Source organism: Hordeum vulgare, chromosome 3H, assembly GCF_904849725.1.
Source record: "Hordeum vulgare subsp. vulgare chromosome 3H, MorexV3_pseudomolecules_assembly, whole genome shotgun sequence".
NCBI lineage: Eukaryota > Viridiplantae > Streptophyta > Magnoliopsida > Poales > Poaceae > Hordeum > Hordeum vulgare.
In genome coordinates, this window is record NC_058520.1 from 30,344,887 (window position 1) to 30,416,975 (window position 72,089).

General features: G+C 42.7%; 2 protein-coding genes across 2 annotated transcripts; one reads left to right on the plus strand and one right to left on the minus strand.

Moving 5' to 3' along the window:
- The first annotated feature begins 20,107 nt into the window (after window positions 1-20,107).
- Window positions 20,108-22,741, plus strand: LOC123442780 (probable uridine nucleosidase 2). The gene is made up of 7 exons (XM_045118914.1): window positions 20,108-20,348; window positions 20,472-20,587; window positions 20,680-20,739; window positions 20,896-21,186; window positions 21,359-21,455; window positions 22,032-22,139; window positions 22,271-22,741. Exons 1-7 carry the CDS (start codon window positions 20,288-20,290, stop codon window positions 22,516-22,518), a joined length of 981 nt encoding a protein of 326 aa, XP_044974849.1. The 5' UTR covers window positions 20,108-20,287; the 3' UTR covers window positions 22,519-22,741.
- A 54-nt stretch (window positions 22,742-22,795) lies between these two features.
- On the minus strand, window positions 22,796-26,098 carry LOC123442779 (RAP domain-containing protein, chloroplastic). The gene is made up of 3 exons (XM_045118913.1): window positions 24,145-26,098; window positions 23,927-24,009; window positions 22,796-23,184 (listed from the first exon to the last, which is right to left on the minus strand). The coding sequence occupies exons 1-3, from the start codon at window positions 25,925-25,927 to the stop codon at window positions 23,113-23,115; spliced, it is 1,938 nt and encodes a 645-aa protein (XP_044974848.1). The 5' UTR covers window positions 25,928-26,098; the 3' UTR covers window positions 22,796-23,112.
- Window positions 26,099-72,089: the final 45,991 nt, after the last annotated feature.

The following is a 72,089-nucleotide window of genomic DNA, read 5'->3' on the forward strand; positions in this document are numbered from 1 at the left end:
TTGGTGACAACATAATAATTTCAGATCTGAAATCATGGCACTCGGGCCCTAGTGACAAGCATTAAGCATGCCAAAGTAGTAGCAACGTCAATCTCAGAACATAGTGGATACTAGGGATAAATCCCCGTCAAAACTAACTCGATTACATGATAGATCTCATCCTACTCATCACCGCCCAACGAGCCTACGAATAGATTACTCACGAAGGATGAAGAGCTTCATGGAATTGGAGAGGGAAGAAAGTTGATGATGACGATGGTGACGATTTCCCCTCTCCGGAGCCCAAAACGGACTCCAGATTTGTCCTCCAGATGAAGAACAGGATGTGGCGGCGCCTCCGTATCGCAAACGCGACGAAATCTTCTCTTCTGATTTTTTCTGGGCGAAAGTGAATTTATAGAGCTGTGATTGGGGACGACAGAGCCACGTGGGCCCCACAAGCTTGGTTGCCGCGGCCAGGGGGGTGGCCGCGGCAACAGGGCTTGTGGCCCACTGGCCCATCCCCTTCGGTGGATCTTTGCGCAGGTATTTTTCATATTTTCCAGAAAAATTCTCCGTAAATTTTCAGGACGTTCCGAGAACTTTCATTTCTGCACAAAAACAACACCATGGCAATTCTGCTGAAAACAGCGTTAGTCCGGGTTAGTTCCATTCAAATCATGCAAATTAGAGTCCAAAACAAGGGCAAAAGAGTTTGGAAAAGTAGATACGATGGAGACGTATCAATGATCGGACTTGAGATAGTGGATTTGGATCATGTACCACTCAAATGACTAGAGAGATGTACTTTTTGAGTGGGAGTTCTTAAGTAATATGATTAAGTGAACTAATTTTCATGAACATAGTCTAATTGTCTTTGCGAATTATGATGTAGCTTGCACTATAACTCTACTGTTTTTATATGTTCTAGAGAAAATTTAGTTGAAAGTTGATAGTAGCAACTTTGCGGACTGAGTCCGTAAAATTGAGGATTGTCCCAATTGCTGCGCAGAAGGCTTATGTCCTTAATGCACCACTCGGTGTGCTGCACCTCGGGCGTCGTCTGTGGATGTTGCGAACATCTGACATACACGTCTTTGATGACTACATGATAGTTCAGTTCGCAATACTTAATGGCTTAGAAGCAAGGCACCGAAGACGTTTTGAAAACGTCGCAGAACATAAGAGATGTTCAAAGAGATGAAATTGAGATTTCATGCTCGTGCCCTTGTTGAGAGGTATAAGACCTCCGACAAGATTCTTTGCCTACAAAGTAAAGGAGAAAAGCTCAAATTGTTGAGCATGCTCTCAGATTGTCTGAATACAACAATCGCTTGAATCAAGTGGGAGTTAATCTTCCAGATAAGATAGTGATGGTTCTCCAAAGTCACTGCCACTAAGCTGCTAGAGCTTTGTGATGAACTATAACATATCAAGGATATATATGATAATCCTTGAGTGATTCGCAATGTTTGACACTGCGAAAGTAGAAATCAAGAAGGAGCATCAATTGTTGATGGTTAGTAAAACCACTAGTTTCAAGAAGGGCAAGGGCTAGAAGGGATACTTCATGAAACGGCAAATTAGTTGCTGCTCTAACGAAAAAACCCAAAATTGAACCCAAACCCGAGACTAAGTGCTTCTGTTATGAGGGGAACGGTCACTGAGGCGAAGCTACCCTAGATACTTGGTAGATAAGAAGGCTGGCAAAGTCGACAGAAGTATATTTGATATACATGATATTGATGTGTACTTTACTAGTACTCCTAGTAGCACGAGGGTATTGGATACCGGTTCGGTTGCTAAGTGATTAGTAACTCGAAATGAAAGCTACGGTATAAACGGAGACTAGCTAAAGGTGAGGTGACGATATGTGTTGGAAGTATTTCCAAGGTTGATGTGATCAAACATCGCATGCTCCCTCTATCACCGGGATTGGTGGTAAAACCTAAATAATTGTTATTTGGTGTTTACATTGAGCATGAACATGATTGGATCGTGTTTATTGCAATACGGTTATTCATTTAAAGAGAATAATAGTTACTCTATTTGCTTGAATAATTACCCTCAATGGTTTATTGAATCTCGATCGTAGTGTTACACATGTTCATAATATTGGTGCCAAAAGATACAAAGTAATAATGATAGTACCACTTAGTTGTGGCACTACCACTTGAGTCATGTTGGTATAAAATGCATGAAGAAGCTCCATGCTGATGGATCTTTGTACTCACTCATTTTTGAAACATTTGAGACATGCAAACCATACTTGTTGGTATAAATGCATGAAGAAACTCCATAGAGATGGATCATTTGGACTCACTTGATTTTGAATCACTTGAGACATGCAAAACATGCCACATGAAACAAGAGAGTAACTTGTTGGGAGTAATGCATTTTTGATGTGTGTAGTTGATACGTCTCAAACGTATCTATAATTTTTGATGGTTTCACGATGTTATCTTGCCTTCTTTGTATGTTTTATGTACCTTGTTATATCGTTTTGGGACTAACTTATTAATTATGTGCCAAGTGTCAGTTCCTGTTTTTTCCGTGTTTTTGACTCTTTTCAGATTTGATTTTGGAACGGAGTCCAAACGGAAGAAAAACCCCGAAATGATATTTTCCCGAACGGAAGAAGTCTAGGGGCTTTTGGGCCAAGCCAAGTGGGCTCGAGGGAGCCCACAAGCCCCCACTCCGCCACCAGGGGGAGGCGGCGGTGGGCAGGCTTGTGGCCTCCCTGGCCACCCCCTAACCTAGATCTTTGGCCTATAAATTCCCAAATATTCCGCAAAAGATCAGGGGGAGCCTCGAAAATACTTTTTCGCCGCCGCAAGCTTCCGTTTCCGCGAGATCTCATCTGGATACCCTTCCCGGCGCCCTGCCGGAGGGGACTTTGGAGTTGGAGGGCTTCTTCATCATCATCATCGCCCCTCCAATGACTCGTGAGTAGTTCACTTCAGACATACGAGTCCGTAGTTAGTAGCTAGAAGGCTTCTTCTCTCTCTTGGATCTTCAATACAAAGTTCTCCATGATCTTCATGGAGATCTATCCGATGTAATCTTCTTTGGCGGTGTGCTTGTCGAGATCCGATGAATTGTGGACTTGTGATCAGATTATCTATGATCTATATTTGAGTCTTTGCTGATTTCTTATATGCATGATTTGATATCCTTGTAAGTCTCTCCGAGTCTTGGGTTTTGTTTGGCCAACTAGATCTATGATTCTTGCAATGGGAGAAGTGCTTGGTTTTGGGTTCTGCCATGTGGTGACCTTTCCGAGTGATAGTAGGGGCAGCAAGGCACACATCAAGCAGTTGCCATCAAGGGTAAAAAGATGGGGGTTTTATCATTAGTTTGAGATTATCCCTCTACATCATGTCATCTTGCTTAAGGCGTTACTCTATTCTTATGGACTTAATACACTAGATGCATGCTGGATAGCGGTCGACGTGTGGAGTAATCGTAGTAGATGCAGACAGTATCGGTCTACTTGTTTCGAACGTGATGCCTATAGAAATAATCATTGCATAGATATCATCACGACTCTGCACAGTTCTATCAATTGCTCGACAGTAATTTGTTCACCCACCGTCTACTTGCTTTCATGAGAGAAGCCACTAGTAAACACTACGGCCCCCGGGTCTATTCACATCCATAGTTTACAACTCCACTTTTACTTTTCTTTGTTACTTTGTTGCTTTCAGTTCTCACTTGGCAAACAATCTATAATGGATTGACAACCCCTTCATAGCGTTGGGTGCAAGTTTTTGTGTTTGTGCAGGATCTTGAGATACTCCTACGCCAGATTGATACCTTGGTTCTCAAAACTGAGGGAAGTACTTACCGCCGCTGTGCTACATCATCCTCTCCGCTTCGAGGGAACACCAACGCAGAAGGATTCCTGGTGCCGTCAACGTGCTCATTTCTGGCGCCACCGGAAGGTTTTTTGTGCAGTAGCATAGCGGACATCAGAAGCATCTCTGGCACCTTGCCGGGGATACACAGTAAACATCAGTAGTCCAATGAGTGCTAAGGCACGCCGTGGATATCGTTATGTTCTTACTTCACTGATGATTTGAGTAGATACAGGAGTATTTACCTGATGAATCACAAGTCTGAAATATTGAAAAGTTCAAAGCAATTTCTGAGTGAAGATCGTCGTGACAAGAGGATAAACTGTCTACGATATGATCATAGAGATGAATATCTCAGTTACGAGTTTTTGGTACGCAGTTAAGACAATGTGGAAATTGTTTCGCAGTTCATACCACCTGGTACACCATAGTGTGATGAGGTGTCCAAACATCATTGCCGCGCCCTATTGGATATAGCGCATAATATGATGTCTCTTATCGAATTACCACTATCGTTTATGGGTTATGCATTAGAGACAACCGCATTCACTTTAAATAGGGCACCGCCTAATTCCGTTGAGATGACACAGTATAGACTAAGGTTTAGAGAAATCTAAGCTGTCATTTCTTGAAAGTTTGGGGCTGCGACACTTATGTGAAAAGGTTTCAGTCTGATAAGCTCGAACCCAAAGCGGATAAATGCATCTTCATAGGATATGCAAAACAGTTGGGTGCATCTTCTATCTCAGATCCGGAAGCAAAGTGTTTGTTTCTAGAAACGGGTCCTTTCTCTAGGAAAGGTTTCTCTCGAAAGAATTGAGTGGGAGGGTGGTAGAACTTGATAAGGTTATTGAACCATCACTTCAACAAGTGTGTAGCAGGGCGCAGGAAGTTGTTCCTGTGGCACCTACACCAATTGAAGTGGAAGCTGATGATGGTGATCATTGAGCATTGGATCAAGTTACTACAAACCTCGTAGGTCGACATGGTCGCATACTACTACAGAGTGGTACGGTAACCCTGTCTTGCAGGTCATGTTGTTGAACAAACAATGAACCTACGAGTTATGGAGAAGCAATGGTGGGCCCGGATTTGGACAAATGGCTGGAGGCCATGAAATCCGAGAGAGAATCCATGTGTCAGAACGAAGTGTATACTTTGGAAGAACTACTTGATGGTCATAGGACTATTGAGCAAAGATGGATATTTACAAGAAAGACAGACGATGATGGTGAAACGTCACCATTAAGAAATGATCGACTTGTCGCAAAGATGTTTTCGACAAGATCAAAGAGTTGGCTATGATGTGACTTTCTCACTCGTAGCGATGCTAAAAGTCTGTTAGAATTATGTTAGTAGTTGCTGCATTATTTGTGAAATATTGCACATAGGAAGTCAAAACATTGTTTCCTCGACGGTTTCCTTGAGGAAAGATTGTATGTGATACAATCAGAATGTTTTTTCGATCCTAAGGATACTAACAAGTATGCAAGCTCCAGCGATCCTTTTATGGACTGGTGCAAGCATCTCGGAGTTGGAATATACACTTCGATGCGATGATCAAAGCTTTTGGGTTTGTGCAAGGTTTATGAGAAACTTGTATTTCCAAAGAAGTGAGTGGGAGCACTATAGAATTTCTGACAAGTATATGTGGTTGACATATTGTGGATCAGAAGTAATGTAGAATTTCTGTAAAGCATAAAAGGTTGTTTGAAAGGAGTTTTTCAAAGGAATACCTGGATTGCGCTACTTGAACATTGAGCATCAAGATTTATGAAGATAGATCGAAACGCTTAATACAAGTTTCAACAAGATGAATGCCTTCACAAGTTTTTGAAGGAGTTCAAAATAGATCAACAAAGAAGGAGTTCTTGGTTGTGTTGTAAGGTGTGAATATGAGTAAGACTCAAAAGCCCGACCACGGCAGAAGAAAGAGAAAGGACGAAGGTCGTCCCCTATGCCTTAGCCATAGACTCTACAGTACGCCATGTTGTGTACTGCACCTGATGTGTGCCTTGCTACAAGTCTGTTAAGAGGTACAGAGAGTGATCCAAGATTGAATCACTGAACAGCGGTCAAAGTTATCCTTAGTAACTAATGGACTAAGGATTTTTTTTCTTGATTATGGAGGTGGTTAAAGAGTTCATTGTAAAGGGTTACGTTGATGCAAGCTTTGACACTAACACGAATAACTATGAGTAGTGAAACAGATTCGTATAGTAGAGTAGATATTTGGAGTATTTCCGAATAGCACGTAGTAGCAGCATCTATAAGATGACATAAAGATTTGTAAAGAACACACGGATCTGAAATTTTCAGAACCGTTGACTAAAACCTCTCTCGCGAGCAAGACGTGATCAGACCCCAGAACTATATGGGTGTTGGATTGGTTGAAATCACATGGTGATGTGAACTAGATTATTGACTCTAGTGCAAGTGGGAGACTGTTGGAAATATGCCCTAGAGGCAATAACAAGTTAGTTATTATTATATTTCTTTGTTCATGATAATCGTTTATTATCCATGCTATAATTGTATTGATTGGAAACACAATACTTGTGTGGATACATAGACAAAACACTGTCCCTAGTAAGCCTCTAGTTGACTAGCTCGTTGATCAAAGATGGTCAAGGTTTCTTCACCATAGGCAAGTGTTGTTACTTGATAACGAGATCACATCATTAGGAGAATCATGTGATGGACTAGACCCAAACTAATGAACATAGCATGTTGATCGTGTCATTTTGTTGCTACTGTTTTTCTGCGTGTCAAGTATTTATTCCTATGACCATGAGATCGTATAACTCACTGGCACCGGAGGAATGCCCTGTGTGTATCAAATGTCACAACGTAACTGGGTGACTATAAAGATGCTCAACAGGTATCTCCGAAGGTGTCCGTTGAGTTAGTATGGATCAAGACTGGAATTTATCACTCCGTGTGACGGAGAGGTATCTCGGGGCCCACTCGGTAATACAACATCACACACAAGCCTTGCAAGCAATGTGACTTAGTGTATGTCACGGGATCTTGTATTACGGAACGAGTAAAGAGACTTGCCGGTAAACGAGATTGAAATAGGTATGCGGATACCGACGATCGAATCTTGGGCAAGTAACATACCGAAGGACAAAGGGAATGATATACGAGATTATATGAATCCTTGGCACTGGGGTTCAACCGATAAGATCTTCGGAGAATATGTAGGATCCAATATGGGCATCCAGGTCCTACTATTGGATATTGACCGAGGAGTCTCTCGGGTCATGTCTACATAGTTCTCGAACCCGCAGGGTCTGCACACTTAAGGTTCGACGATGTTTAATGCGTGTTTGAGTTATATGGTTGGTTAACGAATGTTGTTCGGAGTCCCGGATGAGATCACGGACGTCACGAGGGTTTCCGGAATGGTCCGGAGACGAAGATTGATATATAGGATGACCTATTTGATTACCGGAAAGTTTTCGGCATTACCGGAAATGTACCGGGAGTGACGAATAGGTTCCGGATGTTCACCAGGGGGGCAGCCCACCCAGGGGAAGCCCATAGGCCTTAGGGGTGCCGCACCAGCCCTTAGTGGGCTGGTGGGACAGCCCAAGAGGCCCTATGCACAGGAATCAAAGGAAAAAAAGGGGAAGTGGGAGAGTGGAGAAGGACTCCACCTTCCAATCCTAGTTGGACTAGGATTGGAAGGGGAGGACTTCCCCCCTTGCTTCGGCCGACCCTTTGGGGCTCTCTTGAGACTCAAGGCAAGGCCCTCCCCTCCCTCCTATATATACTGAGGTATTAGGGCTGATTTGAGACAACTTTGCCACGGCAGCCCGACCACATACCTCCACGGTTTTTCCTCTAGATCATATTTCTGCGGAGCTCGCGCGGAGCCCTGCTGGGATAGATCACCACCAACCTCCAGAGCGTCGTCACGCTGCCGGAGAACTCATCTACCTCTCTGTCTCTCTTGCTGGATCAAGAAGGCTGAGATCATCGTTGAGCTGTACGTGTGCTGAACGCGGAGGTGTCGTCCGTTCGGCACTAGATCGGAGCGGATCGTGGGACGGTTCGCGGGGCAGATCGAGGGACGTGAGGACATTCCACTACATCAACCACGTTTCTTAACGCTTCCTGTTGTGCGATCTACAAGGGTACGTAGATCGGATATCCCCTCTCGTAGATGAACATCACCATGATAGGTCTTCATGCGCGTAGGAAATTTTTTGTTTCCCATGCGACGTTCTCCAACTGTTACTTGTTGCTCGTTACGAATCATCTCACCACACAATTACTTGTTACCGACAATTTCAGTGCCTGCAGATTTTTCCTTGCTGAAAACCACTTGTCAGATCCTTCTGCTCCTCGTTGGCTTCGACACTCTTACTTATCGAAAGGACTACAATTGATCCCCTATACTTGTGGGTCATCAAGACTCTTTTATGGCGCCGTTGCCGGGGAGTGAAGCGCCTTTGGTAAGTGGAACTTGGTAAGGAAACATTCATATAGTGTGCTGAAATTTGTTGTCACTTGTCACTATGGATACTAATCCTTTGAGGGGCTTGTTCGGGGTATCTTCACCTCGAACGGAAGCACAAGGAGTTGCTCCTCAACCTATTGCACCTACTAAAAATATTTTCTTTGAATTTCCTTCGGGTATGCTTGAGAAACTACTGGCTAATCCTTTTACACGAGATGGAACATCACATCCAGACTTGCATCTGATCTATGTAGATGAGGTTTGTGGTTTATTTAAGCTTGTAGGTGTGCCCGAGGATGAGGTCAAGCAGAAGGTTTTTCCTTTATCTTTGAAGGATAAGGTGTTGACATGGTATAGGCTATGTGATGACACTGGATCATGGGACTACAATCGGTTGAAATTGGAATTTCATCAAAAGTTTTATCCTATGCATTTAGTACATCGTGATCGGAATTATATTTACAATTTTTGGCCTCGTGACAGAGAAAGCATCGCTCAAGCTTGGGGGAGGCTTAAATCAATGCTATATTCATGCCCCAATCATGAGCTCTCGAGAGAAATTATCATTCAGAACTTCTATGCTCGGCTTTCTCATGATGATCGCACGATGCTTGACACTTCTTGTACCGGTTCTTTTATGAAGAGAGATATTGACTTCAAGTGGAATTTATTGGAGAGAATTAAACGCAACTCTGAAGATTGGGAACTTGAAGAAGGTAAGGAGTCAGGTATGAATTTCACTTTTGATTGTGTTAAATCCTTTGTTGAGACAAATACTTTTTGTGACTTTAGTGCTAAGTATGGACTTGACTCTGAGATAGTAGCTTCATTGTGTGAATCTTTTGCTGCTCATATTGATCTCCCCAAAGAGAAGTGGTTTAAATTTCATCCTCCTTTAGAAGTCAATGTAGTTAAATCCACTCGAGTTGAAGAGAAAGTCATTGCCTATAATGATCCTGTGGTACCCAATGCTTACATTGAGAAACCACCTTTCCCTGTTAGGATAAAGGATCATTCCAAAGCTTCAACTGTACGTAGAGGCTATATTAGAACACCTACACCCCCTGAGAAAATTAGAGTTGAACCTAGTATTGCTATTATCAAAGATCTTCTGTCTGAAGAAGTTGAGGGACATAATATTCACTTCTGTGAAGATGCTGCTAGAATTGCTAAACCTCATGTTAGAGACAAACATAGGCCTGTTGTTGGCATGCCTGTGGTTTCTGTTAAGATAGGAGATCATTGTTACCATGGTTTATGTGACGTGGGTGCTAGTGTTAGTGCAATACCTCAATCCTTATATGATGAAATCAAAGATGAGATTACACCTGTTGAGATAGAACCTATAGATGTCACTATTCAGCTTGCCAATAGAGATACTATCTGCCCTGTGGGAATTGTTAGGGATGTTGAAGTCTTGTGTGGTAAAATGAAGTATCCTGCTGATTTCCTTGTTCTTGCTACCGCACAAGATAGCTTTTGTCCCATCATATTTGGTAGACCTTTTCTCAATACCGTCAATGCTCATATTGATTGTGAGAAGCAAACTGCCATTGTTGGCTTTGAAGGTGTGTCACATGAGTTCAATTTCTCCAAGTTTGGTAGACAACCTCATGAAAAGGAGTTGCCTAGTAGGGATGAAACTATTGCCTTAGCCTCTATTGCCGTGCCTCCTACTGATCCCTTAGAGCAATACTTGCTTGAGCATGAAAATGATATGCATATGGATGAAAGGGATGAAAGAGATAGAGTTGTCTTAGAACAATATCCTATCCTTAAGAATAACTTGCCTGTTGAACTACTTGGGGATCCACCTCCACCGAAGGGTGATCCTGTGTTCGAGCTTAAACAGTTGCCTGATACTCTTAAGTATGCCTATCTTGATGAAAAAGAGATATATCTTGTTATTATTAGTGCTAGCCTCTCGGAGCATGAAGAAAAGAAGTTACTAAAAACTCTGAGGAAGCATCATGCTGCTATAGGATATACTCTTGATGATCTTAAGGGCATTAGTGCCACTCTATGCCTGCACAAGATCAAAACTGATCCTGAATTCAAACCAGTTGATGATCATCAAAGGAGATTGAATCCTAAGATGAAAGAAGTAGTGAGAAAAGAAATACTAAAGCTCATGGAAGCGGGTATTATCTATCCTGTTGCTCATAGCGATTGGGTGAGTCCGGTGCATTGCGTTCCTAAGAAGGGATGCATCACCGTTATCCCTAATGATAAGGATGAGTTGATCCCACATAGGATTATTGCTGGCTATAGGATGGTGATTGATTTTAGGAAGTTGAATAAAGCCACTAGGGAAGATCATTACCCTCTGCCTTTTATCGACCAAATGCTAGAAAGGTTGTCCAAACACACACACTTGTGCTTTCTAGACGGTTATTCTGGTTTCTCTCAAATACCAGTTGCCCAATCTGATCAGGAGAAAACCACTTTCACCTGCCCTTTCGGTACCTTTGCTTATAGACGTATGCCTTTTGGCTTATGTAATGCACCTGCCACTTTTCAAATATGTATGATGGCTATATTCTCTGACTTTTGTGAAAAGATTGTTGAGGTTTTCATGGATGACTTCTCCGTTTACGGGTCTTCCTTTGATGATTGCCTCAGCAACCTTGATCGAGTCTTGCAGAGATGTCAATACACCAATCTTGTCTTGAATTGGTAGAGGTGCCACTTTATGGTTAATGAAGGCATCGTCTTAGGACATAAAATTTCTGAAAGAGGTATTGAAGTCGATAAGGCTAAGGTTGATGCAATCAAGAAAATGCCATACCCCACAGATATCAAAGGGATAAGAAGTTTCCTTGGTCATGCTGGTTTCCATAGAAGGTTCATCAAAGACTTCTGTAAGATTTCTAGGCCTCTTACCAATCTCTTGCAAAAGGATATTCCTTTTGTCTTTGACGATGATTGTGAGGAAGCCTTCGAAATACTTAAGAGGGCTTTGATAACTGCACCTATTGTTCAACCACCTGATTGGAACCTACCCTTTGAAATCATGTGTGATGCTAGTGATTATGTTGTTGGTGTTGTTCTAGGGCAAAGAGTTGATAAGAAGTTGAATGTTATTCACTACGCTAGTAAAACTCTAGACAGTGCCCAGAGAAACTATGCTACTACGGAGAAGGAATTCTTAGCAGTCGTGTTTGCGTGTGAAAAGTTCAGGTCTTACATAGTTGATTCCAAAGTCATTATTCACATTGATCACGCTGCTATTAAGTACCTCATGGAGAAGAAGGACGCTAAACCTAGATTTATCAGATGGGTTCTCTTGCTACAAGAATTTGATTTGCACGTTGTTGATAGAAAGGGTGCTGATAAGCCAGTAGCAGATAACTTGTCTAGGTTGGAGAACGTTCTTGATGAACCACAACCTATTGATGATAGCTTTCCCGATGAGCAATTGAATGTCATCAATGCTTCACATAGTGCACCGTGGTATGCTGATTATGCAAACTATATTGTTGCCAAATACATACCACCTAGTTTCACGTACCAGCAAAAGAAGAAGTTCTTCTTTGACTTGAGACACTACTTTTGGGATGATCCTCACCTTTATAAGGAAGGAGTGGATGGTGTTATTAGACGTTGTGTACCTGAACATGAACAGGGACAGATCCTACAGAAGTGTCACTCCGAGGCCTACGGAGGACACCATGCGGGAGATAGGACTGCACACAAGGTATTGAAATCAGGTTTCTATTGGCCCACTCTCTTCAAGGATGCCCGTAAGTTTGTCTTGTCTTGTGATGAATGTCAAAGAATAGGTAATATTAGCAAATGTTAGGAAATGCCTATGAACTATTCACTTGTCATTGAACCATTTGATGTTTGGGGCTTTGATTATATGAGACCTTTGACAAAATCCAATGGGTATACTCACATCTTAGTTGCTGTTGATTACGTCACTAAGTGGGTAGAAGCTATCCCCACTAGTAGTGCTGATCACAACACCTCTATCAAGATGCTGAAAGAAGTTATCCTCCCTAGATTTCGAGTCCCTAGATATCTAATGACCGACGGTGGTTCACACTTCATTCATGGTGCTTTCCGTAAAACGCTTGCTAAGTACGATGTCAACCATAGAATTGCGTCTCCCTATCACTCTCAGTCCAGTGGTCCAGTAGAGCTAAGTAATAGAGAGATTAAACTGATTCTGCAAAAGACTGTCAACAGGTCTAGAAAGAATTGGTCTAAAAAGCTCGATGATGCACTATGGGCTTATAGAACTGCCTATAAGAATCCCATGGGCATATCTCCGTACAAAATGGTGTATGGTAAAGCATGTCATTTACCTCTTGAGCTAGAGTATAAAGCTTATTGGGCAATCAAAGAGCTCAACTTTGATTTCAAACTTGCCGGAGAAAAGAGGTTATTTGACATTAGCTCGCTTGATGAGTGGAGAACTCAAGCATATGAGAATGCCAAGCTCTTCAAAGAGAAGGTTAAGAGGTGGCATGATAAGAGGATACAAGAGTTCAATGTAGGTGATTATGTCTTGCTATATAACTCTCGTTTAAGATTCTTTGCAGGCAAGCTCCTCTCTAAATGGGAAGGTCCCTATGTTGTTGAGGAAGTATATCATTCCGGTGCTATCAAGATCAACAACACGGAAGGTAATTGTCCGAGAGTGGTAAATGGGCAGAGAATCAAGCATTATATCTGAGGTACTCCCATAAATGTTGAAAGCAATATCATCAATACCATAACTCCGGAAGAATACCTAAGGGACATTTATCAGTCTGTTTCAGACTCCGAAAACGAAGAGGTATGAGTTTCGGTAAGAAAACAGAGTCCAAAACTTTTCGAGTAGGAAATTTTCTCTGTTTTGGAATATTTCAGAAAATACAAAAATTGGAAGTAGTCCGGAAAGTGCGCGAGGAGGAGACAAGCCTGCACGGCGCGGGCCCACCCCCTGGCTGTGCCGTGAGGGCTTGTGGCCACCTCGTGCGCCTCCCGGACTCCATTTTCGTGCAGGGGACTCCTTCTGGTCTGGAAAAAATCATTATATATACTTTCGTTTGGTCTGACCCCTGCATCACGCAGATTTCCTCTGTTTTTCGTTTCAAGCCTGTTTCTGTTGCAGATCTAGATCGCTATGACTTCTCCAAAAGCTCCGAAGGACAAGATCTTCGAGAAGGTCATCAATCCCTACCTCACGAAAGTGCTGCAACATCCTCAATCTATCGAGATGCGTGAGGGGATGTTGCACATCCGTGATGTTGAGGGGCCTAAGAAGACCGAAAGCGTGGAGACGAGGCTCGAAGCAATGGAGCAACAAGTCTTCAAGTGCCAAGGGATGGTGGAGCGTGGACTCAACGCCAACCACATGATGATCACGGAGTTTACCAACAAGCATATGATTGATGCCAATGACATTGGAAAGCATCTCCCTAGGCTCTATGACAGGGTTGATCAACTCCACGGCCAGATCTATGACCTGCAGAACCAAAACTGTGACTATGAGTATAGATTTAAATCAATACGGTTGGCTGCAGATTTGAGGATTCCGGAGACTCGTTCATCTTTCCATGCTGGAGCACCTATGCCTTGGAAGACGGAGGATCAAACTCATGTTGCAACAACTCCACCATCACCACCAAAGGAAGACAACTAAACATGGGTATGGGCAATCCCCTTGGCTTGTGCCAAGCTTGGGGGAGTTGCCCCGGTATCGTATCACCATCACATCTTTTGCCTTTACCTTTGTTTTAGTTTTCCTTTTCAATTTTCTTTTTCTCTAGTAGTTTAAAAGTCTTAGTGTTTTAGTCTTGAGTTTTTCTTTGTGTCACCCCCGATGTATTCTTGCTCGTGAGCCATATAATAAAGAGTGTCTTAGTTGAAGGGCTTTGCCTCTTGCCATGATCAAAAGAGTGAGAATAGAACTAAAGCATGAAACTTGTTGAGTGTAGGCAAACATAGACCTTGGTCATTGTTGGAATTAATAGGAAGTGATAAAGAAGGAGAGGTTCACATATAAATATATCATCTCTGACACCATCTATGATTGCGAACACTCACTAAACTATTGCATGCCTAAAAGTAGATGTTGGACAAGGAAGACAACATAATGGATTGTGCTTTCTTGGCTCTGAACAATGTTATATGATTAGAGATCCCTTAGCATGTGACGATTGCTTCCTCCTCATATTAGCCAAAACTCCCGCACCAAGTAGAGATACTACTTGTGCATCAATAAACCTTCAACCCCAGTTTTGCCATGAGTGTCCACCATACCTACCTATGGATTGAATAAGATCCCTCAAGTAAGTAGTCATCGATGCAAGCAATAAAAATTGCTCTCTAATATGTATGATCTATTAGTGTGTGGAAAATAAGCTTTATACGAACCTGTGATGAGGAAGACATAAAAGCGACAGACTGCATAATAAAGTTCTTTATCACCAGAGGCAATATAAAGTGACGTTCCTCCGCACTAAGAGGACACGCATCCAAACCTCAAAACCGCATGACAACCTCTGCTTCCCTCTGCGAAGGGCCTATCTTGTACCTTTACTTTTAGCCCTTGAAAGAGTCATGGTGATCTTCACCAATTCCTTATTTTGCCTTTGTCTTGGCTACCGTCACATGCTTGGGAAAGATCTATATTCATATGTCAACTTGGAGGTAAGTATTCATGATTTATTATTGTTGACATTACCCTTGAGGTAAGCAGTTGGGAGGCAAAACTATAAGCCCCTATCTTTCTGTGTGTCCAGCTGAAACTTTGATCTCATGAGTACCACATGAGTTGTAGCAATTGTAGAGAACGAAAGAATGATTGAGTATGTGGATTTGCTTTACAAGCTCTTATTTGACTCTTTCTGATGTTGTGATAAATTGCAATTGCTTCAATGACTAAAGGCTATCGGTTGTTACTTCTCGGTAAGGTTCTTGATCCATGCTTTACATTGTGAAGGAATTATCACTTTAGCATGAGAGAGTATATGTTGGTATTGTTATTCTCATCATGATCATGATGCATGCTTGTTCGTATCTTGTTTTGTCGACACCTCTCTCCCTAAACATGTGGACATATTTATTGAGCTCGGCTTTCGCTTGAGGACAAGCGAGGTCTAAGCTTGGGGAAGTTGATACGTCCATTTTGCATCATGTTTTCATGTTGGGAGATTTTTTCCCAATTTATAAAAAATACTGGGCCGAAGAAGTGCCGGAGGGGCACCAGGGGGTGCCCACAAGCCTGCACGGCGCGACCACCCCCCAGGTCGCGCCATGGGGGCTTGTGGGCAACCCACTGCCCCCCTTCTTTTGCTATATGGAGGGCTTCGTCCAGAAAAAAAATCAGAACGGAGCTTTTTCGTGGTTTCGCCGCCGCCACGAGGCGGAACTTGACCAGAACCAATCTATAGCTCCGGCAGGATGATCCTGCCGGGGAAACTTCCCTCCCGAAGGGGGAAATCGTCGCCATCGTCATCACCAACACTCCTCTCATCGGAGGGGACTCGTCACCATCAACATCTTCGTCAGCACCATCTCATCTCCAAAACCTAGTTCATCACTTGTAACCAATCTCCGTCTCGCGACTCCGATTGGTACTTGTAAGGTTGCTAGTAGTGTTGATTACTCTTTGTAGTTGATGCTAGTTGGATTATTTGGTGGAAGAGTTTATGTTCAGATCCTTGATGCTACTCATTACACCTCTGATCATGATTATGATTATGCTTTGTGAGTAGTTACTCTTGTTCCTCAGGACATGGGATAAGCCACGCTAATAATAGTCATGTGAATTTGGTATTCGTTCGGTATTTTGATGTGTTGTGTTCCTCTAGTGGTGTTATGTGAACGTCGACTACATAACACTTCACCATTATTTGGGCCTAGAGGAAGGCATTGGAAGTAGTAAGTAGATGATGGGTTGCTAGAGTGATAGAAGCTTAAACAATAGTTTATGCGTTGCTTTGTAAGGGGCTGATTCGGATCCACTAGTTTAATGCTATGGTTAGACTTTGTCTTAATTCTTCTTTCGTAGTTGCGGATGCTTGCGAGAGGGGTTAATCATAAGTGGGATGCTTGTCCAAGTAAGGGCAGTACCCAAGCGCCGATCCACCCACATATCAAACTATCAAAGTAACGAACGTGAATCATATGAACATGATGAAAACTAGCATGACAGAAATTCCCGTGTGTCCTTGGGAGCGTTTTTCCTCTTATAATACTTTGTTCAGGCTTGTCCCTTGCTACAAAAGGGATTGGGACACTTTGCTGCACCGTTGCTACTTTTGTTACTTGTTGCTCGCTACGAATCATCTCACCACACAATTACTTGTTACCGACAATTTCAGTGCCTGCAGATTTTTCCTTGCTGAAAACCACTTGTCAGATCCTTCTGCTCCTTGTTGGGTTCGACACTCTTACTTATCGAAAGGACTACGATTGATCCCCTATACTTGTGGGTCATCAACCACCGGCGGCCCTTCGGCAACCCCCTCCGATGGACGGTCTCGGTTGGCCCTTGGACCACCGCCACAGTTTGGCGCTGCTTGCACCGCGGGCTGGACCGTGAGCCATGCCGCCAACCGTGCTTCCTCTATGACCGTGGGGTCAGACTCCGGGTTCGCTAACCCCGCGCCCTCGGAAGCTCCACGCCTTCCTCCCCGTCCACGTCTGCCGTCACTGCGTCACCTGCCCCTTCCCCGACCTCAGGCGCGGCCTCACGCGCACACGGCGCCTCAACTCCTGGCACGGCCGGATCCTCTGTTGCCTCACCCTCCTCCATCGAGGTCAGCTCGTCTTCACCACCTTCACTGCCGCGGTATCAGAGTCACCGCCTCGTCCTATGACACGGGCTAGGGTCGACATCCATCGTCCGAGCCTACGGTACTATAGCGATGAATATCTCCTTGTTCCGTCCACCTCTAAGCCATCACCACTTCCCGCCTCTGTGCAGGCAGCCCTCCGTGATCCTCACTGGCTCACTGCGACGGAGGACGAGTTCGACGCTCTTCAGCAGATCCGCACTTGGACATTGGTTCCCTGGCCTCCTCGCACCAACATCATCAGCGACAGGTGGGTCTTTTGCCACAAGACTCACTCGGATGGCACTCTTGAGCACTACAAGGCTCGCTGGGTGGTCCGCGGTTTTCGTCAGCGCGCAGGAGTTGACTTCATCGAGACGTTTGCACCGTTTGTCAAATGAGGCACGATCCGCACCTTTCTGTAGCTAACGGTCACTTGTGGCTGGCATGTTCATCAGATGGATGTCTCCAACGCCTTTCTTCATGGTCACCTTCTCGAGAAGGTCTACTGTGAGCAACCCACATGTTTCGTCGACGCCACTCATCCTGGTCATGTGCGCTTGCTGCCTCGATCTCTTTACGGCCTTAAGCAAGCTCCTCACGCTTGATACTAGCATATTGCTACTGCGACAACAGACCTTCCCTGGCAACGGCGCCAGGAATCCTGCTGCTACGGCTACGCCTATAGGGACTTCCTTGGCAAATATGCAAAGGATTTCCCCGCGGCCTTGGAGCATTGCATTGGTGTTCCCTTGAAGAGGAAAGGGTGATGTAGCACAGCGGCGGTAAGTATTTCCCTCATTTTGAGAACCAAGGTATCAATCTAGTAGGAGGAGCGTTCAAGTCACAAGTACCTGCACAAACACAAAGAGCTTGCACCCAACACTATGAAGGGGTTGTCAATCCCTTATAGATTGTTTGCAAAGTGAGAACTGAAAGCAACAAAGTAAACAAAGCAAAGTAAAAGTGAAAGTGGAGACGATAGTTGTGAATAGGGCAGGGGAGCGCCAGGGAGGCCACAAGCCTGGTTGCCGCGGGGCCCCCTGGCCGCGACAACAGGGCTTGTGGGCTCCCTGTGGGTCCACTGCCTTGGCCCTCAAGCCTCCTGATCTTCTTCCGTTCTGGACAAATTTATTTCGGGGATTTTATTCCGTTTGGACTCCGTTCCAAAATTAGATCTGAAAAGAGTCAAAAACACAGAAAAAACAGGAACTGGCACTTGGCACTGAATTAATAAGTTAGTCCCAAAAAAGATATAAAAGGTAAACAAAACATCCAAAGTTGACAAGATAACAGCGTGAAACCATCAAAAATTATAGATACGTTTGAGACGTATCACATATCGCTGGCTTTCTACAAACACTGGGCTTCCATGTTACTTGCTCGGATGCCTCATTATTCGTTCTTCATCATGGCGACACGACTGCTTACTTGCTGCTCTACATCGACGACATCATCATGACGGCCTCCTCTACAACCCTTCTTTAGCAGATTACTCTACGCTTGTGTGACAAGTTCGCCATCAAGGATTTGGGTTCTCTTCATTACTTCATTGGTATTGAGGTCGTTCGGTGACCCGACGACTTCTCTCTTCATCAACAGAAGTATGCGTATGAGCTGCTTGAGCGCGTCGGTATGTTCAACTGTCATCCTGCCGCTACTCCTATTGACACGAAGGCCAAGGTCTCTGCTTAGGAGGGTTCACTGGCGTCGGATGCCCCGTTCTACCGCTCCATTGTTGGTGCTCTTCAGTATTTGACGCTCACCACACCAGACTTGCAGTATGTTGTGCATCAGGTGTGCCTCCATATGCACGACCCTCGTGACTCCCACTGGACGCTCGCGAAACGGATTCTTCGCTATATCCGCGGCACGATGTCCCTCAGACTCATTCTCACGGCGTCTCCCTCTATGGTTCTGGTGGCTTACTCTCATGCTGATTGGGTATGCTGTCCCGACACAAGTCGCTCCAGGCCCGGCTACTGCGTCTACCTCGGTCCCTCACTCGTCTCGTGGTCGTCGAAACGACAACCCACGGTATCGCGCTCTAGCGCGGAGGGTGAGTACCGAATGGTGGCTAATACAGTTGTTGAGTGCTCATGGCTTCAACAGCTACTTCAGGAGTTGCATCACGGTATCACTAAGGCCACGGTCGTCTATTGTGACAACGTCTCCGCTGTGTATCTTTCCGCCAACCCCGTTCATCATCGCCGGACGAAGCACATCGAGCTTGATATCCACTTTGTGCGTGAACATGTCGCCCTTGGTTACATTTGAGTTCTTCATGTTCCGACCGCACAACAGTTCGCCGATGTGATGACTAAGGAATTGCCTACTTCCACCTTCGAGGAGTTCCGTTTCAGTCTCTGTGTCTCTGGCGACGCTTCGACTGCGGGGTGGGGGGGGGTGAATATATATTTGTGCATGTATATTGTGTCGTAGGCCCACCTCCTAGTTCCTTGTACAATTGTGGTTGATGCCCATCTTGTACCTTATATATATGAGCCTAGTGCACCCAATCAATATCGAGAGTTGCACAACACAAACCTAAGTCTCTAAACCCTGACTATATAGGACGACCGCGAATCGACGGACAGTGACGTGAATTCGTCCCGCTGCTTTTTCAAAGACGCGCCTTCGCTCCCGCCATCTCCCTACAGAACGCCGCGTTCCCCTTCCCAGCATCGGCCCAACCCGACTCGCTAGAAACTGTCGATCCGACCGTTCCTAACGGACCTGGCAGAGCACTACTTTAAGGTTCCTGCAGGCTAAAAATTATATACAGATCCAGCAACCAAACGAACCATTTTCTTCCCCATGAGCGTGGTTGAGACTAACGCAGGTAACGAACGCGCCTAAAAAGAATCTGATGTCACACTTTCAGCATTTGCAAAAATATTAGATTGTGCATGTCTGATGTGTACCCCTCTCCTGAAAAAAAGGCCTATACAGTGCTTAAAAACAGGGAAATGTTGGTGACAAGGTTGTCCATCGGAACCGTGGGTTTGACGTGGGTTGGGGCCCCGTGGATCTGCAACAGCCTCGCCTTTTGGGATATACCGCCGTAAAGGTGAGGATCGCCGCCCTCTCTCTCTCTCTCTCAAGTTGAGCTAGCCGCCTGTGAGTGTGAGCGAGACGTGTACACATCTTCTTCTCCACCTCGCTCGATCCGCCCGCGCAACCGACGCCGCCCCGATCGATCCCCGGGATCCATGTCCATGGCCGCCGTCACCAAGAAGAAGAAGGTCATCATCGACACCGACCCAGGGATCGGTCCGTACCCACCCGTCCCTCGTTCCTCCTCCCCCGTGTTTTGTCGATCTATCCTATTCCTATCCCACCCCCTAACCAATCTCGCATTCTTCGCAAACTCGCGGTGGGGTTGATGAACCGCAGACGACGCCATGGCCATCTTCGCGGCGCTGAGGTCGCCGGAGCTGGAGGTGGTTGGCCTCACCACCATCTTCGGCAACGTCTACACCGCCCTCGCCACCCGCAACGCGCTGCACCTCGTCGGTCCACTCCACTCCCCCGCGCTCGACTTTCCGTTCTCACCAATGGGTCTTTCCGATGCTAATCGAACCGATCTCTAGCTCGATTTCAGCTGGAGACCGCTGGGAGGACCGACATCCCCGTCGCGGAGGGGTCCCATGTAACAATCAAGGTACCCTCAATCCATTGCATCATGTATGTATCAATGTATCTGTGTTTGTTTGTCTGTACGGCGTCTCATTCAGTCAAAATCTGTGGCATCTCGATCGATCAAGTGTTTGCTGACTTGGACTGAATGTCTGTGCGCTCCACCATGAATGAAATTCAGAAAGCCACCAAGCTACGGATTGCCAGCTTCGTCCACGGTTCGGATGGCCTCGGCAACCAGAACTTCCCTCCGCCGGCCGGCAAGGCGGTGGACCAGTCCGCCGCCGCCTTCCTTGTCGAGCAGGCGAACCTCTACCCCGGACAAGTAACCGTCGTCGCCCTCGGCCCCCTCACCAACCTTGCGCTGGCCGTCGAGCTTGACCCTTCTTTCCCCAAGAAGATTGGGCAGATCATTATCCTGGGTGGTGCTTATTCGGTTAATGGGAATGTCAATCCTGCAGCTGAGGCAAATGTGAGTCAGTCCTATCAGATTCAGTGGCATGCTTCCTGTTGAATTTGGAGAACAATGCAAGCTTAGTGTCGCTAGCTTCGTGTTTTGGAGCATCGGTTTACATATTCGAAGCCGCAACTCCGGTAATTCATCACCTTGACTTCACTGGTTAATTGGCTATCTTTACTAACAGGTATTTGGCGATCCTGATGCGGCTGATATAGTTTTTACCTGCGGTGCGGATATTTTGGCCATCGGAATTAACATTACGCACCAAGTTATCCTTTCTGGTAATTCTCTTGCTGTCTAGAGCTGTTACTATACCCTGTTACTTTTGAAACCTTGTTATATATCAGAGCTGAAAACAGCAAAATGATGCTATTTGTGGTTTTCACACATAGAAGGATATATTCTTCTTTCCTCGTGATTACATGTATTGACCTGCCTGTGTTTGCTACAGTTAATCATACAGTGCTTGACAGCAACAGTACGAACGCTTGGTTAATAACATAGGGCATGCATCTGGTTCTAGTTGTTTTACCAACTATCCACAATGCTTGGTTAGAAGATTTCTTTTTGAAGATTAAAGACACATATTTTGAAACCGAGTCCTTTGTTCGCTTGGAGCTACATATATGTAACTAGCACTCTGTTTTCATTGGTACCCTTTCAACTAAAAGGTAACCATGGGAGTAACAGATAATTAGGTTGCATAGATGTGTCACATCTTGTTGAATGGATCTACATATGATATTCACAGTTGCCATGTATTGGAACACATCTGGTTCAATGGGTCTACGTATGATATTCACAGTTGCCCTGTATTGGAACACAATCGCATTTTGACACGTCGTTTTTCAATGCAGATGTTGACCGGAAGAAGCTTGAACAGTCCGATAGCAAATATGCTCGCTACTTAAGCAAGATACTGGGTCTTTATTATGATTATCACATGGACGCATACTCCACTACAGGTCAGTATGAAAACAGTCAGTCAGTACACTTAACTTGGGTGGATCAGCAGTATACACACTTGATGATGAGAAGCCGAACAATTAAAGGGACTTGAATGACTTATTTTGTGAGTATGATGAAATGGTTGCAGGAGTATATCTTCATGATCCCACAACTCTTCTTGCCGCCGTAGATCCATCGCTGATGACTTACACGGAGGGAGTCGTGAGGGTTCAGACAGATGGAATCACAAAGGGTCTCACGGTTTTCGACAATACCAAGAAAACGTATGGTGAGATAACAGAGTGGTGTGGTAAGCCAACCGTGAAGGTTGCTGTCACAGTCGATGCCCCTGCTGTCGTGGAGCTCATTATGCAGAGGCTTCTCACGGATGATTGAAACATTTCGTTTGCAATACTGCACTCAAGATTCAAGAACATATTTGTCAATGTTGGATTATACCTTTTGGGAATGAAATCAACTACGTGCCTCTTCTTTTGTAGTTCAATACTTGAACATTTACACTTGTAGTGCAACACTTGAACATTTACACTTGTAGTTCAACACTTGAACATTTTACACTTCAGGCATAAGGACCAGATTGTAGTCCATTTTCACTTCAGTTCTCAATGCACTACTGAATCAATTGTTTGGTGTATAACTTCCAATGCCATGCTATCATCAAGAGTACTATATATGGCAATCTGATCCATCATATGTGTTTTAGCACTAAACAGTTCCCCAAAATTGAGCATATGATACATAATAGTTCAGGGTATACATATATTTCACATGCTTCCCAAACAAAACAGAAACATAACTATATCTCATCACAATGGCTTCTGACACGCTAAGCTTTCAAGCTACATGTTGCGTCCAATAAGCACCGCACCCAGCAAAGCCCAAAGCTGAATCCACCACAAATTGCTTGGAATTCCAGGGGTGTTCTTCGTGTTGGCAGAGCTCATGATGTCAAATCTCCAACGGTTGCACTTATTCTGCATCAATGCCTAGAATTCTCCTCAGATACTCCATTTGCTCAGTCTCGCCTTGAAGCTCCTCCCACTGTGATTGTCAGGGAAAATAAACTCTTAATATGATAAATATTTTCACCTATTCAGGGAACTAAGAAAATTAATGCTGAAATCCAAGTCAAGGGTCAAATGTCCTTAGAGTTCATATGAGTTCACAAAATGCAGAACAAGGACATTATTTGCCTGTACAAGCACGTGTGAGTTCATTACAGATAAACATGAATAATAGAGAGAAGCCTTTTCTTTTGGAAAATAAAACAAAACAAGACATTAATTTTAGTCGGTGGCATATGAAATGCTGGAAAATATGGCACGCTATGGAGAAGTTGTGAATTTCCTTTGCGAAACACAACAGATTAATTAATATGACACACAAATGATTGTCAAGGAAAACAAACTCTTAATATATTATCACAGTAAGTCTTAGAAAAATATTCTAACCTATCCAGAGAACTCAGAAAACTAATGCTGAAATCCAAGTCAAGCTACTAAATGACCTTAAAGTTCATATGAGAGCAGAAAATGCAGAACAAGAACTTTTTTTCTTTTGTCCAACAAGTTAATGTGAGTTTACAAATAAGCATGAATAATAGAGAGAAGCCATTTCTTTTGAAAAACAAAACAGAACATTGACTTGAGATTGTGGCCTATGAAGTTCTGGAAGATATGGCACAATATAGAGCAGTTGCTAATTTCCTTTCTGAATCGATCACAGGTTAAACAACAAATTTATAAAATTTACTAATGGTTACCATGTTCAAGGTGTGACTAACCTCTTGGTGAGACAAGGAAACTAACTTCCATCCAGCAGTGGAAATGTAACGCCTTTTAAATGCCGTGTGGCCTAATGGTGTGCCTGTAAAACAGGTACACTTCTGCGTTAGTTTCTGCTTGGAGATACAGAATCAAGATAAACAAGAAGAAAATGGACAGCCTTTTATCTGGAATGGCAAGTAAAGCACAGAAAGCAACAAACATCAATAGAGGGTACCTAAATTCCGTGAGAAGTGTGTCGTCCCGTCTATCTCAAATGCAAGCTTCTCATCAACTAACACTGCATCGACAGTGTAACCATCAACCGTATATTCTCTAACCCATTCATGTCCGGTACTATATAAAAGACGTCCGACATCCTTCTGAAACAAGGAGGTCGTCTTCTGATTGAACCGTTTGCTCTTCACCACTTTTGTTATTTTCTCTTCCAGATCATCTCTTAAGCCCATATTGAGATGTGGATATTCAAGCTTCAAAGACTGATTTGCAAGATATACCTGTGATGCAAACATTATATCTTCCCTATATTGATCAGAGACTCTCTGCTCTTCGTGTTGACTCAGAGTGTTCCAGATGTGTGAGAAGAATTGTCGGTCCAGTTGCCCAAGAACAGCATAGGACCAAGCAATATTGCCAAGCTGATCTCGACTAAAGTTTAGCGCACGAGAATCGTTACCATACTCTTCGCTTGAAGCTTCTTTGGCAGCGGTTTGCCGCGTGTCTGACGGCGATGGATCGTAGACATTACATTTGAAGCTAGCAGCATCTTGGAAAGCAGCATCAAGCGCGTCGAGCAAAGGATAGGGGCATTCATTAAGAGAAGCACATCCCCACAGGAATTGAGCAAGCTCTTGCTCCTTGAAGGTGTGCACTAGTTTTGCTGCTCTCTGGGCCAATGCTGAGAAAAGGCCAGGTGCTGACTGGCGCATGGTGGCGAATGCTCCGGCGACATTGGCGACGTTCTGTGTGTTGAAATCATCAGCCTTGGAGATGGCCACCTCGGCAATCCTATCCATTTCTGGCAAGTATAGCAGGTCACCCCCGATCTTGGACAAGGCCCAGCAGATGTTGGACACGCCCTGCGGCGAGCACTCCGGGAGGGACATCATGGCCAGCCCCACGAGCATGGACATGTCCCTGTGCCGCGCGAAGGCGAGCCGGTGCGTCTGTATCATGGACACGGCCTCCATCCTCCTGGCGATGCGGTGGAGCGCGGTGGCGATGTTGAGCGCGGTGAGCGGCGAGGGGCTGAGGCCCTTGGCGACGGCCGCGACGACGTCGGCGGTGAGCGCGAGCACCTCCTCGGCGGTCTGCGCCTGCACGATGTCCCGGTTGAGGGCCACCTCCTTGGTCCTGTTGGAGGGCGCGGCGGCGAAGCTGGAGAGCGTCTGGATGAAGCGCTCCCGGTTCCTCTGGCGCTTTTCGTCGAACAGCCCGTCCCCGAGCTGCGCGACCCGGAGGTCGAGGTCGTCCAGGGTCGCCTCCTCGTCGCCGTCGAACTCGTCTTCACCCGGCAGCAGCTCCTCGTCGTCGTCGGCGTGCTTGCGGGGCTTCTTGCCGAGGATCTTGTTCTTCTTCTGCTGCTTCTTCTTCTTGTTCTTCTTGGGCGGGGTGACCATGCGCTGGAGCGCGGGCGAGAGGCCCCTGGCCTCGATGGAGCGCAGCGCGGAGCGGCGCGCGCGGACGCACCAGTCGGTGCTCGCGGCGGGGAGCGGGCTATCCTCGTCGTCGTCGGGCCGCGGCTGGGGGTCGGGCCCCAGGAAGTCGAGCTGCCACTGCGGGGTGGCGTCGTCCTCCTTCACGGCGGCGCGGGAGGGCGGGACCGGGAGGCGAGAGGCGCATCCCCTGAGACTGAGGCTGAGGAGGCCGGAGAGTATGGGGTGGTGGTGGGGCTGGGGGTAATGGTGGTATGAGTTGCTGGAGGAGAGCACGGGGAAGGTGGTGCTGCCGCCGGCGGTGCTTCGGGGGAGAGGGGCGAGGAGCGCGGCAGCGGCTTCCATTCTTCGTTCGTTGGTTCCTCGGCTCAATCGAGGTACTACTGTGGCTCGAGTCTGTGGATGGATAAGGAAAATTGGACCGCCTGGCCTCGCCCGGGAGGTTTTCTTGTGTTGGTCTGAATGTGTACAGGCTTACTTCAGAAGATTCAGAGAGATCCCAAAGTTATAACTGTGTCTTGCTAGTTTGAATGTACACAAAGACACAACGTAGTTTGATAACTCAAGTCTGTGGTAATCAAACTATTGATACGAAGAACTTATTACACCGCGTTTGAATGTTGATATTGAGGCCTAGATATTGATATTGGTATTGAACAGCCCGAATGCCATTGTTTTGATGGTCAGGGGATCGAGTTGCTGAATTGGCCTGAGATATTCGTTGGCCCACTCCTGCAGCCAGCATAGGTATTCTTGAATTCAGAGGTCAGGAGCTCGACTTTGGCTGATATTTGGGATCGAGCGTTTGAACCATCGCTTCGCCGCGCTCGAGGGAAAGGAACAAGCGAACGAGGGGAAGAGGAGGCGGGCATAGGCGTGACAACGGAGCTCCCGACGACTCGGGTCAGCCCCTTTCCGTCGTCCCCCTCTCTTCTTTATGGCGGATCTGCTCCTCCCATAATTGACCCACCATCACGCGCCCCCTCCCATGGCTAATGGCACGACAGCCCTCCCCCTTTTGATGTTTATTCATCTAGCCCTGTGGCCACCGTACCCTAATCCTCTAATCCCCACCTGCAGTGACTACCCAGCGTATGTGCTTGTATGGTGAGATTCCCCCCTTTTTTCAGGTCAATGCGTTTGAGCAGATCCTCACTAAGCAGGAAAATCCAAAGTATTGGATGTGGTTTGTGCTTGATGTTAGTCTGATAGTCGTGTGATGTTGATACAAAATTTTCTTTTGGTCCATTTCATGCTTGTTGATTGTACAATTTGTTAATTCATATGTTGTACAAATACTTGATGCTTACAATTGTATTCTTGATATATAATCATTCACAAAAATATTCATATATTACATATAATTTAGTTTCAGACATTACCTCAAAGCACAATGTTCATCTTATGATAAATGAGCAATTACAGTGTATCGGATGGCCATCCAAACAATCAATAGAATTGAGCCACTCATGCAAATTCCAAGTGCACATCTGAACAACTGAATTTGGGTTCAATGTCAATAAAAAGTCGTGGAGATTTGATACCGAGTCCAATTCAATTCCATGCCTTGAATATCAACATCCAAACAAAGCATTATCGATATTCCACAAATCAAGACACAAGATAATCATATCCTAACGACACCATTCTCATAAGAGGAGATGAGAGCGACGGTGTTTCAAATGAAACATAACAAAACTTGAGGCTTAGATGGTCTCCATGTAGAATTTTATCAGAATATCTGAGATGTCAAATTTTTTGACCTTTTGGATTTGTTCAATTGTCTTCATGCCATTCGACTAGACCTATTTAGACTTAGTTTTGATGAGATTGTCTTGTTGCCAAAGATAAAGTAGGCCGACGGATTCAGGAGTTTAGACACATATGTATCTTTAAAGTTAACTTCGAGTTTTTCACCATTGTGGCTACGAATATGTTAAACACGGTAGTTGACCATGTTGTCCGGCCATCTCAAACAACGTTCGTGCAAAGAAGGAATATACTCGATGGCGTAGTAATTTTGCATGAGACCATTTGCCAAATGCACCGGAAAAACATGAGTGAAGTAGTATTCAAAATCGACTTTGGAAAAGCCTATGACAAGTCAAATGGTCTTTACTCCAACACACCCTAACCATGAAAGTTTTCTCTGATAAATGGTGCTAGTGGATCAGAAATGTTGTAACTAGAGGTAGTGTAGCCATCAAAGTCAATGATGATATATACCATTACTTTTGGAAAATGACTATGGCAGGGTGATCCCATGTCCCTTATGTTATTAACATTGTTGCTCACATGTTGGATATTTTGATTGAGCATGCAGGCAGGACAACCAGATTGCAGGAGTAGTGCTACACCTTGTAGATGGTGGCCTCTCTATTCCTCAATATATCGATGACACAATTCCTTTTATGGAACATGACCTTCGAAATCTAAAACTCTTGCTTTCAGCGTTTGAGCAAATGTCGGGTCTCAAAATTAACTCATACAAACAAACTTTTATATCTTAGAGAAGTCGTTGAAGCAGTTATCGATTATGCTTACCTGTTTGGTTGTGTACATGGCCAATTTTTGATCAAATATATGGGAATACCGATTCACTATCCATTTCTTACCATTACGGAGTGGAACCATGAGGAGCATCTAGAGAAAAGGTTGAGCAGTTGGAAGGGTAAACTTCTCTCACTTGGAGGATGAGTGATTTTGATTAACTATGTCCTCAGAGATACGGTTATCTATATGCGTTCATTTTACAACTCCCAAAAGGGGTCTTGTAAAGATTGGACTATTTTGAGATAGAGATTCATTTGGAAAGGAAATGGTGAAAAGAAAAAAATACAAGCTGGACAAATGGAGCGTGGTTTGTAGGCCAAAAGAGCAATATGGCCTTGGAATTCATGCCCTACTTAGTCAATGGTTGTTCAAAACTGTTGGGTAACGTTGCATGGAAAGCAAAAAAAAAATCCTACGGACACCCAAGATCTATCTATGTAGATGCATAGCTACGAAAGGGGAGTGTGTCTACATACCCTTATAAATCGCTAAGCGAAAGCGTTAAGAAACATGGTTGATGTAGTCGTACATCTTAATGATCCAATCGCGATCCGTCCCTATCTAGCGCGAACGGACAACACCTCCGCGTTCAGCGCATGTGTGGATCGATGACGTCTCCTCCTTCTTGATCCAACAAGCGAGGGAGGAGAAGTAGATGGGATCTCAACCAGCACGACGACGTGGTGGAGATGGTGGTGGAGCAAACATCTCCAAACACGACATTAATATTGTTACTTGTGACTTGTTACGAATATCTTGCTAGAAAACAATCTATCACTGTTACTTATAGCACTTGCAAAGAATACCTTATTGAAAACTGCTTATCATTTCCTTGTGCTCCTCATTGGGTTCGACACTCTTACTTATCAAAAGGACTACAATTGATCCCCTATACTTGTGGGTCATTAGTGACCGCCCCCAAGGGTGGCCATTTGTACGGGTTCGGTGACCGCCCTCAAGGGTCTCTTAGTGGAATCACGTCATCTTGCATTGTGCAAGGGCGTGAGGAGATTACAGTGGCCCTAGTGGCTTCTTGGAGAGCATTATGCCTCACACCGCTCCAAATGGAGATTAGCATCCGCAAGGGTATGAACTTCGGGATACATCATCGTCTCCACGTGCCTTAGTTATCTCTTACCCGAGCCCTTTACTTATGCACTTTACTTTGTGATAGTCATATTGTTTCTTGTTTTATATGTTGCTATCGCTTACTTGTTTATCTTGCTTAGCATAAGTTATTAGTGCACATAGATGAGCTGCAAACGAGTCGAGTGCAAGCGAGTTAAAGTTGTCTCGGCTCAACTCATACGAAAAGTCGAGCGAGCTCAGACAGAGTGAAGCTCAAGGTAGAGCTATAGAACATGACTCGTGCTCAGCTTGTAACGATCTCACACTAGTTTCGAGCTAAATAAAATGGTAAATATAAATCTAGGATGATTATTTCAACTTGATAAGTCTCAACACGACATAAGAAAATACTAAAAAGGTATTATTTCAATCAAGACAATGGTAATATAAATTTATTTAAAGTAATTTGGTTTATTCTCTCACAACAAAATATTGGTATCAAAATAAGATAATGATTCATGATGAACATATATTTCACTTTTCTAGTCTAAATGATTTAGTCAAGGTTAATTTCATCTTAACATGTGTATAATTATGTGCCTTGGTCATCGTCTCAAAAATAATACACCTTACATAAAGTAATGGAGGAAGTAACTAGGAACACAAATTATTGGTCAAAGACCATAATAAAGCCTAATTCTTCTATGCATTTAACTAAGCTTCCATGTTTGCTAGTAAATAAAATAGAAAAAAAATCATGGACAACATATATGGTAAAACATTATCTTATTTGCATTTAATATATGGCATGATCATTGAAACTAATGATATTATGTCGAGCTATCGAGCTAAAATCGAGCGAGCTAGTATTGGCTCAAGATCAGTTTGTTTCAGGGTCGAGCTGCACAAAGTGGTCTTCTACTTCTTGAGCTTGCGTTGGTTTTTCCCTTGAAGAGGAAAGGGTGATGCAGCAAAGTAGAGATAAGTATTTCCCTCAGTTTGAGAACCAAGGTATCAATCCAGTAGAAGTATCAAGATGAGTCACCAATGAACCTGCACAAAAACAAACAAACTTGCACCCAACGCGATAAAGGGGTTGTCAATCCCTTCATGATTATTTGCAAGGTGAGATCTGAAGGTGATAAAAGGTAAAGTGCATCAAGGTATTTTTGGTATTTTTGTAGATCTGAATATATGATGTGTAAAATAGACCCGGATGCCATAGCGTTCACTAGAGGCTTCTCTCATGATAGCAAGTATTACGGTGGGTGAACGAATTACTGTCGAGCAATTGATAGAATCGCGCAAAGTCATGACGATATCTAAGGCAATGATCATACATATAGGCATCACGTCCGAGACAAGTAGACCGATACTTTCCTCATCTACTACTATTACTCCACACATCGACCGCTATCCATCATGCATCTAGTGTATTAAGTTCATAACAAACGGAGTAACGCCTTAAGCAAGATGACATGATGTAGAGGGATAAATTCATGCAATATGATATAAACCCCATATTTTTACCCTTGATGGCAACAACACGATGCGTGCCTCGCTACCCCTTCTGTCACTAGGTGAGGACACCGCACGGTATGAACCCAAAACCAAGCACTTCTCCCATTGCAAGAATTATATATCAAGTTGGCCAAACGAAACCCATAACTCGAAGAGAATTACAAGGATACGAAATCATGCATATAATAAATCAGAGGAGACTCAAATAATATTCATAAATAATATGATCATAAATCCACAATTCATCGGATCTTGACAAACACACCGCAAAAGAAAGTTACATCGGATAGATCTCCATGAAGATCATGGAGAACTTTGTATTGAAGATCCAAGAGAGAGAAGAAGCCATCTAGCTACTGGCTATGGACCCAAAGGTCTGTGGTGAACTACTCACGCATCATCGGAGAGGCAATGGTGTTGATGAAGAAGCCCTTCGTGTCCGAATCCCACTCCGGCAGGGCACAAGAACGGTCCCTAGATGGGATCTTGCGGAGACAGAAGCTTGCGGCGGCGGAAAAGTATTTTCGTGGCTCTCTTCGTTGGTTTCGAGATTTTAGAGAATTTATAGGCGAAAGAGGTAGGGCAAAGGAGGCACGGGGGGCTCACAAGCCTGCCAGGCGCGCCCCCTAGGGCGCGCCTAGGGGGCTCGTGACCTCCCACGAGACCTCGTGCCTTGGTTCTCAAGTCCTCTGCGTATCTTCTGTTATGGAAATATCATCCCACATGTTCTATTCCGTTTGGACTCCGTTTAATATTCTTTTCTGAAAAAGGTCAAAAACACGGAAAAAACAGAAACTGGCACTGGGCACTGAGTTAATAGGTTAGTCCCAAAAAATGATATAAAATGGCATATAAGACATCCCAAGTTGATAATATAATAGCATGGAACCATAAAAAATTATATATACGTTGGAGATGTATCAAGCATCCCCAAGCTTAACTCCTGCTCATCCCCGAGTAGGGAAGTGATAAAGACCGAATTTTTGATGTGGAATGCTACCTAACATATTTGTTCTTTGTAACTTCTTTCTTGTGGCATGAATGTTCAGACCCGTAAGATTCAAAACAATAGTTTAATATTGACATGAAAACAATAATACTTCAAGCATACTAGCAAAGTAATCATGAACTTTTGAAATAACAAGGCCAAAGAAAGTTATCCCTACAAAATCATATAGTCTAGCTATGCTCCATCATCCCCACACAACGAATTTAAATCATGCACAACCCCGGTATTGGCCAAGTAATTGTTTTCGCACTCTTACTTTCTCAAACTTTTTCAACTCTCACGCAATACATGAGCGTGAGCCATGGATATAGCACTATAAGTGGAATAGAGTGTGGTGGAGGTTGTGAGGCAAAAAGGAGGAGATGGTCACATCGACTCGGCGTATCAATGGCATATGGAGATGCCCATCAATAGATATAAATGTGAATGAGTAGGGATTGCCATGCAACGGATGCAGTAGAGCTATAAGTGTGTGAAAGCTCAAAAACAAGACTAGTGGGTGTGCATCCAACTTGCTTGCTCATGAAGACCTAGGGCAATTTTGAGGGAGCCCATCATTGCAATATACAAGCCAAGTTATATAATGGAAATTCCCATTAGTATATGAAAGTGATAAAACAAGAGACTCTCTATCATGAAGAACATGGTGCTATTTTGAAGCACAAGTGTGGAAAAAGATAGTAGCATTGTCCCTTCTCTCTTTTTCTCTCATCATTTTTTTGTTTGGGCTCCTTGGCCTCTTTTTTTTCTCTTTTTTTTGGTGGGCATCTTTGGCCTCTTTTTTTTTATTTCCTCACATGGGACAATGCTCTAATAATGATGATCATCACACTTTTATTTACTTACAACTCAAAACTTAGAACAATAATGACTCTATATGAAATGCCTCCGGTAGTGTACCGGGATGTGCAACGATCTAGCTTAGCGTATGACGTTGAAACATCTCGCTAGCTATCTTACGATCATGCAATGGCAAAATGAAAATGATGGCACATGTCATGAGACGGAACAGTGGGAGTTGCATGGCAATATATCTCGGAATGGCTATGAAAATGTCATAATAGGTAGGTATGGTGGCTGTTTTGAGGAAGGTATATGGTGGGTTTGTGCACCGGCGAAAGTTGCACGGTACTAGAAATGCTAGCAATGGTGGAAGGGTGAGAGTGCATCTATACCATGGACTCACATTAGTCATGAAGAACTCATATATTTATTGCGAAAGTTTTATAGTAATCAAAACAAAGTGCTAAACGCATACTCCTAGGGGAAGGGTTGGTAGGTGTTAACCATCGTGCGACCCCGACCGCCACACAAAGGATGACAATCAATACATCAATTATGCTCCGACTTCCTAACATAGCGGTTCACCATACTTGCATGCTACGGGAATCACTAACCTCAACACAAGTATTTCTAGATTCACAACACCCTACTAACATAACTCTAATATTACCATATTCATATCTCAAAACTAATTGTGAGGAATCAAACTTCTCTTACTAATCAATGCACTTGAATATGAAAGTTTTTGTTATATCCTCTTTGGATGCCTATCATATTTAGGACTAATTTCATAGCACACGCCAATTACCAATTGACTTAGAGAGAGCACTCTCAAAATGATATAAGTGAAGATCGAGAGTTTTTATTTTTACAAAATATGACACCGCCGTGCTCTAAAAATATTTAAGTGAAGCACTAGAGCAAAATCATCTAGCTCAAAAGATATAAGTGAAGCTCATTGAGTATTCTAACAAATTCACGATGAGTGCATGTCCCTCTCAAAAAGGTGTGTAGCAAGGATGATTGTGACAAAACAAAAAGCAAAGACTCCTATAATACACGACGCTCCAAGAAGAACACATATCATGTGGTGAATAAAAATATAGCTCCAAGTAACGTTACGGATGGATTGAAGACGAAAGAGGGGATGCCTTCCCGGGGCATCCCCAAGCTTAGGTTTTTTGGTGTCCTTGAATTTGGCTTGGGATGACTTGGGCATCCCCAAGCTTAAGCTCTTTCCACTCTTTGTTCCATTGTCCATAAGAACATCACCCAAAACTTGAAAACTTCACAACACAAAACTTAAACAGAAACTCGTGATATCATTAGCATAAGAAAATAAACTACCAACTTTTTAGGTACTGTAGTAAACTTTATTTACATTTAGATTGATGTTATATTACTGTATTCTCACTTTTCCATGGCTCGTACCCCCCCCCCCCCGATACTAACCATAGTTTCATCAAAATAAGCAATCAACACAACAAAAACAGAATCTGTCAAAAACAGAAAAGTCTGTAGTAATCTGTATATTTCGTACACCTCTTGTATCCCAAAAATTCTGAAAAATTCTGACAATTAGGTAAATTTGAATATCAATCAACAGCAAAAAGAATAAACTCAAAATCTCTTTCTGGATAGGAACTAAAAATAATTTCGTGAGCACAAAGTTTCTGTCTTTTTCAGCATGATTAAACAACTATCACCAAAACTAATCATAAAGGTTCTACTCTGCACAAACACTAACTAAAACATAGAAAACACAATTATAACATAATTATGATGGTGTGGACTCAACAAAACAGAAAGTGAAAAGCAAAAATAAATTTATTCATTGGGTTGCCTCCCAACAAGCGCTATCGTTTAACGCCCTTAGCTAGGCATAAGGCGATAGAATCAAGTATCACCATCTTTAGTGCTCAAACCATAAGTAGCTCTCATCATGGATTCATAAGGCAATATTATTTTATTTCTAGGAAAGTGTTCCATGCCCTTCTTTAATGGAAATTGAAATTTAATATTCCCTTCCTTCATATCAATAACAACACCAATAGTCCTAAGGAAAGGTCTATCAAGAATAATGGGACATGTCCGATTGCAATCAATATCAAGCACAATGAAATCTATGGGCACATAGTTACTATTTGCAATTATAAGAACATCATTGATCCTTCCCATAGGTTTCTTAATAGTAGAATCCGCAAGATGCAAATTAAGAGAGCACTCATCAATCTCATTGAAACCTAGAACATCACATAAAGATTTTGGAATTGTGGAAACACTAGCACCTAAATCACACAAAGCATGGCATTCATAATTTTTATAGTAGGTTCCCACTCATCATGAAGTTTTCTAGGAATAGATATTTCCAACTCAAGTTTCTCTTCAAGAGATTTCATCATAGCATCAACGATATGATTGGTAAAAGCCTTATTTTGGCTATAAGAATGTGGAGAGTTTAGCATGGATTGCATCAAGGAAATACATTCAATCAAAGAGAAACTATCATAATTAAATTCCTTGAAATCCAAAGTAGTAATTTCATCACTACTCAAAGTTTTGATATCCTCTACTCCACTTTCAGTATTTTTAGCATCAAGATAAGTAGACTCCGAATCATTGGGGCGTTTCTCAACCAAAGTGGATTCACATCAAGGCCCATCATCATTAGGATTGACATTAGAAAACAAGGATTCAATAGGAGTCACACCAAGCACTTTAAGATCTTCGTGATTCTCATCACGAGAACACGCCTTTTTAAGCCATTCATGTCTAGCACGAATTTGGGTGGTTCTTTCTTTACTCTCATTCATCGAAACACGCATAGCTTTCAAAGTTTCATCAAGATTAATCTTGGGAGGAACTCATCTCGATTTCAAAGCTTCAATATCAAGAGACATTCTATCAACAGTCCTAGCCAAGTCATCAATTTTAAGCAGTTTTTCTTCTGTGGAAGCATTGAAAATCTTTTGCAAAGTAATAAACTCCTTAATATTACTCTCAAGATCAGAGGATATTTTATTGTAATTTCCATGAGCATTGTTGTAGGAATTGCCAAAATTATTAGAGATATTACTAGGAAAAGGCCTAGGATTAAAGTTACCTCTATAAGCATTGTTGTTACCAAAATTATTCCTACCAACAAAATTAACATCCAAACTTTCATTGCAATTCTCAATCAAGGAATACAAAGGCATATCATTTGGATCTAAAGGAGCACTTTTACTAGCAAACAAATTCATTAACTCATCCATCTTAGCACTCAAAGAGTTAATTTCTTCTATATCATGCACTTTTTTTACTAGTACGTGATCTTTCAGTGTGCCATTGAGAATAATTTGTCATGATATTATCTAGGAGTTTTGTGGCTTCTCCTAGTGTGATTTCCATAAAAGTTCCACCAGAGGCGTAATACAATATATTTCTAGAAGCAAAATTCAAACCAGCATAGAAAATTTGTATAATCATCCAAAGACTCAGGCCATGAGCGGGACAATTTCTAATCATCAATTTCATTCTCTCCCAAAATTGTGCAACATGTTCATGATCTAGTTGCTTAAAATTCATGATATCATTACGGAGAGAGATAATCTTAGCCGGTGGAAAAAACTTGGAAATAAAGGCATCTTTACACTTGTTCCATGAATCAATACTATTTTTGGGTAAAGATGAAAACCAAGTTTTTGCTCGATCTCGTCATGATATCGGAAATAGCTTCAATTTAATCATATCATTATCCACATCTTTCTTATTTTGCATATCGCATAACTCGATAAAGGCATTAAGATGGGATGCGACATCTTCACTGGGAAGGCCGGAAAATTGCTCTTCATAAGAAGATTCAGCAAGGCAACATTAATTTCATATGATTCCGCACTAGTGGCAGGAGATATTGGAGTACTAATAAAATCATTGTTATTAGTATTCCAGAAGGCACACAATTTAGTGTTTTCACACATGGTGACTTAGCAAGCAGACAAGCACAGAGAAAGCAAGCAAAAGAAAGGGCGAACGAAAAAGACAAATATTTTTGTAATTTTTGTTTTTTTATAAGTGGGGGAGAGGAAAACGAGAGGCAAAAGGCAAATAATGTAAATGCAAGAGATGAGTTTGCGATAGTTGCTACTGCGACAATAGACCTTCCCTGGTAACGGCGCCAGGAATCCTGCTGCTACGGGCTACACCTATAGGGACTTCCTTGGCAAATATGCAAAGGATTTCCCCGCGGCCTTGGAGCCTTGCGTTGGTGTTCCCTTGAAGAGGAAAGGGTGATGTAGCACAGTGGCGGTAAGTATTTCCCTCAGTTTGAGAACCAAGGTATCGATCCAGTGGGAGGATCGCGTCAAGTCACAAGTACCTGCACAAACACAAAGAGCTTGCACCCAACGCTATGAAGGGGTTGTCAATCCCTTATAGATTGTTAGCAAAGTGAGAACTGAAAGCAAAAAGGAAAACAAAGCAAAGTAAAAGTGAAAGTGGAGACGATAGTTGTGAATAAACCCGGGGGCCGTAGTGTTCACTAGTGGCTTCTCTCATGAAAGCAAGTAGACGGTGGGTGAATGAATTACTGTCGAGCAATTGATAGAACCGCGCAAAGTCGTGACGTTATCTATGTCAAAGATTATATCTATAGTCATCGCGTCCAAAACAAGTAGACCGATACTTTCTGCATGTACTACCATTACTCCACACGTCGACCGCTATCCAGCACGCATCTAGTGTATTAAGTTCAAAGGAACAGAGTAACGCCTTAATCAAGATGACGTGATGTAGATGAACAATCTCAAATCTATGATGAAAGCCCATCTTGTTACCCTTGATGGCAACAACACGATGCGTGCCTTGCTGCCCCTTCTGTCACTGGGAAAGGTCATCGCACGGTATGAACCCAAAACCAAGCACTTCTCCCATTGCAAGAATCATAGATCTAGTTGGCCAAACAAAACCCAAGACTCGGAGAGAGTTACAAGGATATCAAATCATGCATATAAGAAATCAGCAAAGACTCAAATATAATTCATAGATAATCTGATCACAACTCCACAATTCATCGGATCTCGACAAACACACCGCCAAATAGGATTACATCGGATAGATCTCCATGAAGATCATGGAGAACTTTGTATTGAAGATCCAAGAGAGAGAGGAAGCCATCTAGCTACTAACTACGAACCCCTAGGTGTGAAGTGGACTACTCACGAGTCATTATAGAGGCGATGATGTTGATGTAGAAGCCCTCCAACTCCAAAGTCCCCTCTGGCAGGGCACCGGGAAGGGTCTCCCGATGAGATCTCGCGGAAACGGAAGCTTACGGCGGCGGAAAAGTGTTTTCGTGGATGCCCTGATTTTTTCTGGGATTTTAGGGAATATATAGGCGAAAGAGCTAGGGCAGGGTTGCTCCAGGGGGGCCACAAGCCTGGTAGCCGGCGGCCCCTGGTGGCGGCTATAGGGCTTGTGGGCCCCCTTTGGCTCTCCTGCCTTGGCCCTCAAGTCCCCCGATCTTCTTTTGTTCTGGAAAAATTTATTTCGGGGATTTTATTCCGTTTGGACTCCGTTCCAAAATCAGATCTGAAAAGAGTCAAAAACACAGAAAAAACAGGAACTGGCACTTGGCACTGAATTAATAAGTTAGTCCCAAAAAAGATATAAAAGTTATATAAAACATCTAAAGTTGACAAGATAACAACATGAAACCATCAAAAATTATAGATACGTTTGAGACGTATCAAGCATCCCCAAGCTTAACTCCTGCTCGTCCTCGAGTAGGGAAGTGATAAAGAATGAATTTTTGATGCTTTCATGCTACCTAGCATAGATGTCCTTCGTAACTCCTCTTATGTGACATGAATGTTCAGATCCATTAGATTCAAAACAATAATTTTCTATTGATGTGGAGACAATAGTACTTCAAGCAAATTAGCAAGGTAATCTTGAACTTTCAAAATAACAAAGCCAAAAGAAAGTTATCCCTACAAAATCATATAATCTGGCTATGCTCTATCATCCTTGCACAACGAATTTAAATCATGCACAACCGCGGTATTGGCCAAGTAATTGTTTTCACACTTTTAATTTCTCAAACTTTTTCTACTCTCACGCAATACATGAGCGTAAGCCATGGTTTTAGCACTATAAGTGGAATGGAGTGTGGTGGAGTTTGCAAGACAAACAAGGAGAAGATGGTCACATTAACTAGGCATATCAATGAGCTATGGATATGCTCATCAATAGATATCAATGTGAATGAGTAGGGATTGCCATACAAATGATGCACTAGAGCTAAGAGTATGTGAAAGCTCTTAAAGAAAACTAGTGGGTGTGCATCCAACTTGCTTGCTCACGAAGACCTAAGGCAATTTTGAGGAAGCCTATCATTGGAATATACAAGCCAAGTTATATAATGAAAATTTCCCACTAGTTATATGGTGGTGACAAAACAAGAGACTCTCAATCATGAAGATCATGGTGCTTAATAAGCACAAGTGTGGAAGGATAGTAGCATTGTCCCTTCTCTCTTTTTCTCTCATTATTTTTTTGTGGGCTCTTTGGCCTCTTTTTTTGGTGGGCATCTTTGGCCTATTTTTGTAAATGGGCTTCGCTGGCCTCTTTTATTTCCTCACATGGGACAATGCGCCATCAATGATGATAATCACACTTTCAACTCAAAACTTAGAGCAATGATGACTCTATATGGAATGCCTTCGGTAGTGTACCGTGACAATGATCTAGCATGGCATAGACATCAATGGAAACATCATGCTAGCTATCTTACGATCATGCAATGTCAATGTAGAAGTGGTGGCACATGTCATGGTGGTAGTTGCATGGCAATATATCTTGGAATAGCTTTGAAAAAGCCATAGTACGTAGGTATGGTGGCTGTTTTGAGGGAGGCTAATGGTGGGTTTTGTGCACCGGTGAAAGTTGCACGACACTGAAGAAGATAATGATGGTGGAAGGTGAAAGTGCATCTAAACCATGGACTCAACATTAGTCATGAAGAACTCATATACTTGTTGCAAAAGTTTTAGTAGTAATCGAAACAAAGCATTCAACGCATACTCCTAGGGGAAGGGTTGGTAGGTATAAACCATCGCACGATCCCGACCGCCACACAAAGGATGACAATCAATAGACTAATCATGCTCAGACTTCATCACATAGCGGTTCACCATACGTGCATGCTACGGGAATCAACTTTAACACAGGTATTTCTAGATCCACAACACCTTACTAGTATAACTTCAATATTACCACAACCACAACTCAAAACTAATTGAGATGAATAAAACTTCTCCAACTACTCAATGCACATGAAGGTGGAAGTTTTCATATCCCTTTGGATAACTACCCCTTTTGAGACTAATATCATAGCATAGATCAACTACCAAGCCACGCACCGCTGTGCTCTAAAAGATATAAATGAAGCACATAGAGCAAAATCAACTAGCTCAAAAGATATAAGTGAAGCACATGTGAGCTGAATTGTCTAACCAAAGGATATAAGTGAAGCTCGATAAAATCACGGTGAGCGCATGTTTCTCTCTCTAGGTGTCCAGCAAGCAAGATTGTGACACAACAAAAATAAAAGACTCCAACGATACAAGACGCACCAAGCAAAACACATAACATGTGGTGAATAAAAATATAGCCCCAAGTAACGTTACCGATGGATTGAAGACGAAAGAGGGGATGCCTTCCCGGGGCATCCCCAAGCTTAGGCTTTTACGGCATCGTTGAATCAACTTGGGGTGCCTTGAGCATCCCCAAGCTTGAGCTCTTGCCACTATTTATCTCTTTGTCCATAAGAACTTCACCCAAAACTTGAAAACTTCACAACACGAAACTTAAACAGAAACTCGTGATATCATTAGTATAAGAAAGCAAACCACCACTTCCTTAGGTACTGTAGAAAACTTAAATTCTACTTATGTTGATGTTGGATTACTGTATTTTCAATCTTCCATGGCTAATACCCCCCGATAATATCCATAGTTTCATCAAAATAAGCAACCAACTCAACAAAAACAGAATCTGTTAACAGCAGACCAGTCTGTAGCAATCTGTATACTTCGTATACTTCTGGTACTTCAAAAATTCTGAGACCTTACGACAGTGTGAAGAATTTGCGTAGCAATCATCAGCAAAAAGAATCAACTCAAAATCTCTTACAGGAAAAAAATGAAAATTCTTTTCGTGAGCAGAAAGTTTCTGTCTTTTCCAGCATGACCAAACGATCATCCCCAAGACTACTCATAACGGTTTTACTTGGCACAGACGCAAAAGAAACACAAAAACATAATCATAACAGAATTATGAAAGTGTGGAAAACACAAAAGAGAAATAAAAAGGATAGATTCGTTGGGTTGCCTCCCAAGAAGCGCTATTGTTTAACGCCCTTAGCTAGGCATTCAATGATGCTCTCACAAAAGACAAGAATTGAAGCACAACGAGAGCATCCTAAAGCATGTGAAAATCACATTTAAGTCTAACATACTTCCTATGCATAGGCATTTTATAGGAAAACAAATTGTCAAGACAACCAATAGCTGCCATGTGCAAGGAAGAAGAAAGAGACAAGAGCAATCTCAACATCACGAGAGGTGATTTAGTAACATGAAAGTTTCTACCACAATATTTTCCTCTCTCATTACATGTGGGATCATATTCGAATTCAATGATATAGCGATCACACAGGATATACTTTTCATGATCCACATGCATGCAAAGTTGACGCTCTTCAAAAATAGTGGGATTATCATCTAAAGTCATGACTTCTCCAAACCCACTTTCAGTAATATTGCAAATATCATATTCATCTTGAGGCTTGAACAAATTTTCAAGATTAAAAGAAAAATCATCACCCCAATCATGATCTTTGCAACAAGTAGTGGTCATAGCAAGACTAGCATCCCCAAGCTTAGGGTTTTGCATAATTTTAGCATGATTGTCACTAATAGAATTTATAGTGAAACCATTGCAATCATGCTTTTCATCCAAGGAGCCCTCGTGAATCACTTCATGAATTTCTTCATCACGATTTTCAGATTCACGCATCTAAGAAAAACTCCATAGAGAAATTCAAGTGCACTCGACTCACTAGCAATTGGTTCCGCATAAGTGGATCTCTTAAAGAGATTAGCTAGTGGATGAGGATCCATATCAATAGATTTTTAGCAAGCGAAGATGCAAGCTAAAAGAAGGCACATGGTAACACAACCAAATAGAAAGCAAGCGGAAGAAGGTCAAATGGAAAAAAGCAAATGAAAACGGCAAAGGAGAAAGGCAAATGAAAACGGCAAATGTGAAGTGGGGGAGAGGAACACGAGAGGCAACTGGCCAAAAAGGTAAATGCAAGAGATGAGTTTGTGACACCTACTTGGATAGATCTTGACTTGATCTCTCCTCCCCGGCAACGGCGCCAAAAATCGGCGTGTTGACAGGAGATTATTCTTGTCTTGATACTCCTCGGCAAGCGATCCTCCTCCCCGGCAACGGCGTCAGAAATCCTTCTGCTACCGCGACAACAGACCTTCCCTGGTAACGGCGCTAGGAATCCTGCTGCTACGGGCTACGCCTATAGGGACTTCCTTGGCAAATATGCAAAGGATTTCCCCGCGGCCTGGGAGCCTTGTGTTGGTGTTCCCTTGAAGAGGAAAGGGTGATGTAGCACATCGGCGGTAAGTATTTCCCTCAGTTTGAGAACCAAGGTATCGATCCAGTGGGAGGATCACGTCAAGTCACAAGTACCTGCACAAACACAAAGAGCTTGCACCCAACGCTATGAAGGGGTTGTCAATCCCTTATAGATTGTTTGCAAAGTGAGAACTGAAAGCAAAAAGTAAAACAAAGCAAAGTGAAAGTGAAAGTGGAGACGATAGTTGTGTATAGACCCGGGGGCCGTAGTGTTCACTAGTGGCTTCTCTCATGAAAGCAAGTAGACGGTGGGTGAACGAATTACTGTCGAGCAATTGACAGAACCGCGCAAAGTCGTGACGTTATCTATGGCAATGATTATATCTATAGGCATCACGTCCAAAACAAGTAGACCGATACTTTCTGCATCTACTACCATTACTCCACACGTCGACCGCTATCCAGCATGCATCTAGTGTATTAAGTTCAAAGGAATAGAGTAACGCCTTAAGCAAGATGACATGATGTAGATGAACAATCTCAAATCTATGATGAAATCCCATCTTGTTGCCCTTGATGGCAACAACACGATGCGTGCCTTGCTGCCCCTTCTGTCACTGGGAAAGGTCACCGCACGGTATGAACCCAAAACCAAGCACTTCTCCCATTGCAAGAATCATAGATCTAGTTGGCCAAACAAAACCCAAGACTCGGAGAGACTTACAAGGATATCAAATCATGCATATAAGAAATTAGCAAAGACTCAAATATAATTCATAGATAATCTGATCACAAATCCACAATTCATCGGATCTCGACAAACACACCGCCAAAGAGGATTACATCGGATAGATCTCCTTGAAGATCATGGAGAACTTTGTATTGAAGATCCAAGAGAGAGAGGAAGCCATCTAGCTACTAACTACGGACCCGTAGGTCTGAAGTGGACTACTCACGAGTCATTGGAGAGGCGATGATGTTGATGTAGAAGCCCTCCAACTCCAAAGTCCCCTCCGGAAGGGCACCGGGAAGGGTCTCCAGATGAGATCTCACAGAAACGGAAGCTTGCGGCGGCAGAAAATTGTTTTCGTGGATGCCCTGATTTTTTCTGGGATTTTAGGGAATATATAGGCGAAAGAGCTAGGCCAGGGTAGCTCCAGGGGGGCCACAAGCCTGGTAGCCGCCGGCCCCCCTGGTGGCAGCTACAGGGCTTGTGGCCCCCTGTGGCTCTCCTGCCTTGGCCCTCAAGTCCCCCGATCTTCTTCTATTCAGGAAAAATTTATTTCGGGGATTTTATTCCGTTTGGACTCCGTTCCAAAATCAGATCTGAAAAGAGGCAAAAACACAGAAAAAACAGGAACTGGCACTTGGCACTGAATTAATAAGTTAGTCCCAAAAAAGATATAGAAGGTATATAAAACATCCAAAGTTGACAAGATAACAACATGAAACCATAAAAATTTATAGATATGTTTGAGACGTATCAATAGTTACTTGGTAGATATGCTTCACTTGAATACTCCCCGGCAACGGTGCCAGAAATTCTTCCTGCTACTTCTTGAGCTTGCGTTGGTTTTTCCCTTGAAGAGGAAAGGGTGATGCAGCAAAGTAGAGATAAGTATTTCCCTCAGTTTGAGAACCAAGGTATCAATCGAGTAGGATTATCAAGATGAGGCACCAATGAACCTGCGCAAAAACAAACAAACTTGCACCCAACACGATAAAGGGGTTGTCAATCCCTTCACGATTATTTGCAAGGTGAGATCTGAAGGTGATAAAAGGTAAAGTGCAGCAAGGTATTTTTTGTATTTTTGTAGATCTGAATATATGATGTGTAAAATAGACCCGGGGGCCATAGTGTTCACTAGAGGCTTCTCTCATGATAGCAAGTATTACGGTGGGTGAACGAATTACTGTCGAGCAATTGATAGAATCGCGCAAAGTCATGACGATATCTAAGGCAATGATCATACATATAGGCATCACGTCCGAGACAAGTAGACCGACACTTTCTGCATCTACTACCATTATTCCACACATCGACCGCTATCCAGCATGCATCTAGTGTATTAAGTTCATAACAAACGGAGTAACACCTTAAGCAAGATGACATGATGTAGAGGGATAAATTCATGCAATATGATATAAACCCTATCTTTTTACCCTTGATGGCAACAACACGATGCGTGCCTCGCTACCCCTTCTGTCACTAGGTGAGGATACCGCAGGTATGAACCCAAAACCAAGCACTTCTCCCATTTCAAGAATTATATATCAAGTTGGCCAAACGAAACCCATAACTCGAAGAGAATTACAAGTATACGAAATCATGCATATAAGAAATCAGAGGAGACTCAAATAATATTCATAGATAATCTGATCATAAATCCACAATTCATCGGATCTCGACAAACACACCGCAAAAGAAAGTTACATCGGATAGATCTCCATGAAGATCATGGAGAACTTTGTATTGAAGATCCAAGAGAGAGAAGAAGCCATCTAGCTCTAGCTATGGATCCGAAGGTCTGTGGTGAACTACTCACGCATCATCGGAGAGGCAATGGTGTTGATGAAGAAGCCCTCCGTGTCCGAATCCCCCTCCGGCAGGGCACCGGAACGGTCCTCAGATGGGATCTTGCAGAGACAGAAGCTTGCGGCGGCGAGAAAGTATTTTCGTGGCTCTCTTCGTTGGTTTCGGGATTTTAGAGAATTTATAGGCGAAAGAGGTAGGGCAAAGGAGGCACGGGGGGCCCACAAGCCTGCGAGGCGCGCCCCCCTAGGGCGCGCCTAGGGGGCTCGTGACCTCCCATGAGACCTCCTGCCTTGGTTCTCAAGTCCTCTGCGTATCTTCTGTTATGGAAAAAATCATCCCGCATGTTTTATTCCGTTTGGACTCCGTTTAATATTCTTTTCTGAAAAAGGTCAAAAACACGGGAAAAACAGAAACTGACACTGGGATTGAGTTAATAGGTTAGTCCCAAAAAATGATATAAAATGACATATAAATGCGTATAAGACATCCCAAGTTGATAATATAATAGCATGGAACCATACAAAATTATAGATACGTTGGAGACGTATCATGGTCAAACTCACCTCGTTTATTTTTGAGTCGACCTCGAGTCAAGCTAAACAACAAGTCAATCTCGAGCGGCTCACGAGCCTCGAGATTTTCTTGCAGCCCTAGGTGATCCTAGTTGTTATAAAATTTCTTCTTGACTAATTAAAAGCTAGTTTTATTATGCATTTGTTCAAGCCGAAACTGTAATTATTTTAAAAGCGCCTATTCACCCCCTCCCCCTTTAGGCGACATCCACGCCCTTTCGGAGTACCTGGTATGGATTGATTTCCTATTAGCAACCACATAAAAACTTTTATTTTGGCAGGACTTTGATCTTCTAGAGAAATCTCTCAGGAAATTTACATTTTTTAGCAATCATTTCCCTATAGAGAGATTTTACAGTGAATTTTTCATGAGTAGTTAACATACATTCCACCCTATCTTTACCATTCCCCATCTTAACTCCCATGCATCTATTTTTTAGATTTTTGCACAGATCTAGGGTTTCCCCATGCAGAGTTCTTCCGGATTTAAATCCTCTCCAACCCAATTAGATTGCCTCAATAACTGTGATATCATGGTCAAAACTTAGGTTATATAGTCTTGGATATTCATATTTCCATGCTTTTTTATCTACCCATATATCCTCCCAAAATATGGTATTTTTTCCATCTCCTATTATTTTCTTTACAAATTTATACAAAAAGAGTTTTGACCTTTAACAAACTAGACGAGAAGTGGAAATCTATAGGCAATTTTTTAGCTTTAGCAAGACACCCATCAGGTGCATATTTGTTAATAAGCATAGTTTGCCAAAGGCCTTCTTCAATTTCTAGTTTCCAAAGCCATTTTGCAAGCAAATCTTTATTCATAATTTCTAAGTTTAGAAGCCCCAACCCTCCATAATCCTTGGGTGTACAATAAGCCTTCCAATTAACTAAATAGTATTTTTTTCTCATTTTCATTGTCTTTCCAGACTAGTCTAGCTCTACAAAAATCATCTTTTTATTATTATTCCATCATGTATTGGATAGAATGACATCATAAACAAAGGGATATTAGTCAAGCATGATTGGACCAAAGTGATCCTCCCTTCTATAGACCCCATCAATCTCCCCTTCGAGCAGCTACACCTCTTATAAATCTTATCAGTCACACAAGACGAATGTTTGCTTCCAATTCTCTTGTTAAAGAAAGGCATCCTAGGTATTTAATAGGTATATTCCCCATCTTACACGCGAAATTTTCCTGGTAAATTGATTGTTTATTAGCTGCATTTCTGTTAGAGCATATTTCTCCATGTGTGGTTTTGGTAATTGATGACAATCCCTATGGACTAATGGTTGCCTTGAGTTATATTTGAAGTATTTGTCCATAGCCACTTCTTGAAGTCCATATGTTGGTTTCAAGCAGTTTATATGGTGACCTAGGTGGTATTCAAGGATTTATCCAAAGATTGGTCATGTGAGAGTTGAACTTATTGCAACCATGTCTTGAAGAAAAAGATTGTGTAAACATTCATGGTTACCTTCAAGACATCATCTTTATGAAGAGAGAAGATAAGATGCAAGGTTGATCAAGACTAAGTCAAAGAGTGAATCAAGTTGATTAACACACAAAGCGTACAAGATGTACCGAGAGGGATCAGCTGATCCCATGGTATGGTAAGCATTGTCCATCATGCTTTGTGTACTAACCCATGGTCTAAGTGAGAGTTCTATGTGGGGTTAGGTAGGTTTCCATGGGCTTGCGTCAAGAGGAAGATCTCATATGACCCATGGAAGATGACATCAAGTGGTGATCGCCATCAAGATTGCAGTGTGCAAGTTCAAGTGGAGCATCACGAAGAGATCATGCTTGAAGCTTTCCATCCATTTTGGTGGCAATGGACTTGTGAAAATGTGCTGAAGAGTGGCTCACCCATAGTGAAGTATGGGGAGCAATCAAGAAAGGTGGTCCATCTTGAGGAAGTCAAGATCGTCATCATCTATATCAAGTGTACTATGTGCAACACATAGGTTTTCCCTTGATAGGTTTTCTATTTTACCGGTCTCATGGTGGTAGTTGGGAGACTTGGTTATAGGATCGATTGCTGTACTATCAAGGGGGGCTCTCAAGTGAGTAGCTTGATCGTATCATTCATCCAGAGCTCAAACCATTGCTTTCTTGGCATCATCATCTTTCTTGGTTCTTGGTTGGATTTTCTATATGTGGGTTCTGCTACTGCAACAAAAGACCTTCCAACGGTGCCAGAAACACGTGCTGACGGGAGACTGTTCTTTTCTTGATTCTCCTCAGCAACGACACTAGGAATCCTTCTGCTACGGCTACGCCTTTAGGGACTTCCTAGGCAAATATGCGAAGGATTTCCCCGTGGCCTTGGAGCCTTGCATTGGTGTTCCCTCGAAGCGGAAAGGGTGATGTAGCGCAGCGGTGGTAAGTATTTCCCTCAGTTTTGAGAACCAAGGTATCGATCCAGTGAAGGAGTATCACAAGTGCCTGCACAAACACAAAGAACCTGCTCCCAACGCTATGAAGGGGTTGTCAATCCCTTATAGATTGTTCGCAAAGTGAGAACTGAAAGCAACAAAGTAACAAAGCAAAGTAAAAGCGAAGGTGTAAACGATAGATGTGAATAGACCCGGGGGCCGTATGTTTACTAGTGGCTTCTCTCATGAAAGCAAGTAGACGGTGCGTGAACAAATTATTGCCGAGCAATTGATAGAACCGCGCAAAGTCGTGACGTCATCTATGGCAATGGTTATATCTATAGGCATCACGTACAAAACAAGTAGACCGATACTTTCTGCATCTACTACTATTACTCCACACGTCGACCGCTATCCAGCATGCATCTAGTGTATTAAGTCCAAAAGAACAGAGTAACGCCTTAAGCAAGATGACATGATGTAGATGGACAATCTCATATCAACGACAGATCCCACCTTGTTACCCTTGATGGCAACTACTCAATGTGTGCCTTGCTGCCCCTACTGTCACTGGGGAAGGTCACCACATGGTAAGAACCCAAAACCAAGCACTTCTACCATTGCAAGAATCATAGATCTAGTTGGCCAAACAAAACCCAAGACTCGGAGAGACTTACAAGGATATCAAATCATGCACATAAGAAATCAGCAAAGACTCAAATATATATCATAGATAATCTGATCACAAATCCACAATTCATCGGATCTCGACAAACACACCGCCAAAGAAGATTACATCGGATAGATCTCCATGAAGATCATGCAGAACTTTGTATTGAAGATCCAAGAGAAAGAAGAATCCATCTAGCTACTAACTATGGACCCGTAGGTCTAAAGTGAACTACTCACGAGTCATTGGAGGGGCGATGATGATGATGAAGAAGCCCTCCAACTCCAAAGTCCCCTCCGGCAGGGCGCCGGGAAGGGTCTCCAGATGAGATCTCGCGGAAATGGAAGCTTGCGGCGGCGGAAAAGTATTTTCGAGGCTCCCCTGATTTTTTTTTCTGATTTTTAGGGAATATATAGGCGCAAGATCTAGGTCAGGGGGGCTCCAGGGAGGCCACAAGCCTGCCCACCGCCGCCTCCCCCTGGTGGCGGAGTGGGGGCTTGTGGGCTCCCTGTAGCCCACCTATGTTGGCCCACAGGCCCCCTGATCTTCTTCCGTTCGGGAAAAAATCAGTTCGGGGATTTTATTCCGTTTGGACTCCGTTCCAAAATCAGATATGAAAAGAGTCAAAAACACAGAAAAAACAGGAACAGGCACTTGGCACTGTATTAATAAGTTAGTCTCAAAAAAGATATAAAAGGTACATAAAACATCCAAAGATGACAAGATAACAGCGTGAAACCATCAAAACTTATAGATACGTTTCAGACGTATCAGGTTCTTGAGCTTATGGTCATCTTCATGACAATCTCGTTTTCATCGAAAGGAGAGTCCATATGCATCTTCTATGATGTTTACGATGTTGGAGTTTTTGTTGGTTCTTCATTCATAAAGGTTTCACATATGTGTATCATTGACATTTTCATAAGTTACTCTTCTTACGATAACATAAGGGTCACTATTTGGATAGTACTTGTTGTGTGCTATCCAACAAGCTTGATTTTTCTCAATTCGGGGCTCGTATGCGAAAGTTGTGGCAGTTTTAGTGCTAGGACAGGTTTTCTTTGTTAAACAGAAGTACCGCTGTGGTGGAAGCGGTAGTACAACTCGGTCAGTACTGCCGCCCTCCATTTCTGCCTTACTACCGCTTATATTTTTCTCTCTAGACAAAGCTTTCCTTCGAGCAGTAGTAGAACATCAGTAATGGGCGGTAGTACCGCCCTGTGCGGTAGTACCGCCATGTCTTTCCTTACTATCGCAATTTCACTCGCACTTGGAGCACCTATCGATAGTATCACTACTGGGAGCGGTAGTACCTCTCCAGCGGCACTACTGCCTCCTGAAGTATCTTTGTTGCATGTTGTGGATTGAACTTCCATGCCAGTGGAAGTACCGCTCGCCTCAGCGCTACCACCGCTTATGCATGGACTGAGTGCATAACAGTTGGATTTGGAGGAACCTATTTAAGGGGCCTTCTTCCCCAATGGTTTTCATCTCCCTTGATCTCGTGTTCTTATCACATTGTTGACCTTCTTTGAGCTTGCTAACTCTCAACCCGTCCAATGATTCTTGCTATTTCTCAAGGGAAAAGAGAGAGGAGATCTAGATCCACATTTCCACCAATCACTTTCTCCTCTATGTGAGGGGAACCCCTTGGATCTAGGTCTTGGAGTTCTTTGTGAGATCCTTGTTCTTCCTCTCATATTCCTCCATAGCTTCGTTGTTGTGGAGGGATTTGAGTGTGAGGAACTTTACCACTTCGTGTGTTCTTGCCATTGCATTAGTTGCATTGATTTGAGTTCTGCACGGTGATACGTGGAAGTGAATTTTGAAAAGCTTATTACTCTTAGGTTCTTGGTACCCTGGAGCTTCTTCATCTTGGGTGCTTTGGCGTCCTAGAAGCTTGGTGGTGGCTCTAAGCTCAATGATTATGGTGTAAATCTTCGGGAAAGCGTCGGGGTCTCTAATTAGGTTGTGGAGATTGTCTCGAGCATTTTGTACAACCTCGGTGTCCCCAAAGGTTGCCATTTGTACTGGTTTGGTGACTGCCCTCAAGGGTCCCTTAGTGGAATCATGACATCTTGCATTGTGCGAGGGTGTGAGAAGATTACGGTGGCCCTAGTAGATTCTTGGGGATCATTGTGCCTTCACACCGCTCCAAACAGAGGTTAGCATCCGCAAGGGTGTGAATTTCGGGATACGTTGTCGTCTCCGCGTGCCTCGATTATCTCTTACGTGAGCCCTTTACTTTGTGATAGACATATTGTTTCTAGTTATATATCTTGCTATCACTTAGTTGTTTATCTTGCTTAGCCTAAGTTGTTGGTGCACATATGTGAGCCTAGTTGTTTTAGGTTTTGTGCTTGACTAATTAAACATTTGTTTTATTCCGCATTTGTTCAAGCCTAAACTATAATTATTTTAAAGTGTCTATTCACCCCCTCTAGGCGACATCCACGTCATTTCAATTTCCAAACAACATCAACTCACTTTTTTGGAGTTAATCTTAAGCCCAAACATATGTTGAAATGCACACAATATCATCTTCAAATTCTTTGCACTCTTTGTATCATCTTTCCAAAAGAAAGATGGTGTCATCTGCATATTACAACATGTTGACTCCCTTGTTTAGGTTCTCACTGGATACCCCTCTTACGAGTCCATATTTTTGGCTTTATTCATGATTACTGCTAAAGCATCAACATCAATATAAAAAAGCAAAAGGGATAAGGCACCCTTCCTTAGACCTTTAAAGCTTTTAAAATAAGGACTAACCTCCCATCCCCCCTCGTGGTGTTCATTACCTAATCACACCATTCATATAGAAACCTTTTCAGTCTTAACATTTGAATTACAAAGGGCCATTTAATTTTATTATAAGCTTTCTTAAAATCTACTTTAAAGATCAATGCATTTTTTTAAATAACCGGGGTGGGGGGAGTTCCCCACCTGAATATATTTATGAACATTTGCAATCCATCATTTCGGTGGTTACAAAAGGGAACTACATAAGCACGTGTAAGCGTGATGATAGGTAATCATGCCACAGATGGGCGGACTGTTTTTCTTCGATCTTTTTTATCTGATGAGTCCATAGCATGAGATCTTGTATAATCTTTTCGAGGGTGGTGATGATGTGGCGATTCTTTTGCCTGAATGTCATGGCATTTTATAAGTGCATCTAGTGCCCCTTAGTGATTTTGGTGTATTGAAGACTTATTGGTTAAGAGACTGATATGTTTGTGAGTGTACAGAAGCTCTATAAGTTGTTGAGGAGTTTGAGTTATTCAAAGAACATCGACCCCTAAAATGTATGTCTTTGACTGAAGACTTTGGTATTTCCTCTGAAGACTTTGAAAGTGAGGAGATTGGTGTGTCCATGAAGAAATCAATGTAAAGACTCTGAAGCGTGAATACTTTCGTTTTCATAGTTTCATTTTCTATATTCTATGTCATAGGACCACCGTACTATTAAAGGGGGTCGAGGTAAAACTAAGGAAAAGTTTCCAAGTGATGCTCATCTCAAATCCTACACATTCCAACCCTTTAGATGAAGCCTTTGGAAATCTTCAATAGCTTAGTCAAATTCTTCAGTGACAGAGACGAAGATCTTCTGGTCTCTCAGGAATTTGCTCTAACTGAGGAGTTAGGCCTTCGCGAGTGCGAATCACCTAACTGTGAGGAACGCGAGTGACATGAGGACTTTCATAGTGTTCTGGCGCCGTTGCCGGGGAGTGAAGCGCCTTTGGTAAGGAAACATTTATATAGTGTGCTGAAATTTTGTTGTCACTTGTTACTATGGAAACTAATCCTTTGAGGAGCTTGTTCGTGGTATATTCACCTCGAACGGAAGCACAAGGAGTTGGTCCTCAACCTGCTGCACCTACTGAAAATATTTGCTATGAATTTTCTTCGGGTATGCTTGAGAAACTGCTGGCTAATCCTTTTACAGGAGATGGAACATCACATCTCGACTTGCATGCAATCTATGTAGATGAAGTTTGTGGTTTATTTAAGCTTGCAGGTTTGCCCGAGGATGAGGTCAAGAATAAGGTCTTTCCCTTATCTTTAAGGGATAAAGCATTGACATGGTATAGGCTATGTGATGATACTGGATCATGGAACTACAACCGGTTGAAATTGGAATTTCATCAAAAGTTTTATCCTATGCATCTAGTACATCGTGATCAGAATTATATTTATAATTTTTGGCCTCGTGACAGAGAAAACATCGCTCAAGCTTGGGGGAGGCTTAAATCAGTGTTATATTCATGCCCCAACCATGAGCTCTCGAGAGAAATTATCATTCAGAACTTCTATGCTCGGCTTTCTCATGATGATCGCACCATGCTTGACACTTCTTGTACACTTCTTTTATGAAGAGAGATATTGACTTCAGATGGAATTTATTGGAAAGAATTAAACGCAACTATGTGTTGGGGAACGTCGCAAGGGAAACAAAAATTTTCCTACGCGCACGAAGACCTATCATGGTGATGTCCATCTACGAGAGGGGATGAGTGATCTACGTACCCTTGTAGATCGTACAGCAGAAGCGTTAGTGAACGCGGTTGATGTAGTGGAACGTCCTCATGTCCCTCGATCCGCCCCGCGAACAATCCCGCGATCAGTCCCACGATCTAGTACCGAACGGACGGCACCTCCGCGTTCAGCACACGTACAACTCGACGATGATCTCGGCCTTCTTGATCCAGCAAGAGAGACGGAGAGGTAGAAGAGTTCTCCGGCAGCGTGACGGCGCTCCGGAGGTTGGTGATGATCTTGTCTCAGCAGGGCTCCGCCCGAGCTCCGCAGAAACGCGATCTAGAGGAAAAACTATGGAGGTATGTGGTCGGGCAGCCGTGAGAAAGTCGTCTCAAATCAGCCCTAAAACCTCCGTATATATAGGTGGGAGGGAGGGGAGGAGGCAGCCTCAAAACCTAAAGGTTTGGCCGAAATTGGAGGTGGAGGAGTCCTACTCCAATCCTACTTGGAGTAGGATTCCACCTTCCCACTTGGAAACTCTTTCCACCTTGTGTTTTTTCCTTCTCAAACCTTATGGGCCTTAGTGGGAACTTATTCCAGCCCACTAGGGGCTGGTTTATCTCTTCCCATAGCCCATGAGACCCCTTGGGGCGTGACACCCCTCCCGATGGTCCCCGGCACCCCTCCCGGCACTCCCGGTACACTACCGATGAGCCCGAAACTTTTCCGGTAATGCACGAAAACCTTCCGGTAACCAAATGAGGTCATCCTATATATCAAACTTCGTTTCCGGACCATTCCGGAAACCCTCGTGACGTCCGTGATCTCATCTGGGACTCCGAACAACATTCGGTAACCAACCATATAACTCAAATACGCATAAAACAACGTCGAACCTTAAGTGTGCAGACCCTGCGGGTTCGAGAACTATGTAGACATGACCCGAGAGACTCCTCGGTCAATATCCAATAGCGGGACCTGGATGCCCATATTGGATCCTACATATTCTACGAAGATCTTATCGTTTGAACCTCAGTGCCAAGGATTCATATAATCCCGTACGTCATTCCCTTTGTCCTTCGGTATGTTACTTGCCCGAGATTCGATCGTCAGTATCCGCATACCTATTTCAATCTCGTTTATCGGCAAGTCTCTTTACTCGTTCCGTAATACAAGATCCCGCAACTTACAGTAAGTCACATTGCTTGCAAGGCTTGTGTGTGATGTTGTATTACCGAGTGGGCCCCGAGATACCTCTCCGTCACACGGAGTGACAAATCCCAGTCTTGATCCATACTAACTCAACTAACACCTTCGGAGATACCTGTAGAGCATCTTTATAGTCACCCAGTTACGTTGCGACGTTTGATACACACAAAGCATTCCTCCGGTGTCAGTGAGTTATATGATCTCATGGTCATAGGAATAAATACTTGACACGCAGAAAACAGTAGCAACAAAATGACACGATCAACATGCTACGTCTATTAGTTTGGGTATAGTCCATCACATGATTCTCCTAATGATGTGATCCCGTTATCAAGTGACAACACTTGCCTATGGCCAGGAAACCTTGACCATCTTTGATCAACGAGCCAGTCAACTAGAGGCTTACTAGGGACAGTGTTTTGTCTATGTATCCACACAAGTATTGTGTTTCCAATCAATACAATTATAGCATGGATAATAAACGATTATCATGAACTAAGAAATATAATAATAACTAATTTATTATTGCCTCTCGGGCATATTTCCAACAGTCTCCCACTTGCACTAGAGTCAATAATCTAGTTCACATCACCATGTGATTCCAACGAATCCAACACCCATATAGTTATGGGGTCTGATCATGTCTTGCTTGTGAGAGAGGTTTTAGTCAACGGTTCTGAAACTTTCAGATCCGTGCGTTCTTTACAAATCTTTATGTCATCTTATAGATGCTGCTACTACGTGCTATTCGGAAATGCTCCAAATATCCACTCTACTATATGAATCCGTTTCACTACTCATAGTTATTCAGATTAGTGTCAAAGCTTGCATCGACGTTACCCTTTACGACGAACTCTTTAACCACCTCCATAATCGAGAAAAATTCCTTAGTCCATTTGTTACTAAGGATAAATTTTGACCGCTGCTAGTGATTCAAACATGGATCACTCTCTGTACCTCTCAACATACTTTGAGTCAAGGCACACTTCAGGTGCGGTACACAGCATGGCATACTTTAGATTCTACGGCTAAGGCATAGAAGACGACCTTCATCTATTCTCTTTATTCTTCCGTGGTCGGGTTTTGAGTCTTACTCAAATTCACACCTCACAACGCAACCAAGAACTCCTTCTTTGCTGGTCTATTTTGAACTCTTTCAAAAACTTGTCAAGGCATGCATCTTGTTGAAACTTCTATTAAGCGCTTTCGATCTATCTCCATAGATCTTTGATGCTCAACGTTCAAGTAGCGTAATCCAGGTATTCCTTTGAAAACTTCTTTCAAACAACCTTGTATGCTTTACAGAAATTCTACATTACTTCTGATCCACAATATGTCAACCACATATACCTATCAGAAATTCTATAGTGCTCCCACTCACTTCTTTGGAAATACAAGTTTCTCATAAACCTTGTACACACCCAAAAACTTTGATCATCTCATCAAAGTGTATATTCCAACTCCGAGATGCTTGCACCAGTCCATTGAAGGATCACTGGAGCTTGCATACTTGCTAGTATCTTTAGGATCGACAAAACCTTCTCGTTGTATCACATACAATGTTTGCTCAAGGAAACCGTCGAGAAACAATGTTTTGACATCCTACGTGCAATATTTCATAAATAATGCATCAACAACTAACATAATTCTAACAGACCTTTAGCATCGCTACGAGTGAGAAAGTCTCATCATAGTCAACTGTTTGATCTTGTCGAAAACATCTTTGCGACAAGTCGAGCTTTTCTTAATAGTGACTTATCACCATCATCGTCTGTCTTCTTTTAAAGATCCATCTTTACTCAATAGTCTTATGACCATCAAGTAGTTCTTTCAAAGTCTACACTTTGTTTTCATACATGGATCCTCTCTCGGATTTCATGGCTTCCAGCCATTTGTCGGAATCTGAGCCCACCATCGCTTTCTCCATAACTCGTAGGTTCACTGTTGCTCAACAACATGACCTCCAAGACAGGGTTACCGTACTACTCTGCAGCAGTACGCGACCTTGTCGACCTACGAGGTTTGTAGTAACTTGATTCGAAGCTCAATGATCACCATCATCAGCTTCCACTTCAATTGGTGTAGGCGCCACAGGAACAACTTCCTATGCCCTGCTACACACTGGTTGAAGTGATGGTTCAATAACCTCATCAAGTTCTACTACCCTCCCACTCAATTCTTTCGAGAGAAACCTTTCCTCAAGAAAGGATCCATTTCTAGAAACAAACACTTTGCTTTCGGATCTGAGATAGGAGATGTACCCAACTGTTTTGGATATCCTATGAAGATGCATTTATCCGCTTCGGGTTCGAGCTTATCAGGCTGAAACTTTTTCACATAAGTGTCGAAGCCCCAAACTTTCAAGAAACGACAATTTAGATTTCTCTAAACCTCAGTCTATACTGTGTCATCTCAACGGAAATACGCGGTGCCCTATTTAAAGTGAATGCGGTTGTCTCTAATGCATAACCCATAAACGATAATGGTAATTGGATAAGAGACATCACAGCATGCACCATACTAAATAGTGCGTGGCTATGACGTTCAGACACATCATCACACTATGCTGTTCCAGGTGGCATGAACTGTGAAACAATTTCCACATTGTCTTAACTGTGTACCAAAAACTCGCAACTCAGATATTCATTTCTATGATCATATCGTAGATAGTTCATCCTCTTGTTACGACGAACTTCACTCTGAAACGGAATTGAACTTTTCAGTATTTCAGACTTGTGATTCATTAAGTAAATACTCCTGTATCTACTCAAGTCGTCAGTGAAGTAAGAACATAATGATATCCACTGCGTGCCTCAGCACTCATTGGACTGCATACATCAAAAATGTATCACTTCTGACAAGTTACTATCTTGTTTCATCTCAATGAAAACAAGGCCTTGCTCATGTGGTATGATTTGCATGTCACTAGTGATTCGCAATCAGGTGAGTAAAGCCATCAGCATGGACCCTCTTCATGCAATTTATACTAACATGACTCAAGCGGCAGTGCCACAAGTAAGTGGTACTATCATCATTAACTCGTATCTTTTGGCACCAATGTGTAACACTACAATCGAGATTCAATAAACCATTGAAGGTGATTATTCAAGCAAATAGAGTAACCATTATTCTCTTTGAATGAATAATCGTATTGCAATAAACACGATCCAATCATGTTCATGCCTAACGCAAGCACCAAATAACAATTATTTAGGTTCAACACCAATCCCGATGGTAGAGGGAGCGTGCGACGTTTGATCATATCAACCTTGGAAACACTTCCAACACGTATCGTCACCTCGCCTTTAGCTAGTCTCCGTTTATGTCGTAGCTTTTATTTCGCGTTACTAATCACTTAGCAACCGAACCGGTATCCAATACCCTTGTGCTACTAGGAGTACTAGTAAAGTACACATCAACATTATGTATATCAAATATACTTCTCTCGACTTTTGCCAGCCTTCTTATCTACCAAGTATCTAGAGTTGCTCCGCCTCAGTGACTGTTCCCCTTATTATAGAAGCACTTAGTCTCGGGTTTGGGTTTGGGTCTCTTCATTAGCGCAGCAACTGTTTTGCCATTTCACGAAGTATCCCTTCTAGCCCTCGCCTTTCTTGAAACTTAGTGGTTTTCCAAACCATCAACTATTGATGCTCCTTCTTGATTTCTACTTTCGCAGTGTCAAACGTCGCGAATCGCTCAAGGATCATTGTATCTATCCTTGATATGTTATAGTTCATCACGAAGCTCTCAAAGCTTGGTGGCAGTGACTTTTGGAGAACCATCACTATCTCATCTGGAAGATTAGCTCCCACTTGATTCAAGTGATTGTCGTACTCAGACAATCTGAGCACATGCTCAACGATTGAGCTTTTCTCCTTTACTTTGTGGTCAAAGAATCTTGTTGGAGGTCTCGTACCTCTTAACAAGGGCACAAGCATGAAATCACAATTTCATCTCTTTAGAACATCATTTATGTTCCGTGACATTTTAAAACGTTTTCGGTGCCTTGCTTCTAAGCCATTAAGTACTTTGCACTGAACTATCGTGTAGTCATCAGAAACGTGTATGTCGGATGTTCACAGCATCCACAGACGACGCTCGAGGTGCAGCACACTGAGTGGTGCATTAAGGACATAAGCCTTCTGTGCAGCAACGAGGACAATCCTCGGTTTTACAGACTCAGTCTGCAAAGTTTGCTACTATCAATTTTCAACTAAATTTTCTCTAGGAACATAAAAAAACAGTAGAGCTATAGCGCAAGCTACATCGTAATTCGCAAAGACCATTAGACTATGTTCATGACAATTAGTTCAATTAATCATATTACTTAAGAACTCCCACTCAAAAAGTACATCTCTCTAGTCATTTGAGTGGTACATGATCCAAATCCACTATCTCAAGTCCGATCATCACGTGAGTCGAGAATAGTTTCAGTGGTAAGCATCCCTATGCTAATCATATCAACTATACGATTCATGCTCGACCTTTCGGTCTCATGTGTTCCGAGGCCATGTCTGCACATGCTAGGCTCGTCAAGCTTAACCCGAGTGTTCTGCGTGTGCAACTGTTTTGCACCCGTTGTATGTGAACGTTGAGTCTATCACACCCGATCATCACGTGGTGTCTCGAAACGAAGAACTGTCGCAACGGTGCACAGTCGGGGAGAACACAACTTCGTCTTGAAATTTTAGTGAGAGATCACCTCATAATGCTACCGTCGTTCTAAGCAAAATAAGGTGCATAAAAGGATTAACATCACATGCAATTCATAAGTGACATGATATGGCCATCATCACGTGCTTCTTGATCTCCATCACCAAAGCACCGGCACGATCTTCTTGTCACCGGCGCCACACCATGATCATCCATCAACGTGTTGCCATCGGGGTTGTCGTGCTACTTATGCTATTACTACTAAAGCTACATCCTAGCAAAATAGTAAACGCATCTGCAAGCACAAACGTTAGTATAAAGACAACCCTATGGCTCCTGCCGGTTGCCGTACCATCGACGTGCAAGTCGATATTTCTATTACAACATGATCATCTCATACATCCAATATATCACATCACATCGTTGGCCATATCACATCACAATCATACCCTGCAAAAACAAGTTAGACGTCCTCTAATTTTGTTGTTGCATGTTTTACGTGGTGACCGAGGGTATCTAGTAGGATCGCATCTTACTTACGCAAACACCACAACGGAGATATATGAGTTGCTATTTAACCTCATCCAAGGACCTCCTCGGTCAAATCCGATTCAACTAAAGTTGGAGAAACAGTCACTTGCCAGTCATCTTTGAGCAAAGGGGGTTACTCGTAACGATGAAACCAGTCTCTCGTAAGCGTACGAGTAATGTCGGTCCAAGCCGCTTCAATCCAACAATACCGCGGAATCAAGAAAAGACTAAGGAGGGCAGCAAAACACACATCACCGCCCACAAAAACTTTTGTGTTCTACTCGAGAAGACATCTACGCATGAACCTAGCTCATGATGCCATTGTTGGGGAACGTCGCAAGGGAAACAAAAATTTTCCTACGCGCACGAAGACCTATCATGGTGATGTCCATCTACGAGAGGGGATGAGTGATCTACGTACCCTTGTAGATCGTACAGCAGAAGCGTTAGTGAACGCGGTTGATGTAGTGGAACGTCCTCATGTCCCTCGATCCGCCCCGCGAACAATCCCGCGATCAGTCCCACGATCTAGTACCGAACGGACGGCACCTCCGCGTTCAGCACACGTACAACTCGACGATGATCTCGGCCTTCTTGATCCAGCAAGAGAGACGGAGAGGTAGAAGAGTTCTCCGGCAGCGTGACGGTGCTCCGGAGGTTGGTGATGATCTTGTCTCAGCAGGGCTCCGCCCGAGCTCCGCAGAAACGCGATCTAGAGGAAAAACTATGGAGGTATGTGGTCGGGCAGCCGTGAGAAAGTCGTCTCAAATCAGCCCTAAAACCTCCGTATATATAGGTGGGAGGGAGGGGAGGAGGCAGCCTCAAAACCTAAAGGTTTGGCCGAAATTGGAGGTGGAGGAGTCCTACTCCAATCCTACTTGGAGTAGGATTCCACCTTCCCACTTGGAAACTCTTTCCACCTTGTGTTTTTTCCTTCTCAAACCTTATGGGCCTTAGTGGGAACTTATTCCAGCCCACTAGGGGCTGGTTTATCTCTTCCCATAGCCCATGAGACCCCTTGGGGCGTGACACCCCTCCCGATGGTCCCCGGCACCCCTCCCGGCACTCCCGGTACACTACCGATGAGCCCGAAACTTTTCCGGTAATGCACGAAAACCTTCCGGTAACCAAATGAGGTCATCCTATATATCAAACTTCGTTTCCGGACCATTCCGGAAACCCTCGTGACGTCCGTGATCTCATCCGGGACTCCGAACAACATTCGGTAACCAACCATATAACTCAAATACGCATAAAACAACGTCGAACCTTAAGTGTGCAGACCCTGCGGGTTCGAGAACTATGTAGACATGACCCGAGAGACTCCTCGGTCAATATCCAATAGCGGGACCTGGATGCCCATATTGGATCCTACATATTCTACGAAGATCTTATCGTTTGAACCTCAGTGCCAAGGATTCATATAATCCCGTACGTCATTCCCTTTGTCCTTCGGTATGTTACTTGCCCGAGATTCGATCGTCAGTATCCGCATACTTATTTCAATCTCGTTTATCGGCAAGTCTCTTTACTCGTTCCGTAATACAAGATCCCGCAACTTACAGTAAGTCACATTGCTTGCAAGGCTTGTGTGTGATGTTGTATTACCGAGTGGGCCCTGAGATACCTCTCCGTCACACGGAGTGACAAATCCCAGTCTTGATCCATACTAACTCAACTAACACCTTTGGAGATACCTGTAGAGCATCTTTATAGTCACCCAGTTACGTTGCGACGTTTGATACACACAAAGCATTCCTCCGGTGTCAGTGAGTTATATGATCTCATGGTCATAGGAATAAATATTTGACACGCAGAAAACAGTAGCAACAAAATGACACGATCAACATGCTACGTCTATTAGTTTGGGTCTAGTCCATCACATGATTCTCCTAATGATGTGATCCCGTTATCAAGTGACAACACTTGCCTATGGCCAGGAAACCTTGACCATCTTTGATCAACGAGCCAGTCAACTAGAGGCTTACTAGGGACAGTGTTTTGTCTATGTATCCACACAAGTATTGTGTTTCCAATCAATACAATTATAGCATGGATAATAAACGATTATCATGAACTAAGAAATATAATAATAACTAATTTATTATTGCCTCTAGGGCATATTTCCAACACTATGAAGATTGGGAGTTTGATGAAGGTAAGGAGTCCGGTATGAATCTCAAGTTTGATTGCGTTAAATCCTTTGTCGAAACAAATACTTTTTTGTGATTTTAGCGCTAAATATGGACTTGACTCTGAGATAGTAGCTTCATTGTGTGAACCATTTGCTGCTCATATTGGTCTCCCTAAAGAGAAGTGGTTTAAATATCATCCTCCCTTAGAAGTCAATGTAGTTAAACCCAATCTAGTTGAAGAGAAAGTCATCGCTTATAATGATTCTATTGTTCCCAGTTCTTACATTGAGAAACCACCTTTCCCTGTTAGAATAAAGGATCATTCTAATTTTTCAACTCTGATACGTAGGGGCTACATTAGAACACCTACACCCCCTGAGAAAATTAGAGTTGAACCTAGCATTGCTATTATCAAATATCTCATGTCCAACAATGTTGATGGCCATGATATTCACTTCTATGAAGATGCTGCTAGAATTGCTAAACCACATGCTAGAGACAAACATAGGCGTGTTGTTGGCACACATGTTGTTTCTGTTAAGATAGGAGATCATTGTTATCATGGTTTATGTGACGTGGGTGCTAGTGTTAGTGCAATACCTCAATCTTTATATGATGAAATTAAAGACGAGATTGCACCCGTTGAGATGGAACCTATTGATGTCACTATTCAGCTTGCCAATAGAGATACTATCTGCCCTTTGGGAATTGTTAGGGATGTTGAAGTCTTGTGTGGTAAAACGAAGTATCTTGCCGATTTTCTCGTTCTTGCTACCACACAAGATAGCTTTTGTCCCATCATATTTGGTAGACCTTTTCTCAATACGGTCAATGCTGATATTGACTGTGAGAAGCAAACTGTCACTGTTGGCTTTGAAGGTGTGTCACATGAGTTCAATTTCTCCAAGTTCGGTAGACAACCTCATGAAAAAGAGTTGTCTAGTAAGGATGAAATCATTGCTCTAGCTTCTATTTCCGTGCCTCCTACTAATCCTTTAGAGCAATACTTGCTTGAGCATGAAAATGATATGCATATGGATGAAAAGAATGAGATAGATAGAGTTATCTTTGAACAACATCCTATCCTTAAGGATAATTTTCCTGTTGAACTGCTTGGAGATCCACCCCCACCAAAGGGTGATCATGTGTTTGAACTTAAGCAGTTATCTGATACTCTTAAGTATGCTTATCTCGATGAAAAAGAGATATATCCTGTTATTATTAGTGCTAGCCTCTCAGAGCATGAAGAAAAGAAGTTATTAAAAACTCTGAGGAAGCATCGTGCTGCTATTGGATATACTCTTGATGATCTTAAGGGCATTAGTCCCACTCTATGCCAGCACAAGATTAAAACCGATCCTGATTCCAAACCAGTTGCCGATCATCAATGGAGATTAAATCCTAAGATGAAAGAGGTAGTAAGAAAAGAAATACTAAAGCTCCTGGAAGCAGGTATTATGTATCCCGTTGCTCATAGTGATTGGGTAAGTCTGGTGCATTGCGTCCCTAAGAAGGGAGGTGTTACCGTTGTCCCTAATGATAAGGATGAATTGATCCCATAAAGGATTATTACTGGCTATAGGATGGTGATTGATTTTAGGAAATTGAATAAAGACACTAGGAAAGATTATTACCCTTTGCCTTTTATCGACCAAATGCTAGAAATACTGTCTAAACACACACACTTCTGCTTTCTAGATGGTTATTCTGGTTTCTCCCAAATACCTATTGCACAATCTGATCAGGATAAAACCACTTTCACCTGCCCTTTAGGTACCTTTGCTTACAGACGTATGCCTTTTGGCTTATGTAATGCACCTGCTACCTTTCAAAGATGCATGATGGCTATATTCTCTGACTTTTGTGAAAAGATTGTTGAGGTTTTCATGGATCACTTCTCCATTTACGGGTCTTCTTTTGATGATTGCCTCAGCAACCTTGATCGAGTCTTGCCGAGATGTAAAGACACCAACCTTGTCTTGAATTGGGAGAAGTGCCACTTTACGGTTAATGAAGGCATCGTCTTAGGACATAAAATTTCTGAAAGAGGTATTGAAGTCGATAAGGCTAAGGTCGATGCGATCGAGAAAATGCCATGCCCTACATATATCAAAGGTATAAGAAGTTTCCTTGGTCATGCTGGTTTCTATAGAAGGTTCATTAAGGACTTTTCTAAGATTTCTAGGCCTCTTACCAATCTCTTGCAAAAGGATATTCCATTTGTTTTTGGCGATGATTGTGAGGAAGCCTTCGAAATACTTAGGAAGGCCTTGATAACTGCGCCTATTGTTCAACCACCTGATTGGAACTTACCTTTTGAAATCATGTGTGATGCTAGTGATTATGCTGTTGGCGCTATTCTAGGACAAATAGTTGATAAGAAGTTGAATGTTATTCACTATGCTAGTAAAACTCTAGACAGTGCCCAAAGAAACTATGCTACTATGGAAAAGGAATTTTTAGCAGTCGTGTTTGCATGTGAAAAGTTCAGATCTTACATAGTTGATTCCAAAGTCACTATTCACACTGATCACGCTGCTATTAAGTACCTCATGGAAAAGAAAGACACCAAACCTAGACTTATCAGATGGGTTCTCTTGCTACAAGAATTTGATTTGCATGTTGTCGATAGAAAGGGTGCTGAGAACCCCGTAGCAGATAACTTGTCTAGGTTGGAGAATGTTCTTGATGACCCACAACCTATTGATGATAGCTTTCCTAATGAGCAATTGAATGTCATCAATGCTTCATGTAGTGCACCGTGGTATGCTGTTTATGCAAACTATATCGTTGCCAAATATATACCACCTAGTTTCACATACCAGCAAAAGAAGAAATTCTTCTTTGATTTGAGACATTACTTTTGGGACGATCCTATCCTTTATAAGGAAGGAGTAGATGGTATTATTAGACGTTGTGTACCTGAACATGAACAGGGACAGATCCTACAGAAGTGTCACTCCGAGGCTTACAGAGGACACCATGCGGGAGATAGGACTGCACACAAGGTATTGCAATCAGGTTTCTATTGGCCCACTCTCTTCAAGGATGCCCATAAGTTTGTCTTGTCTTGTGACGAATGTAAAAGAATAGGTAATATCGGTAAACGTCAGGAAATGCCTATGAATTATTCACTTGTCATTGAACCATTTGATGTTTGGGGCTTTGATTATATGGGACCTTTTCCAAAATCCAACGGGTATACTCATATCCTAGTTGCTGTTGATTACGTTACTAAGTGGGTAGAAGCTATCCCAACTAGTAGTGATGATCACAAGACTTCTATCAGGATGCTTAAAGAAGTTATTTTCCCTAGATTTGGAGTCCCTAGATATATGATGACCGATGGTGGTTCTCATTTCATTCATGGTGCTTTCCGTAAAATGCTTGCTAAGTATGATGTCAATCATAGAATTGCATCTCCCTATCATCCTCAGTCCAGTGGTCAAGTAGGCTAAGCAATAGAGAGATTAAACTAATTCTGCAAAAGACTGTCAATAGGTCTAGAAAGAATTGGTCTAAGAAGCTTGACGATGCACTGTGGGCGAACTGCCTATAAGAATCCCATGGGCATGTCTCCGTACAAAATGGTTTACGACAAAGCATGTCATTTACCTCTTGAGCTTGAGCATAAGGCTTATTGGGCAATCAAAGAGCTCAACTTTGATTTCAAACTTGCTGGTGAGAAGAGGTTATTTGATATTAGCTAACTTGATGAATGGAGAGCTCAGGCATATGAAAATTCCAAGTTGTTCAAAGAAAAGGTTAAGAGGTGGCATGATAAAAGCATACAAAAACGTGAGCTCAATGTAGGTGATTATGTCTTGCTATATAATTCTCGTTTAAGAATTTTTGCAGGCAAGCTTCTCTCTAAATGGGAAGGTCCCTACATTTTTTAGGAAGTATATTTTTCCGGTGCCATCAAGATCAACAACACGGAAGGTAAATTTCAGGTACTCCCATAAATGTTGAAAGCAATATTATCGATACCATAACTCCCGAGGAGTACATAAGGGATATTTATCAGCCTGTTTCAGACTCCAAAAACGAAGAGGCATGTGATTCGGTAAGTAAACAGACTCCAAAAATTTTCCAGTAGGAATTTTTGTCCGTTTTGGAATTTTTCGAAAAATAGAAAATTTAAAGTAGTTCGGAAATCGCACGAGGAGGCGACAAGCCTGCCAGGCGCGGGCCAGCCCCCTGGCCGCGCCTGGGGGGCTTGTTACCACCTCGTGTGCCTCCTAGACTCTGTTTTCTTGCGGAGTACTCCTTCTGGTCAGAAAAAAATAATTATATATTGTCCCGAAAGGTTTGACTCTCGTATCATGCAGTTTTCCTCTATTTTCATTTCGAGCCTGTTTCTGTTGCAGATCTAGATCGCTATGACGTCCCCAAAAGCTCCGAAGGACAAGATCTTCGAGAAGGTCATCAATCCCTACCTCGCGGGAGTGCTGCAACACCCTCAATCTATCGAGATGCGTGAGGGGGTGCTGCACATACGTGATGTTGAGGGGCCCAAGAAGACCGGAAGCATGGAGGCAAGGCTCGAGGTAATGGAGCAGCAAGTCTTCAAGTGCCAAGGGATGGTGGAGCGTGGACTCAACGCCAACCACATGATGATCACGGAGTTCAACAACAAGCACAAGATCGATGCCAATGACATCGGGAAGCACCTCTCCAGGCTCTATGACAGAATTGATCACCTCCAAGCCCAGATCTATGACCTGCAGAACCAAAACTGTAAGTATGAGTGTAGATTTAAATCGATATGGTTGGCTGCAGATTTGAGGATTCCGGAGACTCGGTCAACTTTCCATGATTGAGCATCCATGCCTTGGAAGACGGAGGATCAAACCCAGGTTGCAACAACTCCACTACCATCACCTCCAAAGGAAGACAACTAAGCACGGGTATGGGCAATCCCCTTGGCTTGTGCCAAGCTTGGGGGAGTTGCCCCGGTATCGTATCACCATCACATCTTTTGCCTTTACCTTTTCTTAGTTCGATCCTTTTTGGTCTTATCTTTCTCTAGTAGAATAAAGTTCTTAGTGTTTTAGGCTTGAGTTTTGCTTTGTGTCACCCCCGATGTATTCGAGTTCGTGAGTCATATAATAAAACAGTGTTTTAGTTAAGGGCCTTGCCTCATGCCATGATCTGAAACAAAATAATGATAAAAGAACAAAAGCATGAAAGATCATGTAATGATCTTATGGGAAGTGATGACTCCACATATGAAAAGAATGTTGATTGAAACCTGTTGCGGGTGGACAAACGTAGACCTTGGTCATTGCTGCAATTAATAGGAAGTAATAAAGAAGGAGAGGTTGACATATAAATATATCATCTTGGACACCATCTATGATTGTGAACACTCACTAAACTATTACATGCTTAGAAGTAGATGTTGGACAAGGAAGACAACATAATTAATTATGTTTGCTTGGTTCCGAATAATGATTATATGATTAGAGATCCCTTAGCATGTGATGCTTGCTTCCACCTCATATCAGCCAAAACTTCTGCACTAAGTAGAGATACTACTTGTGCATCCATAAACCTTCAACCCCAGTTTTGCCATGAGAGTCCACCATACCTACCTATGGATTGAATAAGATCCCTCAAGTCAGTTGTCATCAGTGCAAGAAATAAAAATTGCTCTCTAAATATGTGTGATCTATTAGTGTGTGGGAAATAAGCTTTGTACGAACCTGTGATGAGGAAGACATAAAAGCGACAGACTGCATAATAAAGTTCTTTATCACATGAGGCAATATAAAGTGACATTCCTTCACACTAAGAGGACACACATCCAAACCACAAAAGTGCATGACAACCTCTGCTTCCCTCTGCGAAGGGCCTATCTTGTACCTTTACTTTTTGCCCTTGAAAGAGTCATGGTGTTCTACACCAATTCCTTATTTCGCCTTTTTCTTGGCTAACGTCATATGCTAGGGAAAGATCTATATTCATATGTCAACTTGGAAGTAACTATTCATGAATTATTATTGTTGACATTACCCTTGAGGTAAGTAGTTGGGAGGCGAAACTATAAGCCCCTATCTTTCTTTGTGTCCAACTGAAACTTTGATCTCATTAGTACCACGTGAGTTTTAGCAATTGTAGGAGACGAAAGGATGATTGAGTATGTGGATTTGCTTTACAAGCTCTTATTTGACTCTTTCCGATGTTATAATAAATTGCAATTGCTTCAATGACTAAAGGCTATCGGTTGTTAATTCTCAATAAGGTTCTTGATCCATACTTTACTTTGTGATGGAATTATCACTTTAGCATGAGAGATTATATGATGATATTGTTGTTCTGATTATGATCATGATGCCTGCATGTCCATATCTTGTTTTGTCGACACCTCTCTCTAAACATGTGGGCATATTTATTGATCTCGTCTTTTGCTTGAGGACAAGCGAGGTCTAAGCTTGGGGGAGTTGATACGTCCATTTTGCATCATGCTTTCATGTTGATATTTATCGCTTTATGGGCTGTTATTACACTTCACGGTATAATACTTATGCCTTTTCTCTCTTATTTTGCAAGGTTTACATGAAGAGGGAGAATGCCGGCAGCTGGAATTCTGGCCTGAAAAAGGAGCAAGTTTGAGATACCTATTCTACGCAACTCCAAAAGCCGTGAAAATCAATGAGGAATTATTTTGGAATTTATAAAAAATATGGGCCGAAGAAGTACCAGAGGGGAGCCAACAGGAGGCCACAAGCCTGCTAGGCGCGACCTACCCCCTGGCCGCGCCTAGGGGGCTTGTGGCCTCCCTGTTGGCCCTCTCGCTCCCCTCTTTTGCTATCAGGAGGGTTTCGTTCCAGAAAAAAAATCAAGAGGAGGCTTTCGGGAGGAATCACCGCAGCCACGAGGTGGAACTTGAGCAGAACCAATCTAGAGCTCCCGCAGGGTCGTCCTGCCAAGGAAACTTCCCTCCCGGAGGGGGAAATCGTCGCCATCGCCATCACAAACACTCCTCTCATCGGAGGGGACTCGTCACCATCAACATCTTCATCAGCACCACCTTATCTCCAAACCCTAGTTCTTCTCTTGTAACCAATCTCCGTCTCGCGACTCCGATTGGTACTTGTAAGGCTGCTAGTAGTGTTAATTACTCTTTGTAGTTGATGCTAGTTGGATTACTTGGTGGAAGATTATATGTTCAGATCCTTGATGCTATTCATTACCTCTCTGGTCATGAATATGATTATGCTTTGTGAGTAGTCACTTTTGTTCCTGAGGACATGGGATAAGTCATGCTATAAGTAGTCATGTGAATTTGGTATTCGTTCGATATTTTGATGCGTTGTATGTTGTTTTTCCTCTAGTGGTGTTATGTGAACGTCGACTACATAACATTTCACCATTATTTGGGCCTAGATGAAGGCATTGGGAAGTAGTAAGTAGATGATGGGTTGCTAGAGTGATAGAAGCTTAAACCCTAGTTTATGCGTTGCTTCGTAAGGGGCTGGTTTGGATCCACTAGTTTAATGCTATGGTTAGACTTTGTCTTAATTCTTCTTTCGTAGTTGCGTATGCTTGCGAGAGGGGTTAACCATAAGTGGGATGTTTGTCCAAGTAAGGGCAGCACCCAAGCACCGGTCCACCCACATATCAAACTATCAAAGTAGCGAACGCGAATCATATGAACATGATGAAAACTAGCTTGGCAGAAATTCCCATGTGTCCTCGGGAGCGCTTTACCTCCTATAAGAGTTTGTCCAGGCTTGTCCCTTGCTACAAAAGTGATTGGGCCACTTTGTTGCACCGTTGTTACTTGCTACTTGCTACGAATCATCTTATCACACAACTATCTGTTACCGATAATTTTAGTGCTTGCAGAGATTACCTTGCTAAAAACCACTTGTCAGATCCTTCTGCTCCTCGTTGGGTTCGATACTCTTACTTATCGAAAGGACTACGATAGATCCCTATACTTGTGGGTCATCACCAGGCGACCAAGTTTGTGAGGGTTTGGAAGTCTGCCCTGAAGACTTACCATGAGTGTTGGGCGAGGACTATGTGTCCTTAGCTCAAGGAGAATATGATAAGGACTTAGTGTCCTTTGGTTTAAATACCAAGCCTCTCCAAACCAGACGTATGACTATCGCAACAGTTGGAAATGGGTCATCAAATCATTGTCTTCATCGAGCACTGGGTTCTAATTCCTCAACCCTTTCATTTCCTCAATTGTATGTTGACGACTTTGATCTTTACTGCTTGAAGAATTTGACTGAAGACTTTCTCAAATTCATCACCTCAAATTCTTCAACTAAGTTATTTGTCGCCTGCTTATCCTGATCACGCTACCTATGCAACCTGAACATTTCATTTTACTCCGATGACTAAGCTATCGCTGTTTTTGCACATCTGTTTGAGTACTTATTCCGCTGCACTTAGTGCGGGACTAAGGACTTTCCTCACAAGGAATTTCCTTAGTGACGAATTTATAAAAATCACCTATTCACCCCCTCTACTCGATATGTGGCACTTTCAATTGGTACCGCAGCAAGGCACTCCCTTGTTTTGTGTGATTTTGGTTTAACCACCTGGAGTTTAAGTTATGTCGACCACATGTATGATCAAGATTACTGCAGGTTGTCCTACCTTTGAAGGAAAGGACTTCCCCTACTGGAAGAACAAGATGCGCATGCACCTTGAAGCAATTGACAACGACCTCTAGTTTGTTGTGGAAAATGGTGTTACCTTTGTCAGTGCAACTATCACTGCCTCTAATGTGAATATATTCAAGCAACTCGACTCTCAAGCGAAGAATATGATCTATGGACATTTGAGCAAAGGTCAGTATGGCAGATTTAGTGCTTTGGGCTTTGCAAAGCTTATCTCGGAAAGGCTATCCAAAGTCAATGAAGGGGTATCTACGCAAAGTTACACTCGTGTTGATGTTCTTCGCAATCTCTTCAACTGCTTCAAGAGACTTGATAATGAAATCTGCCAAGAAACCTTCGATCACCTCACTGACATCTCCAATGAGCTTCAGGCCCTTGGAGCCAGAGACATCACTAACCATGAAGTGGTGAAGAAACTACTACGATCTCTTGATTCTTCATTCGATACACTGGTACTGATGATTCAAGGACGAAGAGACTACAAGCTACTCGATCCTACTGATATACTTGAGAGACTCAATACTCACGAGTTTCAACAAGCTAAGAAGAGAGACCTTTATGGACCAAGCTATGCAAGACCTCGTGCACTGAAGGCAAAGACTGTTTCCTCATCTCAAGAAGAAGACTCTGATTGCAGTCTTGGTGATCCTGAAGAACTTGGTGAGGAACTTGCTATGCTTGTGAGGAAATTCCAGAATTTCTCAAGACGAGGTCAGTTCAGAAAGTCTTCAAGGAAAGATATGAGGAAATCAGAATCTTCATCTGAGGACTACAAGAAAAAGACCTACCATAAATGCAAGAAATTTGGTCACTACATTGCTAACTGTCCTCGGTGGGTGAAGGAATCAAAGAAGAGGAAGTATAAGGATGACAGTTCTGATGACTCGAAGAAAAAGAAGAAATCTTCAAAGTCCTCATCCTCAAAGTCCTCATCGCACAAGAAGACCAGCTTCAGAAAGGCTTGAGAATTTATTGGCAAAGAAATGGATTATGAGGAAGAATCTGAAGAATGTGATGAACAGGAAGGTTCTGAAGAGGAGTCAGAGTCTGGTGTGGCAATCTGAGCCCTTGCTACCACATTCGTCAGCAAGTCCATCTTTGATCTCGAAGAAAATGACAAAGTCAACAACACTGATGAATGTCACGATGAATTTGCTCCCACCTATTTCTTCATGGGAAAAGGTTCAAAGGTACCAAGTCACACTTCTTCTTCTAACTCTAGTGACTGTGAACTTGATGACTATCAAAAACCCAATTACTATAAACTTGCTAATATTGCCACTAAGCAATAGACCGCTATTGAAAAGCTTCAGAAACTGCTAGACAAAAGCGATGACCTGTTGAGTGAGGAAATGAATTGGACTCAAACCCTCACTGAAGATGTTAAAAGTCTTCAGTATAGGTTTGATAGTCTTCAAGAACGTCATAGCACACTCTTGGCTGATCATGAGAAGCTTTCTTATGAATTTCTTCAAAGAAAGAAAGATCTTGAGAAACTAAGAATGTCTCATGATGATCTTCAAACTGAAAATTATTCTTTGCTTGCTCAACAGATCCGTACCGCTTAGGAAGAATTCATTCCACCATACTTGAAATGCATCGAATGTGAATGTGCTAATTCTTCACCTGAAACTTCAAATGCTTCTATTGCTACAAAATCTTCAACTGTATATATGGTAACAAATTCCTCACTTGAGGAAACCACAAATGTCACTAAAAAATGCAGGGTTGAAGGAATTGTATGTGACAAGCATATTCAAAAGTCTCAAAGGGCATCAAACCCTTTGTGATGTGCTCAAAAAGCAGTTTCTGAACAAAAACCCTAGGAAAGAGGGTATTGCCTTCGAGAGGAAATTGAATGTTGATGGGTCATATTGGAAACCTAAGCAGTATCTCAGAACCTCATGGGTTGGTGCAAAAGGACCTCCTGTTGATCCATCTACTCTAACAGGCTTTGCATGTGAAACTTCATATTCCTCTGATGAGTCATTTGACTCAGACTATAAATTGTTCAAAAATCAGGCTAGTGAAGTATTTGCGAGATATGTTGGAACTAAGTGCAGGAATGGACCACCCTTGAGGAATATCTAGGTTCCCAAAATCAGCTTGGAAAGTCTTC

What these genes read in the sequence shown, in the direction of transcription:
- LOC123442780 (XM_045118914.1), top strand. Translation starts at nt 20,288, where the DNA reads ATGTCCATGGCCGCCGTCACCAAGAAGAAGAAGGTCATCATCGACACC. An exon ending in ATCCTGCAGCTGAGGCAAAT is followed by an intron (nt 21,187 to 21,358) that starts GTGAGTCAGTCC and finishes CTTTACTAACAG; the next exon opens with GTATTTGGCGATCCTGATGC. An exon ending in GCACCAAGTTATCCTTTCTG is followed by an intron (nt 21,456 to 22,031) that starts GTAATTCTCTTG and finishes TTTTCAATGCAG; the next exon opens with ATGTTGACCGGAAGAAGCTT.
- LOC123442779 (XM_045118913.1), bottom strand. Translation starts at nt 25,927, where the DNA reads ATGGAAGCCGCTGCCGCGCTCCTCGCCCCTCTCCCCCGAAGCACCGCC. An exon ending in ACACTTCTCACGGAATTTAG is followed by an intron (nt 24,010 to 24,144) that starts GTACCCTCTATT and finishes CCTGTTTTACAG; the next exon opens with GCACACCATTAGGCCACACG. An exon ending in TTTCCTTGTCTCACCAAGAG is followed by an intron (nt 23,185 to 23,926) that starts GTTAGTCACACC and finishes TGACAATCACAG; the next exon opens with TGGGAGGAGCTTCAAGGCGA.